A 57,453-nucleotide genomic window follows, 5' to 3' on the forward strand; every position below is an offset into this window, starting at 1 on the left:
TAAGTAGGGTTTAGAAGTGCCTCCATTTCCATCTTAGGTAATTTGACATTTTTTTACTTATTTGGGAGAACTATGCATCACTAGTCTCCTTTCATTTTGTTCAATCGCTGAAACCTTCAGATTAGCGTGGTTGTAAGACTTCTACCTTTGTTCTAATTCAGAATTTAAGTTGTTTCATCTCTCTTGCATTAAATTTTTATTAAATTGGATTTATCTGTCTGGATTGGCCTCCTAGGTTGATTAGATTGATTCATACTGCTAAGTCTGACTTGTCCGAGTGGAGAGTCTTATCATTAGGTAGCAAAGAAATTCCATGATCTAATTGAACTTGTGATTGTAGAGAGAGTTAGTTGCATGTAAAATATTGACCTTCAATCTATGGTATTGCATGCACCTATCTATTTCTGAGTTCATTGTTGCTAGGTTATTAAATCCTTATAGTTTCAGGATTGTAGCTTAGTAAGGGCTATTAGGACTAGTTGGACTAATATATATAAGAACAAGGATTAGGACAACCATATGAATTGTTGAACTTAGGATTAATATTTTTCAATGATCATCCTACTAATCTATTTTGCGGATGCCTATTGAAAAAATTGAATTTGCCTAATATTATTTGCTTGAATTCATTAGTTAGAATAGTTCATACAACCCCCTCCCCCCCTTGGGTTACTTTTAATCGTATTTTAACTACATAAGAACTGAATTCAGGACTCCCTATGGGATCGACCCTTTCTTACCACTCTATTAGTTAAAGTAGTTTGATAGGTAATTTAAGTTTAATTGAGCATAACGACACACGTTTTATGGCTCGTCAGTATTCGCGAATGAATGTTTGTGCGGATGGATGTTGGACCAAATTCGTAAAAAGGGCCTATAAAAACCCAATTAAAGATTTGGCGCACAAGGAAACTGATCCATTTAAAATAGATGCATATGATTGGCTGATAGATGGGAATCATAATTGCTACTATAAATAGAGGTGATGAAGGAAGTACAAAGGTAGAAACACAGTTCATTTGCTATTTCTCGCAATTGAGAGCTCTCTTTCTCCCACTGATTCAACTCTACTGATCAAACTAACCCGGAGTCAGATCCAAGGTTCACGAACAAGCTAAGTCTCATGCTAAGCTTCCTCACACTCCTCTTTCTCCTCTTTAATTTTCAAACTTTACTCACATAAATCACCCTTTACACGAGTACTTTACTGACTTGATCGTCGAAGAGTCAAATTCAGAGGACACCCTCCTCTTGACCGCGCGGGTACAAGGTGGGATCATTTGTGAGCAACACCTGATCATTGTTTTTGGAGAACTACAAGAGGTAGCCCCATAATATTACAAACTTGAACAGTACAACCAGTCCTACACGAGGGGTGTTGTCTACCCGTAAAATCCGGCTTCAAAAGATAATAAATTTATGTAGATCGTTTTTTTTTATTAAACTCTATTTAAAAGATAGTGTGATTTATTGTTACGCAATTTTGATTTAATATCAACGCTAATGTTTATGACATGTCATTGATCAGTCTTCTGCTAATGTTTCTTTGACCAGAAAACAAAATTTATTAAAAAAAACCTTTACCCCTAGAAAATAAAATAAAATATGTTCCAAGTTTCAACTCCCATGAAAGTGTTTCGTTTTTCTTATTTTATCTATTGGCGCATATTAACATATCTCCTTAGTTTAGAATTGGAGCCAAAATCGTCCTTGCAACTACAAACACTTTCTTCTCCTCTATTATCTGTCACCATGGAAAATTCCAGTTTCCTGGATTGAAAATTGGTTGTGAAAATTCAGTCGGCAGTCGTGTTATTATACAACCTGACGTGGATTGAAAATTGGTTGTGAAAATTTATCCGGCGGTCGTGTTATTATACAGCTTGAAAAAGATGATGAAGTTGGCCAAACGGACGGTTTTGATTGAGAGAGAGGAAAACAAGATTCAGATCTTGGTTGTCAGCCCCAACCAAGGTACCTGCGCAATTCTTGATATGAAGTCCAATTTAATCGTTCATCCTTCGAACTCCGATGGATACTCTCTTCTCTTTCGTATACAGAACTGGTATCACCATCTCAGTCATTTGATCTTGCAAGAACCGTCCGAGTCACTGTACTTTATGAATTTGCCGGGATCAAACATTCTTTCTTGTGTCTTTGGTAATCTCACTCTCTTCCCGATGATTATTTGTTCGGTGATTAGTTTTTAGGTCTTTCTTTCGGGTGACTATTGATGATTTCAAAATTTCCGCGGCTGAGATCTGTTGTTCATGATCGTGAATTAAATCTCGATAAACCTTGAACACTTGCGCTGATTGTTATCGCTTAATATTTCTAGGAATCGATCAGAAAGTTATCAAGTTAGGCACACTCAGTTTTCTAATATATGAACAACATCCTGCCAAGAAACCAAGTACAGATAGAGTGAATGCATAAATGTTAAGAAAACCATGCACAAATATTAAGAAACCATGTACACATGTTAAGAACCTTGCACAAATGAACAAAAACTGTGCACAAATGGTAAGAAACGATGCACCAGTGCTAAGAAACGTTGAACAAATGTATGAAACCATACATAAATCTTATAAAACCGTGAACAAATGTCAAGAAATCATCCAAAAATGCAAAGAAACCTTGCACAAATACTACAAACCATACAAAAATATTAAAAACCATGCACAAATGCTAAGAAAAAAATGCACAAATTCAGAGAAAACATGCACAAATGCTACGAAACCATGCAGAAAAGTTAAGAAACCAAGCACAAATGTACCCATTATGAAATGAACAAATATCATTAATGGGAAGACACCAATCATTGACCGGCAGTGACCGTCGGCAACCGACGTTGATAGGCGTTGACTGACATTGACCGTTAACCATTTACCAAAAGGTTTGACGGTTAACAACATACTTAATCCTAATTTTAAATTTTTTAAATTAATAATTAGAATTTATTCTTACTTCCTATTGAAAAGATCATTTTAGAAATGTGATCCATACTTAATGAGATCATTAGATTTTTTAAAACCTTTACCCGTAGAAAATAAAAAAAATATGTTCCTAAGTTTCAGCTGGAATGAAAGAGTTTTTCTTTTCTTTTTTTTATTTGTTGGCGCCTATTTATATATCTCCCTAGTTTAGAATTGGAGCCAAAATCCGCACTGCAACTACAAACACTTTCTTCTCCTCTACTCTCTGTGACCATGGAAAATCCCAATTTCCTGGAATGGAAGTTGATTGTGAAAATTCAGCCGGCGATCGTGTTATTACACAGCCTGACGGAGATGATGAAGTTGGCCGAACGGGCGGTTTTGATCGAGAGGGAGGAAAACCAGATCCAGATCTTGGCTGTCGTCCCCAACCAAGGTGCCTGCGCAATTCTTGATATGAAGTCCAATTTTAATGTTCCTCCTTCGAACTCCCATGGATACTCTCTTCTCTTCCGTCTAGAGAACTGGTATAACCATCTCAGTCCTTTGATCTTGAAAGAACCGTCCGCTCCGCTGTACATTATGAAGGTGCCGGGATCAAACATTCTTTCTTGTCTCATTGGTAATCTCACTCTCTTCCGGCGATTATTTCTTCGGTGATTACTTTTAGGCCTTTCTTTCGGTTGACCTGCTCATTATCGTGAGATAAATCTCGATAAACCTTGAACACTTGTGCTGATTGTTATTGCTTAATTTTTCAAAAATTCGGTAAGAAGTTGATCAGGTTACGGATGCTCAGTTTTCCAAATCACAGGCTTTCCGAATTTCATAATTGATTGTAAAATTCGAATTTCGGTGCTGAAGTTTGTTATTCTTGAAAACTTGCGCGGATTGTTATTGCTTCCTTGTTCTAGGAGACAGTATGCGTTCCATCACATTAGAGGATGCTCAATTTGTCAAAACACCGGCTGTAGATATGAGCAACAATGATGTATGTGTGAGGGTAATCATGAGATCAAAACAGTTCAGAGATTTTATTCAGGATTTCGCTGATTCTGAACATGACCATAGTGTTTCTGCAGTCCAACTCCATATCACCAGAGAGACTATACGTTGGATTACACCATCAGGCAGCCATTATCATTCCGCAAAGGTCAAACCATTATTCAGACTTGTTTTACATTACAGTTTTCATAAATCACTGATATTTTTTCTTGTGTACAGGAGTATAAGGTTGAAGGTTTAGAGGCAGAAACTGGTTTCCGATTCGGACTGCGGCTGAACTGGCCATTGTTCCACATGTTATGCTCGATTGCGATTTGCTATGACTATGTTGTGATTTCTGTTTTCAAGATCACCAGGGGGATGAAATTGTATGGGTTTCGATTCTTAGACAACAAAGAGAGTTATTTCTTCACCTATATGGAAAACGAACTTGTGCTGCTGCAGTAATGGTGTTAGGTAATCCTTGTACATGATTCATAGGTTTTAGAGGGAAGCTTGAACTAAAATTCTGAATTGTATATACTTGAGAAGTCGGTTTTGGCGTTGGTAATAGTTAGGCATTTCACTTCAGTATAATTGCATGCCAGTACATCCTCTAGATGAGCGATGACCTCTATGGCTCTATCTCTAACATTCAGTGCATTCAATAAGGCTTTGCGATTCATTATTGGTCATGGTTGATGTGTCTCTTGATTCTTCAGTTGAAATCACCACATAGGCTAATTTTTATGTCATGGTTCAAAATTCTTTTCAACAATCTTAGAATCTGGCATTGCTTATCCATTACTTCTCATCTTGTTGGAGATTTGCATCTCTCGTGTCAAATAATCAACAATCTTCTTCTCTTGTTTCATGGTTGTGGTTAGAAGTGTTGATTTGATACCACTCGTAGAGTTAGAAAGAGAAAACTTGACCTTACAAAATAAAATAAAGAGGCGCTAACTCTAAAAATATATCTAAATTTATTGTATCTAAAAAAGAAAATAAAGTGACGCTAAACTTTACGTTAAAAGTATATTTTTTTCTTCCTAAATAATCTATTCTATCTAAATTTATTTAGAAATCCAAGAAATAAAATGAAAATAATAAATCCACAAATAAAAAATTTCTATATTTACGCACAACCCTGAAAGAAAAAATGTTTAAATCTAAAATTTCCTTTTTTTGTCATATATACTTCTTGTTGGCGCCAAATTTACACATGGAACTAAACACACTTTCTACTCTTCGGCTATGTATTCCCCTCCTTGCCATGGCAGAACCCCATTATTGGAATTGGGAATTCACTGTTAAAATTGAGTCAACAATCGTGTTCTTAAAACGGCCTGACATAAATAATAAAGTTCATTGTTGTCGTGGGGGTCGACAACTTCCAGATCACGAGTGTCGTCACCAACCGTCCAGCAACTCTAATTCTGGATATGGAGTCCGATTTCATCGATGCTCCGAACTTCAACGGATACGCTCTTATTTTCCTTCTAAACTCCTGGTATTGGCTTCAGAGATCAGATCTTGCAAGAACCACTCACCTCGTTGTCTATCATCAAGTCACTGAAATCAATATATCCTTTTTGCTTATTCAGTAATCTCCCTCTCTTTCTGGTGATTTTTTGTCCGTTGTTTACCTTGCTATTCGAATTTTAGTATTGATTTTGAATTTCGCGGTACCCTAGCTCTTTCTTTCTGGTGTATTAGAGTTCCTTGAGTTTTGATTGTGACAAACGCTCATCTAAGGAAGTGAATTGAGTGACACATCACAGGTATTACAGGAAATACATTCACGGAAAAAAAGATGTTATTGAAGGAAGTGAGAAATAAATGAGGGAAGCGAGATGTGAGCGTAGGTGACGGACGTGTCGTTAGGTTGTCCGGTCAAAATAATCCCTTCAAATTCTCTACTAGAGTAGAGTGGCAACTAGGGGTCCAATCTCATAGAGAACTGAAAGCAATCAATTGTTACGGGTATTAAAAAGACTAACTAAGAAAAGTACAATTGGGGGTATTTTGGAAAACTAATTTGTTTGTTTTAATTAAATTGGACGAACACTTCATATGGTTGGTCTAACCTACTAGCATGATTCAATGGTCCTAGGTTCCTTACTTCGGATTCTATCTCTATTCCTAACTCCTATATGTTTTCTAAATTGCCCTAATCCTTGTTCTAGTATTGCTAATTAAGTCAACTAGCCCTAATAGCATCTTACCTACAAATATAGCCTTGAAACTATCAAGACTATCTCCTAGGCAGCATTAAGTACAAGAATAGATAGGAAAGTGTATTGCCCTTGACGCTTACACCTCATTAACCTCCGCATCCCAACAAGTCCAACTAGTCCAAGTGGTGATTCATGCTACTAAGTAGGCAAGGTTCTCCAACTAGGATAAATCATGCCCTAGCTATATTAAATTGAACTAAACAACCTTTGTGATCAATCTAGAATGGAAATTCAATTCAATTGATAATACGATCAAGAGGATAGAGCAATAGAGACATATTATAATAAGAACCAAGGATAGAAACCTCACATTAAATCAGCCTAGTGGATCGAACCAACCATACAAAGTCTTAGGAAACTACTCCTGGCTCATTGCTAGGGAGGAGGCAAAGCTCTCCCTATTTATAAGAAATGAAAATGCTTAACCTACTAAACAAACCTAGCCCATAGAATACAATTGGAGAAATCCCAAAGTCCAAGCAATGCACAAGGAATGAGTAGGGTTTCGGTGAATTCGCGGCTCGTCGGGGGCGCGGGTGTCGGTGCGGTCGCGTCCTGGGCCGGGCTCGAACTTTGACTCTCGAGGGCAGGCGCGGGCGCGTCGTATTGGGGCGCGATCGCGCCCAGGCGTGGTCGTGTGTCTTCATTTTGCGGTCGCGCCATTGGCACCAGTGATTCCTTCTTGCTCCCTTTTGGTTGTCTTTCCCTCGGAAGCTCCAAATCCTTGTATTTAGTGTATCGGGTTCACTTCATCAGAATCATGACAATATGCACCCTAGACATGCCAAATTCCTCGATATAGGAGCTAACAGCCACGTATTATGATTTATTATGCGCTGCCTATCAAACCCCCACACTTAAACCTTGCTCGTCCTCGAGTAAGATGCTGCTAACTCCACACCAACGCAGCAGGTATGGATGGATTGACGGTAGTGGTCATTTGCTCCGCACTCAAACTCCGGGTACCTACAATTGTAAAGCAATGAGCGTAGATTCTAACTCTAGAACTAAACTTTAAAACAATGCTATTAACTAACTATACTCTAACAATGGTATCAAGTATTGCCCCAAGATTTGAACTATGCTTACCTCCACGCGAATGCAATCACCTAAATCCTCAAACTATACCGAAGATGTCTCTATCCAAGTGACATATAATTGTGAATAATGAAAGATTAAATAAGCGACTAGAGCTTGTCCTAACATGCTTCCTACTTATGATAATTCTGCACAAGTTCCAATATTGTTGAAAACAACCATCAACCACACTTTAGCCAAGTTAGACCACATGCATTTTTTCTTGCTTCCTTTTATCCTATTACACTTTTTTACACCTTTACATTTTGGGTGCAGGGTCCGTCCATTTTGGGTGCAGGGTCCGTCCATCAACTACACTTTACCCAAGTTAGACCACGAGGCAGAATACGAGGCGCTAGTCATTGGGCTCGAGATCGCCATCGAAGAGCAGGTAGAGGAAATAGAGTGTTTTTCCGATTACGAGGTGGTCGTCCAGCAGGTTCAGGGGGTGTACGAGGCGCGAACGGGCACCCTACCACAATACCAGGCACGAGTGGCGCGTTTGCGTGGGTTGTTCAAGCATTTTCTCATTACAGCCATCCCACGCGACAAGAACGAGCAGGCTGATGGCCTAGCTAAACTTGCGTCTATAGCAAAGTTAATCGACGCATGGAAGGAGGGGAATCTCGACCAATCTGGTATAATACCACCTCCGTTAAATCTATCTTCGAGTAGTTAGAGCTCATGGCCATTGATCAACTCGTCGTCGAGGACTAGAGAGCTCATATACTCGATTACCTTGCGGAAAAGAATATTCCAGAGGATCCGCGAGAACGGAAGCGCCTTCAGACCAAGGCCTTGCGGTTCTTTACTTGCCAAGGTGAACTATACAAGCGAGGGATAATGTCCCGGGAGCTGAGATGCTTGTCAAAAGAAGAAGGTAACAAAATGTTGGTCGAGCTGCATGCAGGATTGTGTGGGACACATGCAGGTTGGCGATCACCTAGTTTTCAAGGCACTACACCATGGGCATTTCTGGTTATCCATGCGCGAGGACGCTATGGCCATCGCTGGATCGTGCAAGGCCTGTCAGGCACACGCTCCAGCATGTCACCAGCCAGGAGTCGTGATGCAAGTAATGTCGGGGCCTTGCCCTTTCGCCATGTGGGGCTTAGACTTGTTAGGCCCATTTACACCGAAGGCACCAGGGCAACTGGAATTCATCATTGTAGCAATCGATTATTTCACGAGGTGGATCGAGGAGGTACCTTTAGCTCGCACGACAATCCAAGCCGTGCAAAAGTTCTTGTGGCAAAACATCATCTGCCGGTATAGGCTTCCGTAAGATATTGTGACTGATAGAGGACCACAGTTCAATACACCAAAGCTCGATTGGTGTAGGGATCTTGGTATCAGGCTGAAGTTTGCCTCGGTCGCTCACCCTCATTGTAATGGGCAAGTCGAGGCAGCAAATAAGAGAACTGTTACGGATTTAAAGAAGTGACTAGATGGTGCTCGAGGACTATGGGCCGAGCAGTTGCCTCTAGTGCTATGGGCAAATCAAACAACTGTCAAGAAAGCCACAGGAGAGACACCCTTCGCACTCGCGTATGGAGTCGAGGTGGTGGTCCCCGTTGAACATCTATTCCCGACGGATAGGATCATCCAGTATGACGAGGGTGCGAACCCCAAGTAAATGGCGCATGAATTACAACTTCGAGAAGAAACGTGTGAGCTAGCGACCATACTGGCGGCTAACCACAAGGCCGCCGTAGCTAAGTACTACAACAAAAAGGTTAAACCTCGGGGGTTCACAAATGGAGACTTGGTGGTGCGAAAGATAAAAGGGGTAAGCTCGACCCCAATTGAGAAGGGCCATACATCGTCGAGGCTGAGGTAGCACCAGGGGCTTACAAGCTCAAGGATAGTCCTGGGAACCGCATCACAAACTCGTGGAATGTGATGCGACTCCGCAAATACTATCCTTAGCATCTAAACACCTTGCCAATAAGGTACACACACATCTCACTCACACCTATTTAATATTCCAGCACTCGGGTAGATACGCATACTATATCCGCCTTATATATATTAGGCACACAATAACACTAGTCGTGCATAATATGTGACGCAGTAAGTTAAGGCTCGTCGAGGCCTTGACAGCTAACACGGTACAAGTGAGAGATCCATACTCACTCGACCATATAAGGTATGAAAATGAAACAACATATGTACAGTAGGGCGTGAATAAAGTCACAGGTCTAACACATAATCATATATATCTCGCAGAACAATGGCAACTAACATTCGGCTGCGCCTTGGGGTACGACGACCCCGAGCCAGTCACGATTACTTATAAGGTATTCACCTTAAAATTACTTATTAATCCCGAGTGTGGCTCGATGTTCATTAGTCCCGAGCATGCCTCGACGATCATTAACACAACTTTACCCCTTTCTACGCAGGGATGACTATAGTAAATCACCATATCAGGTTGCGTCTGCGGGGCACGACGACCCCGAGCCGGTCACGGTTACTTATACAAGGTAAATGCCTTAACCTACTTGCTATTCACGAGCATGATTCGATGTTCTCCTGATCATGACTCGACGAAGCATTAACATATTTTTTACCCCTTGCCTCGCAGGAATGACTAGATTCAATATCCGACTGCGTCTTTAGGGCACGGCGACCCCGAGCCAGTCACGGTTACTTATACAAGGTACATGCCTTAACCTAATTGCTATTCTCGAGCATGATTCTATGTTCTCCTGATCATGACTCGACAAAGCATTAACATATTTTTTAGCCCTTGCCTCGCAGGGATGACTAGATTCAATATCCGGCTGCGTCTTTGGGGCACGACGACCCCGATCCAGTCACAGTTACTTATACAGGGTACATACTTTCACCTACTTGTTAATCCTGAGCATGACTCGATGATCTCCCGATCATGACTCGACGAGCATTAATATATTTTTTACCCCTTGCCTCGCAGGGATGACTAGATTCAATTTCCGGCTGCGTCCTTGGGGCACGACGACCCCGAGCTAGTCTTGATTACTTATACAAGGTAAATACCTTAAACTACTTGTTAATCCCTAGCATGACTTGACGATCTCCCGATCATGACTCGACGAGCATTAATATATTTTTTACCCCTAACCTCGCAGGGATGACTAGATTCAATTTTCGCTTGCGTCCTTGGGGAACGACAACCCCGAGCCAGTCATGATTACTTATACAAGGGATGATCAGACTCCACTACTATATACGGCTGCGTACTTGGGGCACGACGACCCCAAGCCAGTAACAGTTATTCATATAAGGGACAACAACATCATGCATATTGAAAGCAGTTTCCACAAAACAAGGCACTCAATAGCAATATCAAAGGGTTGCAGGGCTAGTGCGCATATTTATAGAAATGATGTAGCCCGAGAATATGATCCTGCAACGCACTTTACTTTATGCAATGTACTTGTCATATGAACATCTTTTATGTCGACCCACACTCGACCACGTTATCGTGTGGCAATTTGTCATGTTATCTTATTGTTTCATTAAATGCACAAAATTATGTCTTATTTCCGATTATTTATCTACTTATTAACACCCACAACCTCGGGCAATACCTTTCCTCGCATACAATATAGGGTCGAAAAGGCAGGGGGTGGCAGGCCGGGTTGTGGAAGACAAGAATAAATAAGAGAAAATAAACAGTAAAGTAGCAATCAAACATGGGTTCACAAACGATCCATAGAAAAAGCAAAGTTACATCGCAGGTGAGCAAAAAATATGTATAAACATCATTATCACTGTTGTGGTACTGGTGAGGGGTGAGGAAGAGCCGCCGAGGTCTTCTCTGCAGCTTTCATCGCACGAGCAACTCTCGCAAAGGCTCGCCCACCGTGCGGAATTTCCTTCTCACGACCTTCAGTAGGATCACTTGCCGGAGGGATGGTAGTAACGTTCCACGCCTCAAGAGTCCTATCATCATCCATTGTACAGGCTCCAAGGGGGGGGGGGTACGTACTCAGTAGGAATCAGAGGGAAGCCATACAGCTTTGAGTTGTCGATCTTGATGTCCGGGAGACCTTGCTCGGCCGCCTGGCATTTGGCTACCTCACAAAAGGCGTTCACATGATATGGCGTAAGGTAGCGTTGCCGAGCTCCTTCGCGATGACCAGAGGTGTAGTGCTCAATAGCCTCCAGGCGGGCTTTGCTCAAGAAACTTTTCCTGGTCTCTCACCATTTGTTCAAGCTCGCTTTCCACCTTCTTTTTCCCCTCGGCCTCCTTTTTCCTCACCTGGGCCTCCAGTGCCAGCTCGAGGTCCAATTCTTTAACACGTTTTTCCATGGCCTCTAGAGAAGTTTTTAGGGCCGCCTTCTCCTTGGCCGCCTCTTCTTGAACCCGGTTCACAGATTCCCTTAGCTCTTGGACAGTTCTTTCAAGCTCCTCATAGCTCTGTCTCAGCTCGGCCGATGCTCACTGAGCTCGGTTGTTGCTTTTAGCCAAGACAGCCATGGCAAGGTGGATAACCTGAAGAGGAGACGAGTGTTAGCAAAACTTCGAAGGAAGACATAGACCAAGGAGATTAAGGAAACTTACCCCTGCCACCAGCTGAGACTCGACAACAGCCTCGTCCTCGGTCATGTTCCTTATAATGGGAGGGGCGAAGGAATTGGGATGACCCATCCGAGGAGTTGGTCGGAAAGCTCGGGGGTCAATAGGAAACCTCCACAGCTTCTTCTCCAAGGGACCTCGGCGACACTCAGGGGGGTAGGGCTCGTTGGCGTCCCTCTCGAGCTCGATGGGTTGGCTGCCCTCCCCTCGACGATGCGCTTCTTACGAGCGTGTGAAGTGTTCTTCGAAGTCTGAGCTCGTTTCTTCTTCAGATGCTTGGAGAGGGGAATGTCACCCTCAGGAAGGACATATATCAGTGTGAGACGGACCTCCTCGGCATTGGGTTAAGTCTGTATGATGTGGACGCTTGGTGGTGTGGCGGCACCACGTGGTCCTCATCGTCCTCGATGTTCACAAAATCAAAGGATGCATCTGCAGTATCAAGAAAACATGTCAGAAGCACATAACAAATAAGCATAGAAAACACAAGAGTTAGTATTAATATAAGGTGTCCCTACTACGAGGAGGGGGGATCAAGTTGAGCCCTTGACGGGCCAAAAGATCAATGGTCACTATGTCATTGTATCTGTTGGGACTAAGTTTGCAAAACGCGCAAAAATCCTCTCTGACTCTCTGGAGTTGCTCGTCCGAGTACATGGTCTCCCACTCGGCGACCCTGGATACACGGACGTGGTGGTTCACCCTATGTTCTCGGGGGGGTTTGATCAAAATCCATCGGCGAGTCCATCCGGTCTCACTACCTGGCATCTTATATTGCACGGGGTTGTACATGCAGGTGCATGTGATGAGTCCCCAAGGGTAGTTGTTAGGCTTGTATAAGGCTCGGAAGAGATGGGCAGAGGGGGCATATCCGATCTCTTGGCATCGGAGTTGAAAGGCAGTCATATGCCTCCAGAAGTTAGGGTGAACTTGTGAGGGGCTAGGGAGAAGCTCTTCAAGAATGTCAAGGATGAACGGAGCAAGAGGCAACCGGAATCCCACGAGCAAGGCATGACGACTGATGGGAAAGTAAGGGCCATAGTTGTCGAGCATCTTCCCATTCTTGATCGGCAAGGTCAGGACCGTCCCGACAGGGAAGGGGAACTCGGACGCATAGTCTACTAAAAAGAGGGCTTTGGCAGTCTATGTCGAGACCCTCATTTGGTAGCCTTCAACCACGCAAGGGAAGGAAGCGATACGCCCATCTAAAATAAGCACGTGCAGGGATGGAGCAGGAACGACAGAAGGAACAGCCACGTCGTCGAGCACTACGGGCTTGGGCGAAGGCAGAAAGGTATCATAAATATGGGTTGTGGGATTGGAGACAGTACCTTGGGTACTTGGCCCAGCCTCGTCTGGCGATTGGGCGTCCCCGTCCTCAGAGTAGGGGGGACGAGAGACCGTTGATGATGAGTTCTCCTCGAGGGGGTCGGATTCTCGAAAACTTACCTCCGAGTCTCGGACTTAGGAGGTGCTTTGAGTTGTGGCAAGATAGAGAAAAAGTTAGTCCTCGAGGTCTAAGTTACCCCACGAAGAGAAATGTAACATGTTTCAAAGTGAACTCTCGTCAAGTAGAGGAAAGGACGAGAGGGTGGAACCTTCACGAGTTACCCCGAGAACTGGGACAGAAACAAAATAAAGAAAGGTACATGGGCAAGAAAATAGAAGGGCAAAAGAGTAAAATCTTGTTTACAAAGCCGTAAAATCGCATTTATGATGATAAGACAAAAGAGGGGGAAGCTCTGACAAAAGGGGGGGGGGGGATCTCCTTCCAAGTTTGATCCTTCTATGCTTAAGCTCGTGATATTTACAACCCTCGTAGTGTATATCCTTCCGAAGCTTCTTGTTCTTTTGGCCATGTCGTGTAACTTCTCCATCACATCCTCTGGGGTCATATTAAGAAAACTTCCTCCGCATATTGCGTCAATGATCCTTATCTCATTGGAGAGCAGTCCTTGAGTAAGAAACAACACCAAGTCTTGTTGTTCATAGATGTGGAAAGGGCAACTAGAAAAAAGACCTTTGAACCTCTCTAGATTGTCATATAACAACTCTCCCTCCTTTTTGCTCAACTTGTGCGATCTCCCTCTTCAGCGCGTTTGCTTTCTTCACCGGGAAGTAGCGATTGAGAAACTCCCGGTGCAACTTCTCCCAACTGTCTATTGTGCCCGTGGGGAGGTGGTACTACCATGCTCTACCGTATCCTTCAATGTAAAGTCGAATGCCCTCATCTTGATTTTCTCCTCCGACACGTTGATCGACTTCATGGTCATGCAAATGTCGTGGAATTGATTTAGATGCATAATGGGGTCTTCTCCTGGCATCCCGTGAAAGGTGGGAAGTAGGTTGATCACTCCAGACTTAAGTTCGAAGGTCACTCCCTATGCAAGTGGTGGTAGAATCACCTCTTGAGGCTACTACATCAAGTTGTGTAGGATCGTGTTTTAGCATTTATTGATCGATGTCTCTATAGTTCATGAAGCTATAGATGCACAATTACAAGTACAAGATGCGCTTTCGTACTTAGAATTGCGCTTGACCTAATTAGAACACTTAGTAATGAATTTACTAATGTCCTCTCATGCGGAAACAGGTCAGACAACAATAAAGAGAACTTTAAGATATTAAAGCGCACTACAACTTGCACGGAAGAGTTCCAAAAAGTGAGAACCCTAAGCCACTAGTTGGCTCGGGATAAAACTCACTCTACTATATTGAAAGAAAGATATTACAACCTTAGCTTCAACAAGAGCACATGTCAACCTTCTACACTCTTAAGAATCTCACTATTGTACTCTCACGACTCACAATATTCTATGTTCTAGCTCTAAGAACAAGGCAATTCACTCTGATTACAATAAGCTCATCTCTACGCTTCACCCAATAGTGATAGCTACAGTTCCCTATTTATACATCAAAGCTAAGATTCAACACACTTAACTTGTGATAACAAATAAGAACTAAGCTAGCTTGCCACCTCATCAATCCATGTGCTCAACCAAGTTGTTAGAAATTATAAAACGAACGGGATTGATTTGGTTTTGTTCTTCTATTGTTGATCGTCGCCACGTATGCAATCCGTGCCTTCACGAGCTAACCGTCTTCCTTCCACACTGGCAATCCTTGGAGTTGCTTCAAGAAATCCCAAAACCTTTCTCGCAAACCACGTGCACTCAGTTTTTGATTTCCCGCTCACCAACCTTTACCAAGCATTTGGGAAGCTCTATTCTGCAAGTGCATGTACCCTTGCTTTTGTGGACTCTCGTTGATCAACAATACAACTCTTCTTTATTCAAGCGCCCTCTTGGCTTGAGAAGCTCGATTCCTCTTGCTTTTGGACTTGATTGGAGTTATTCAAACACCGCTTGCGAAACTAGATTTCTCCGCTTGGTGTTAAGCGCGGCTGGAACAGTCAAAGAGCGATCTCTTAGTGATGAAAGTGCAACCCAGCAAGTCTTATGATTACCTGGGTAGCTTAGAAACACAAAGAGATTAGATAGATAAGTTTGTTATCATCAAAACAAAGAGAAATACATTGAGCTTTCATATTTGACTATCAAAGCTCAACTAACAATTTTCCCTTTTTTGATGATGACAAACCTTTTACAGGTAAGCTCATAAACATTCCATAATGATAAAATGAAGACAAAAGACTTATGAATTTAATCATATATTCAGATTCGGAAATAGTTCGAAGTACCCTTACCAAGTACTTAAACAACAGTTTCTTATTCCCCCTAAGACCAAGAAGGTCTTATACTTCCCCCTTAATCAATGAAGGGTGTCCCTGTATTCTTCCCCCTTTTGACATCATCGAAAAAATCAAAAGCTTAATCATACAGTAGGAAAGCTAGTAGGTTGCGCTATTCTAGCTTAGAGTTCAGTTCAAGACATATGATAGTGAACAAAAAACAACTTAAGCAACCAAAGTATCACATTAGCAAGCTATCAGAGATATGAAAGAAAAATACATACTTCATTAACAATTTATCAAACTTCCAAAAAATAGGGTAGGAATCCTAGGGAGCTAGTTCATCATACAGCAAAGCATAGGAGAGAGTAAGAAAGACAAACAAAAGCACTTCAAAAGCGCAACCACCACACACAAACACTAACTGTCACGACGATCATCCGTGTCAATCATAAGCTGAATAATACGATCCATCCTGGTCTGAACCAGCATAGCAAACTTCTCAATGGACGCACATGCCTCCGCCAAACGACATTCAACCCGATCATGATGCGCTTCCAAGGCAGAAATAATACCTGAAGCATCAGTAGAGCCAATAGCGGATGGAGGACGGGGGCTATGATCAGACCTCGAACTAGACGGATGCGCTCCTTCTGGCTTGTAGAGCAAAATAGCAAAGATAGCATCGCTAGTGAGGAACGTAGAACAAGCATACTCCTTTAGAGAATTATCATAAAGCGAATCGGCCTTCAATATCTTGCAAATGATATGAGGGAAAGGGAGAGGACTAGAAGTAGTAGTGCGACAGAGGACCAAGTGGCTCATCATAATATGAGCTGTGTTGACCACCTGATTTGAGAGGACAGCTGCCATGATACAACTGTTGGCAATAGTGACCTTCTCTCAGTCATAGTCGCAGGGAGTGATGTTGGTGATGATGAAGTGATGCAACAAACATCGACTGGGCTTGAGCAAATCAACTGTCAAGCTGCGCTTGGGCATTGGAGAACCGAAGACAATCTCCTTGAGTTGTTTAGATCCCTCTAGCCAGTTCTTCTTGTAAAGGCGTCCAAATCCACCAGACTGCCCTGTAAGCCCAATGGCCTTGGCCAAATCCTTCACCAGATAAGTTTCCCGTGAATTACCTCGTCAATGAAACCAAACCTGGATGTATTCGGGATTGGCAGCGTGCGATTCCATGGTGGCATAAAACTGATAAACCATGGCATCGTTGCAATGGGCAGGTTCTGTCTCAAGCTTGTCCCAACCTTGAATACTCATCCAACCAGAGAACTTTTGCACGTGAGCAGAATCCTTGAGCTTGACCAAGAGATCCTGATTTACAATCTCAGGGTAGAGGAAAGTGCGCTTAGCAATACCTAGAGGGATTAAAGGAAACTCACTTGCACTAACGGACTTGGCGCGCTTTGACCTCTTAGAAGTACCTTTCTCTGGGAGCGCTTCTTGTGGAGGTGATTAATTCTCAGAGCCATCAGAAGATTCTACCTGCTCAATAGCTGGAGCCTTGTGCTTTCACTCATGTCGACGGACCATGTCGCTTTGACTGTCCGGTCGTTGAGTAGAAAGATGCAGAGGAGAGGCAGAACCAGCACGTGGGTTCGTGAAGTCGTCATCATCAGATTCAGAAGGGAGAGAAGCGATCATCTGCTGCGGAGACATATATTTAGGAGCAGCTAACCTTGAGGGGGTGGATGTATCCGTGTCGAGCGCACCTTTTCCCTTACCAGGAGTGACAAGCGACTTCTCCAAATCCGCTTTCTCCACTGGGAGATCTGAGGGAGTCTTGTCTTCCTTCTCAAGATCGGCGATTACCTTGTCCATTGTACCTTGATCATAACCGGATTGAGCAAGATCCTAAGACACAAGCGCCAAATCGATGGCAGGGAGCTTAGGTGGAGTAGGATCTTTGGGAATGTGAATGGTTTCTGTAGTAGAAGGTAATGGAGTTTTAGAGGAGGCGGTGATTTGAGGAGCTTGAGGATTAGTGGATGTAGAGGGAATAGTAGAAGAAGAAGATTGAGCTTTAAGGAGAAGCTCAACCTTTTCTCTGGTCTCTGGGTCTAGTGCACCAAGGTTAAGGCTTAGGTTGTCCATGGTAGTGTTTTGCGAGAGGGAAAGAGGGAGGAGCAATATAATCGGAGTTTGAGAGAGAGATAGTTGGCAAGTGATTAAAAGGTAGGGTAAATCTGGAAGGATGATTACCTCGTATATATAAGCGCTTGCAACAAATCTCAACTAATAAGATCAATGGTTTGGATGCTTTCAGTATGCAGCTCAAGAGACGGCGAAGTGGTCCAATAGAAATGGAGGACGTGACAAGCAGCTCAGCCCAACGGCTATAAACATAGACAACTCTAAAAAAGAGCCATTACCATTGTAAAAGTAAAAAGCATTTTACCTCTTGTGCTAAGCAATCTCAACAACCAAAGTCAAACTAGCCGTTACGCTTGAAGCGCAAAGAATATTCATCCACCAATATAAGCTCAATCAAAGTAACAAATACTCAATAAAATCTGATGAAGCTCAATGCTGACTGTATACCGCTTGATGTGTGTGTGTGATGTCCAGTGTCAAACTTACCAACCACTACGCAAATAATATAATGAAGGAAATGCACATTTCAATTTGGAACATTAGAGCATTCAATCACTCAAGTAAGATTTAAGAGTATGTGCATATAATGAGGGAATTGAGCTTTTTGTCACCAAATGAATACTTCTCTAATGTGGAGGTTAATTAAGGACGAGATAAGCGTAACATTTAGTCATGCTAGGGACACCTATGCAATGAATCATTTATTAGGCATGTAATATGGGTAGAAGACGATCACCATTGTCAAAGTTTTGTCAAAGAAGAGCATGCAATTGACTAAGATCATATCAAATCAAGCTAAACTAGAAAGATAACTTTAAAGCTAATTCAGTTTGATGAACAACTATAAAGTATGAACGAATCAAACTTTTAAGCGCAAGCCACTAAAGTTCTTAGATTGATATTAAGCTCGCTAGTTCTAGTCAATAGGGAGAATACTTATAGAGCCATTGCCTCAAAGCTAATGGAGTCGCATAAGACCAAGTTGAACCCGAAGGTTTAAAAAAGTTTGTCGAATAAGCGCTTTTATAAAGATATCCGCTATTTGCCCTTCTGAAGATACATGACTAAGCTCGATGTTCTTTCTCTCTACATGATCATGTAGAAAGTGGTGTCGTGCATCGATATGTTTAGTCCGTGTATGATGTACTGGATTCTTGGACACAGAGATTGCACTGGTATTATCACAGAAGATAGTAATTGTACCGAGCTGAATACCATAATCAACGAGCTATTGCTTTATCCAGAGAACTTTAGCGCTACATGAAGCCGATGCAATATATTCTGCCTTTGTTGTTGAAAGCGCAATGCAATTCTGCTTCTTGGATCCAAAAGAGACAAGACACGGTCCAAGAAACTGAGCCATTCCACTAGTGCTCTTGCGGTCTGCTAGATAACCTGCATAATCTGCATCGGTGTAGCCAACAAGAGATAGGCCGCCCCCTTTTGAATACCAAAGGCAAAGATCATCAGACCTCTTAAGGTATCTAAAGATGCGCTTGACATGGGTTAGATGTGAAGCACGAGGGTCTGATTGTGATCGAGCACATACACTAACGGCAAATACTATATCAGGTCTAGAAGTGGTCAAATACATGAGCAAACCAACCATACCTCTATACATTGTTTGGTCTACCTTCTTAGCCATAAGATCTTTATCAAGCTTCGTTGTGGTTGAGAGTGGTGTAGGAAATGGTTTGCTATCCTCCATATGATACTTCTTGAGTAGCTCCTTGATGTATTTATGTTGATGAATTTATATACCTTCGTCCAGTTGATTCACTTGAAGCCCGAGGAAGTACTTGAGCTCACCAATCATGCTCATGCTAAATTTGAGGCTCATGGTGCTCTTGAAATCCTCTACAAGCTGCAAGTTAGTTGAACCAAATATAATATCATCAACATAAACCCGGACAATAAGGATATCGCCCTTAACTTCCCTGATGAAGAGAGTCTTCTCCACTAAACCTCTCTTATAGCCGTTAGACAGTAGATACTTCGAAAGACAATCATACCAAGCAGGAGGCGCTTTCTTAAGCCCATAAAGTGCTTTGTCTAAGAAGTATACATGATCTGGATAAGTTGTATCTTCAAAACCTGGTGGCTGCTTGACATACACTTCCTCATTCAAATTACCATTGAGGAAGGCAACCTTGACGTCCATCTGATACAAATTGAATCCCTTGTGTGCAGCATAAGCGATCAACAAACGAATAGCCTCTAGTAGAGCAACTGGTGCATATGTTTCATCATAATCTATCCCTTCTTGTTGATTATACCCTTGAGAAACAAGTCAAACTTTGTTACGAACCACTGCTCCACTATCATCCAATTTGTTCTTGAAGACCCAGCGTGTACCAATGACGGTTCTATCACCTGGCCAGGGTACTAGACGCCATACTTGGTTGCGCTTAAACTCTTCTAGTTCCTCTTGCATGGCAATAATCCAGTCTGGATCCTGAAGCTCTACTTGTATAGTCTTTGGTTCCTATAAAGAGACAAAAGCACTACAAGCTAGCAAGTTAAGAACATTAGAACGAGTTTGGGTACCTTTCTCAAACTGAGAGATGATTGCCGAAACTGGATGGGCATTCATTTGTTGATGATTCCGCACTATGACCTCAGTATTATCTGGTAGTGTCATCGTGGTAGTCTTGGACATATATCTAATTTCACCATAAAGGTCACTTGGTCCCGCTTGGGGACTGCTAGGTCGCGCTTGACCACTACTAGATCCCGCTTGAGAGCTAGAAGGTCCAGCTGGAGTAACTGAGGGTGTTACCTGACCTAAGCATGATGGTGAAGGTGTAGCTTGATCGTCATTTAATGGTCCACTCCCTTGATCTGTATCCTGATTGTCATCCTCTGAAGTAGCTTCATCACTTGGATTGTTGAAGCCAAAGGCCGAGAAGCGCAACCTCCGTGGTTGTCATCGTCACTATCCACGTCTGGGGAAGACATAGAAGAGTGAGCTTGAGGAATGTGAGGAGAAGCTTGATGTAGATCAGGGTTAGTAAATAGATTATCATTCATCTCTGCTACGCTATCGAGCTGGCCTTCATCAAACTTCACATGTATGCTATCTTCTTCCCTCTGAGTCCTCAGATTAAGCACCATGTACCCCTTGCTAGAAGGAGCGTAACCTAGGAAGATAGCGTCGTCGTTCCTAGCATCAAATTTTCCTAAGAGATCCTTCCCATTATTATTGACGTAGAACTTGTAACCGAACACTCGTAAGTGAGAGATATTGGGTGTACGTCCTTTGAGCAATTCATATGGGGTTTTCTCGAGGATTGGCCTTAATAGAGCTCGGTTAGTGATATAGCATGCCGTGCTCACAGCCTGTGCCCAATAGTAAGAAGCGACACCACTTGAGAGTAGCATTGTTCGTGCCATCTCTTGTAGGGTCCTATTCTTGCGCTCTACAACACCATTTTGCTCAAGGGTTCTAGGTGTAGAAAAATCATGAGCTATACCCCTTTCATCACAAAATGATATGAACTCTCCATTCTTGAATTCTGTTCCATTATCAGAACGAATTGCACAAATAGGGAGCCCCAAACTCTTTTCCAATAAAAGTGCACGAGTACGAAACTTTTCGAAGGTTTCACTCTTGTGTTTTAAGAAGAGAGTCCATTTGTAGCGAGAATAGTCATCAACTATGACAAAAATGAAGCGATTACCTCCCTTACTTTGAGTACGTAGTGGTCCACACAAGTCCATGTGAAGGAGCTCAAAGAGGAGCCTTTATCTGCACTACCTTGATCGAAGGAAAGGAGCTTCTAGTCGCTTTGGCCTTGGAGCAATCTGAGCAAGATGTCATTGATTCCGCTTTGATCCAAGGAAGACCACAAACCAAGTCCTTGGACTGCAACTTGTGGAGTAAATGAAGACTAGCATGTCTCATTCTCTTGTGCCAAAGACTGGTCGTCTTATCAAGTGTAGCGAGGCATAGATTGGCTTAGGAGTGTAGGAGTGGTCAAACAGGTATTTATTGTCAACTCTCTTGCCCTTAAGGAGCACCTCTTGCTCAAGGCTGACCACTGCCCATTCGCTTGTGCTGAACCAGACCTTGTTTCCTCCTTGATCGCATAACTGAGCTAAACTTAGTAGATTGAACCGAAGGTTCACTACTAGATTCACATCTCTAATTTGGATAGACTTGTTGAGATGTGCAGTGCCTCTAGCTTTGATCTTTCCTTGCTTCTTGTCACTGAAGGAGACACTACCTCCATCCTTAGCTTGAAATGAGAGTAGTAAATGTGGATCGCCCGTCATGTGACACGAACAACCGCTATCAATGTACCACCTACTCTTCATTCCAACCTGCAAAAGAAGAGATCAAGCTTTGATCTCCCAACGAAGCTTTCGCTTTGTGGGAACATTAGACCTAGCTATTGATGAACTAGTCTTTTGAACTGGCTCATATTAGCTAGGATCGTTCAAATCAAGCACTCATGAGGTATCGCTTTATGAAGCGCACCTCCTTGTGATAAAGCGCAACCGTCCTCGAAAGGTGAATGCTGATAACGTCTACATTTGCCCTTATATTTAGCCATTGACTTATAGGGCTTGTTATTGAGGACTTGCAGGTCCTTACACTCATCCCTAGCATGGCCATTTTTACCACAGAAGGTACAGCAGTGGTTACCTCTTATGTAACCATACTTTCCTTTCCCTGGTCTAAACGGTTCCTTTTTCTCTAATATCGTAGGCTGAGTGGGGGTTCGCGCTTGTTTCAAATACATGTGGTGCGCTTTCTCCTCGTGAAACCACTCTTTGGTTTCAGATGGTTGACCCTCAAGGACCTTGATCATGCTCTTCAAGTGAGAGTTCTCACTCTTATAAGCAGTCAAGTCCTGCTCAACTGATTTGTATTTTTCAGAATAATCACTCGATTGAAGAAAGCTGGTGTTGGAGGAAGACTCCTGGGGGTCATAACCCAGTCCAGGTCTAGCTTTTACAAAGACTGTTTAGGGAATAGACCTTACTTCCACTAGCTTAGTAAGACCGTCAAGCTTGGATATGATATGATCAAGCTTCACGTTCTTAGTTGAGTCAGAGTGTCTTTCCAACCCGTTCCCATGACAAAGATCACATGATTTAGTCAGTAGAGTGGGCTTGTCATGCAAACGTTTGGAAAGCTCAACTATCTCTTCCTTCTTACAATTAAGCTCATCCAGCTGTTCACTAGCTTGATTAGCTAGTAGCTTATGTTCAACCATCAGCTCTTTCAAAAGACATACAAGATTACGCTTAGGTAATATATCAAAGTTCAGATCGCCTACCTCAATCTCAGATCCAGAGTCTTAGTTAGATCCAGCACCGGCCATCAAGCAAACATCCGCTTGTGCTCCATCGTCAGAGTCATCATCTGATTCACCCCAAAGCATGACAAACGCTTGTTTTGGGGGCTGCTTGGTGGAGCTTGAGCCTGGGGTCACCTTGGCATGGGGGCATGCCTTGGCTAGATGTCCCTTCTCATGGCAGTTGAAGCACGTGAAGTCTTGGACATCGCGCTGCTTAGCCGCTGGAGCCCTCTTGAATCCGCCTTGTCTTTCGAAGAACTTCTTGACAAGCTTTGTCATCATGTCCACGTCACGATCGTCATCAAGATCGTCTCCCTCATCATCATTTTCCATCCTCTGAAGAACTCGAGAGATTTTAAGCGCCATGCTCTTGGTTTCCTTATCCGAACGTTTTTCTTCATTGTCCTTGATCTCCTGTACCTTAAACTTCCCTGCAAGAACAAAGATAGCCAGTTCTCGTGTCGCCTTGGACTGAAAAAGAATTTGCTTGAGAGTAGCATACTTGGAATTCACCCCATGGATGAATGCCATTGAGTAGTCCCAAGATTTCTTCTTCATTCCAGCTGACAACATCTTATCATACAAGATCTGACAACGAGAGTGGTAATCGGAGACAAGTTCATTATCCCCCATCTTAATAGCACATAATTCTCTATTAAGCTCAAACAGTTGGTTATCCTTCATATCCTCGCTACCTGAGTGCATATTGATAATAGCAGCCCACATTTCTTTAGTAGAGGGTAGAGACATTACCTTGTCGATATCTTTCCTGGAAAGCGCATTAAGTATGAGCTGTCTAGCTTTTGCATTTTTCTCCATCAGCTGATACTCCTTCCCTTCCCACTTCGTGTCGTCTGTCTCAACGATTTTCTCATCACCTTTCTTGATGATTTTCCAGCATTGATAGTCAGTTTGCTGGATGTAATTCCTGGCCATGGTAAGCCACCATTCCAGTTTCCCTTCGACAAGTGTGTGGGGCTTATCAAGAGATATAACAAGGTTGAAGCTCGCCATTGTTCGACTCTTTGATAATCCTTAAGATCTGCAAAGAAGGAGTAATGCAAATTGGCTAACCAGATAGCTCTGATACCAATTGTAGGATCGTATTTTAGCAGTTATTGATCGATGTCTCTATAGTTCATGAAGCTATAGATGCACAATTATAAGTATAAGATGCGCTTTCGTACTTAGAATTGTGCTTGACCTAATTAGAACACTTAGTAATGAATTTACTAATGTCCTCTGATGCGGAAACAGGTCAGACAACAATAAAGCGCACTTTAAGCTATTAAAGCGCACTACAACTTTCACGGAAGAGTTCCAAACAGTGAGAACCCTAATCCACTACTTGGCTCGGGATAAAACTCACTCTACTATATTGAAAGAAATAGATTACAACCTTAGCTTCAACAAGAGCACATGTCAACCTTCTGCACACTTAAGAAGCTCATTCTCATACTCTCACTTCTCACAATGTTCTATGTTCTAGCTTTAAGAACAAGGCAATTCACTCTGATTACAATAAGCTCGTCTCTACTCTTCACCCAATAGTGATAGCTACAGTTCCCTATTTATACATCAAAGCTAAGATTCAACACACTTAACTTGTGATAACAAATCAGAACTAAGCTAGCTTGCCACCTTATCAATCCGTGTGCTCAACCAAGTTGTTAGAAATAATCAAACGAACGGGTTTGATTTGGTTTTGTTCTTCTATTGTTGATCGTTGCCACGTATGCAATCAGTGCCTTCACGAGCTAACCGTCTTCCTTCCACGTTGGCAATCCTTGGAGTTTCTTCAAGAAATCCCAAAACCCTTCTCGCACCCCATGTGCACTCAGTTTTCGATTTCCCGCTCACCAACCTTTACTAAGCATTTGGGAAGCTCTATTCTGCAAGTGTGTGCACCCTTGCTTCTGTTGACTCTCGTTGATCAACAATATAACTCTGCTTTATTCAAGCGCCCTCTTGGCTTGAGAAGTTCGATTCCTCTTGCTTCTGGACTTGATTGGAGTTATTCAAACACCGCTTGCGAAACTAGATTTCTCCGCTTGGTGTTAAGCGCGACTTGAACAGTCGAAGCGCGATCTCTTAGTGATGAAAGCGCAACCCATCAAGTCTTATGATTACCTGGGTAGCTTAGAAACACAAAGAGATTAGATAGATAGGTTTGTTATCATTGAAACATAGATAAATACATTGAGCTTTCATATTTGACTATCAAAGCTCAACTGTTGGGAGTAGTACGCTCCCGCAGCATCCTGTTTCCGGCTAAGTTACTCTGTTGCGCGTAGGCTTTTAGGATTTGATTCATTAGCAATTAATTGGCCTACAGTTGCTCCGGTGTTTGCACTGGTACTTGATTGTAGATTGGATTGTCTTGATCTTTTATTGTTTCAGCGGCTCTCTCTTAGTCTTCTTCTAGCAGTACGTTTGATCTCTCGAATAAGCTGAACAAGGGAAAGATTAGTAGTGCGGGTGTTGACCATGTACTAGTCAGACCCGCAGATAATCAAGCTAATATCGTAAGAAAAGAAAAATTGGTTCCCCAGCAATGACACCAATTTGACGGACGTGTCGTTAGGTTGTCCAATCAAAACAATCCCTTCAGACTTCTCTACTAGATTAGAGTGGCAAGTAGGGGCTGAATTTCACAGAGAACCAAAAGCAATCAATTCTTGCGATATTAAAAAGACTAACTAAGAAATGTAATAATTGGGGGGAGATTTTGGAAAACTGATTTATTTGTTTTAATTAAATGGGACAAACACTTCATATGGTTGGTCTAACCTACTAACATGATTCAATGATCCTAGTTTTCCCTTAATTCGGGTTCTATCTCTATTCCTAATTCCTATATGTCCTCTAAATTGCTCTAATCCTTGTTCTAGTATTGCTAATTAAGTCAACTAGACGTAATAGTGTTTTACCTACAAATCTAGCCTTGAAACTATCAAGACTATCTCTTAGGCAGGTTTTAAGTACAAGAATAGATAGGAAAGTGTATTTCCTTGACGCCTACACCTCATTAACCTTCACATTCCAACAAGTCCAAGTGGTGATTTGTACTACTAAGTAGGCACGGCTATCCAATTAGGATAAACCAGGCCCCTAGGTATATTAAATTGAACTAAACAACCTAGATGATCAATCCAGAATGAAAATTCAATTCGATTGGTAATACAATCAAGAGGATAAAGCAATAGAGACATATTATAATAAGAACCAAGGATAGAAACCTCACATTGAATCAGCCTAGTGGCTCGAACCAACCATACAAAGTCTTAGGAGACTACTCCTGGCTCATTACTAAATTACGTAATATGAAATATATTGGAATAATGGATGAATTAGGGACGAGGAAAAGCTCTCCCTATTTATAAGAAATGAAAATGATTAACCTACTAAAAAACCTAGACCATAGAATACAATTGGAGGAAGCGCAAATCCCAAGCAATGTACAAGGAATGAGTAGGATTTCGGTGAATTCCCAGCCTGTCAGGGGTGCGAGCGTTGTCTTATCGGGGCGTAATCGCGCCCAGGCGCGGTCGTGTGTCTTCATTGCGCGGTCGCACCATTGAAACCAGCTATTCCTTCTTGCTCCCTTTTGGCTGTCTTTTCCTCGGAAGCTCCATATCCTCGTATTTAGTGTCTTGGCTTCAGTTGGTCAGAATCATGACAATATGCACTCTAGACATGCCAAATTCCTTGATATAGTAGCTAACGGACACATATTATGATGTATTACGTGTTGCCTATCAGTGGGAAGCATGAGGAGTATAAGGGAAGCGTAAGATGGAACGAGCGATGAGTTTTAGAACTATGAGGAAGCCAATCACGGCAAAAACGCGTGATACATGGAGAGGATAATACGCATGAGAAGTAGTTAGGAGAAATCTTAACAAAATCGGAATGACCAAGCAAAGATAGAGGAGATCCAAATCGATCATAAGGCCATTAGATAGGTTGTAGTATCAGATTTTATAGTTGTAGCTGATAGTATTATCCATTAAACTAGTAGGATAATCTTCGGATTTAATATTAATTTATAGGATATAATATTATTGAAAAAGTTCCATTAAGAGATAAGATAAATAATGGAACAATTAGGGATTAATAATGTATGAACAACATAGAGAAAAAACACAGTCTAGGCTTAGAGCAGAGAAACAATATTATAAGGTTAGGTTCGGGTGATTTCTCTTTTGTAACGAACCATATCAATACAGTATTGTTTGAAAATCCTTCTAGTGAAGAACTAGAAGGTAGTGGTTTTACTCAACATAGTTTTGTTGAGGTTTCCACTCTAAATAAGGAGTGTTTGCCATACTACTAGCTTAATCAAATTCCGCTGTACGACTTCATGGAAATAATACTTCCTTCCCTGAAGACTAAACGACAATACAATCCAACAGTTGTTATCAGAGCAAGGTTGTCATCATCAAAATCAATCACTAAGAAATCTCGTCTAGTTGAGCGATCAATGACTCCTTCTGGAAGCCTACAATCCTCAAGACCGGGGGAATACGACTGGTGGGTGGAACAATTTGAGTCCCATGTGTGTTCCCTAAATGACCATCTATGGAAAGTCGTCGAACATGAAAATGAGAAGGTGTGGACATATGCAGGAAAGACGGTTGAAAAGGATAGAAAATACTATGCCGATGCAGACTACAAGGTACTGGAGCTTAACAGCCGTGCAAAGAAGATACTTCACATGGCTCTCGGACCATCTAATTTGAGGAAAGTTTCTTCAGTTACAAATCAACGCATGAGATATGGGACACAGTAAAAAGAATGTACGGAGGAAACAAGGATGTGAAGAAGAATCTCATCTTGGCGTTACTAAAGACTACGAAAACGTTGCCTAGGATAAAGGAGAGTCTTTGGAAGAATTCCATTCCCGATTCCAAGGATATGTCGGACAAATCGAATTCCTAGGAGAAGTCTTTCCAGACTGGAAAATTAATCATAAATTCCTGCAAGCACTTAACTCAAAGTGGGATGCCATCTCCCTTGCTCATCAAGCTAAAAGTGACATACAAGCCATCAACCTTGGAGGAAATGGTCGCACGGCCTTCAAAGCAATGCATGAATACAATAAAGGAAGTCTACCTGAAGGGAAGCAGAAAAATCCCAAGTATTGCTCTTAAGATTGAGAAGGCATTCAATCTAGCCCAAGTCGAAGGTGGAGAAGAGAATGCTGACGAGGAAGTTGTCCTCATCACCCTATCATTTAGGAGGTACGGAAAGGAATCCACAACACACCCCGTGCCTTCGAGGGAAACAAAGACATGAAGAAGAGATCTTCTATCACTTTCAAAAAGAAGGGTCACTTTGCGAGGAACTGTTTCGGAAAAAAGGGGGGAGAACCATCCGTACAAGCTAGAAAGAGTGCAATGGTAGGTAACATGGGGATAATCCGACTCAGATGAGGACGCGTCCTTACCAACTGAAGACATGTGTCTAATGGAAAACGAGGATCCCACTGAGGAAGAGGTAACTTAATCCATGCTTCTAACCAAATTAAAAGAAAAATCTAAACACTACCTTATTAATCATGTTAGAAAATTAGAAAATGAAATTAGAGAACTCTTGAACATTGTTGAGGAAAAAGAGGAAGTTATCTCAAACATGCTACACAACAATAAAGTCTGGGCAGAAAGGTGAAAAACCTTGAGAATAACTCTCTCTCTCTACCTCAGGGATGTGTACAAAGTGTCCCAGCCTAGAAAATGAAATCTCTTCCCTAAAAAAAGATATAAATGTTTAATATCTCATAAAAATGCATTGTCTTGCTCCGAAAATAGGATGCTAAAAGAATTAGAAACCCTCAGGCTTGACGATTAAAAGCAAAAACATGTTTTGCAAAGCTAAAACTGGAAAAAGAAAACTTTATGAAAAGGTTTACTTCTGGTCCTGGACTAGGGCTACACAGAACCTTCCGTTGGTCAAACCAAGGAGATGTCAGACAATGTGGGGAAACGTTCCTAAAATCCTCACCAGACCATGTAAAGGTCCATATTGTGGATCATTTTGTGGACAAAACATGGTGAGCAAAGGGAAGGAACAAATTCCTTCAATTCTGACTAAACCATGGATTAATGGACATAAGGCTTACACAATGTGGCTCATTCAAGTCCAAAACGAGAAATCCTCCCAAAATCTACTTCCAAGCACAAAAAGAAAATAAGTCGATATGGCCAAGAACATGGTAAATACATGAACCTGATATGTCACAGAGTATGTTAGCACTGTGGGAAGCAAGGTCGTTACAAACATGAATATTATGCTAGGAAACGTATAATTGAAAGAAATCAATATAGCTATGCTACCCCTAAGGATAAAATGACATCAACAAGTAAAAGGGAAAAATATGCTACATCATCTAATTTGAGAAATACCACTCCTAAATTATCTAATCTGAGAAATGCCACCCCTAAACCTCATAAGCCTAAGCTTACCTGCGTACATAAAAACTACGTTATACCATGCAGGGGAAAGTGACAAAGAGTTCTTGGTACATAGATAGTGCTTACTCAAGTCAGATGACAGGAAACAGGGACTGGTTCATTTCACTTCAACAATGCTCCGGCAGAGCTATCACTTTGGGAAAACACAGAGCTATCACTTTGGGAAACAAAAGGGAAGGAGAAATCAAAGGTATAGGAAAGGTAAACATCTCAAATCATGTCACCATGAAAAATGTCAACATGGTAAACAACCTCAAGTTGGATATCTTAAGCGTAGCTTAGCTATGTCAAGGAGGCAAAAGTGAGGTTGTCTTCACCATAAAATGTTGTTCTATTATAAATGCTGAGACATGCAAGATTATGCTAAAAGGCCTGTGAAACGGGAAAATATATCGCATAGATCCCTTGTTCATTCCGGACAGGGATGTGTGCCTTGCGTCCCAAAAACCAAACTGAACTGTGGCACAAAAGATTTCGGGCATGCCAACCTTAAACTCCTAGCCAAACTTCATTCAAAAGATCTAGTGGAAGGGATGTCAAAGATTTATGCTCAGTGTGATCAAGTATGGAGTGCATTTGTAATAGATAAGTACGTAAGAAACTCATTTAAGTCCAAGAAAGAGGTAAGCACCTCCAAGCCACTTGATCTCATCCACATGGACTTATGCAAACCCATGAGAACCCTTAGTCGTGGGGGAAATAGATATGTCTTTGTTATTGTAGATGACTACTCCAAGTACACATGGACCATCTTCCTTTCCTTAAAGGAAGACATTTTCTCAGAATATGGTATGGAAGAAGCGCGTAGAGCTCAAACTTGAGAGCCCTTTGAAGTCCATTCGTACTAATCACGAAACGGAGTTTGACAATTCCCAGTTCCTTTCTTGTGCAGGGAAAGCGGCATAGATCATATATTCTCCACACCAAGAACTCCTCAGCAAAATGGGGTTGTGGAAAGAAAGAACTGAACATTGGAGGACATGACAAGGACATTTCTCATCGCAAGTAGGATACCAAGAAATTTCTCTGCATAACCACTTCATGCATCATGCTACATCCTGAACAGAGCATTTTTAAGGCCTCTAATCGAGAAGACATCCTATGAGATACTAAAAGGAAGAAAACCCAATGTAAGTCACTTACATGTCTTTGGTTGCAGGTGTTTCCCTCACATCAATGGTAAGGAAAATCTGGGAAAGTTCGATGCAAGGAGCGACATGAATTTTTGTGTGGTACTCGTCCCACAACAGCGCATACAAGATCTTTATCCAAAGAACCAGGAAGGTAGAGGAAAGTGTCCATGTAAAGTTTGAAGAACACAACATGGTAGGTGATGAGCTTCAAGATCTCAGCGCTCCCCACTTGCAAAAGAAGAAATCTTTCCTCTTCTAGAAACTTCAGAGTATAACTCTGAATGTGGTGTGGAAACTTCACCGACCTCATACCACCAAGACAGTGGCCTTGGTTCCCCCTTTCAAAAGAAGAACATGTCCCTTCTACAAACGAAGCCATGTTATCTCAAGGTTTCCCTTCCCAAGAAGCTAATATAGAAAAACGGGTTAGTAGCAATGCAGAACAACAAGACATCGTCATATCCCCTCAGGCTCTCAACATAGCCTACGAAGATGGCCCTTGACTTCAAATACCTTCCTTCAGATGAATGATTATGTGAGCCACTTCGCTTCCATGCAAGAAAAATGCTCTGACTCATCTCAAGTGGTAAGCAAAGATACCAGAGCTCCTGAGCAGAATTCCTATGCCTTCATCAAATTCATTTCCTAGCAGAACCGAAGAATGTAAATGAAGCATTCAAAGATCCATAATGGGTAAAAGACATGCAAGAAGAGCTTCATCAGTTTGAAAGGAACAAGGTGTGGCGACTTGTACCAAGACCAACAAATTGGACCATCATTGAAACAAAGTGGGTATTCAGGAACAAGCTAGACAACAAGGGAGAAGTAACAAGGAATAATGCAAGAGTAGTTGTCAAGGGGTACAATCAACAAAGAGGTAATTGACTACGACGAGGCCTTCGCTCCCATCGCAAGACTAGAGGCAATTCGACTTCTAGTTGCCTACTCAGCACATCACGGATTCAAGTTACAACAGATGAATGTCAAAACAACCTTTCTTAATGGTGTTCTAAAAGAGGAAGTATACGTAGAGCAAAATCCAGATTCAAAGATCCAATGAACCCACAACACGTATACGTCCTTGACAAAGCACTGTACGGGCCCAAACAAGCACCAAGGGCTTGGTAAGAAAGATTGTCTCTATTTCTTATCTCCATTGTTATGTACAAGGATAAATCGACAAAACCCTATTCCTGCTAAGATAGGGAAAGCACACTCTAGTTGTGCAAGTCTACGTGGAAGACATCATCTTTGGATCCACAATCGATTCCTTGGTCAAACAGTTTACAAAGCTGATGGAAAGTGAGTTTGAGATGAGCATGGTTGGAGAACTGTAAATCTTCGTTGGACTACAAGTAATACAAACAGAGGAAGGAACGAAAGTCCACCAAAAAAAGTACATTTAAGAGTGCATCAAGAAGTTTGGTATGACCGACGCCAAACCTTTCTCAACACCCATGTCCCCAAATGACTTGCTAGGGAAAGAGACCATGAGGAAAATGGTGACCACACGTTATACAGGGGAATGATTGGTTCCATACTTTATCTTACGGTAAGTAGGTCAGATGTTATGTATAGTGTGTGTTTATGTGCTAGGTTCCAAGAAAATCCAAAGGAAACACATCTGAAAGCAGTCAAGAGGATACTACGATATCTCAGGGGGATAAATGACCTATGCCTCTGGTACCCCAGGCGAGGAGATCTAAAGATCATCGGATACACGAACATGGAATTTGTAGAGAATTGAGTGGATAGGAAGTCTACCTCAGGCATGGCTCAATTCCTTGGCTGTTATCGTGGGGATAAAAGAAGCAAAACTTATGTGGCACTCTCAACAACCGAAGCAGAGTACATTGCTGTAGCAGCTTGTTGTTCTCAACTCTTATGGCTCAAGCAACAGCCAAGTGACTTTGGTATCTCAATAAAATTTGTCCCTATAATCTATTATAACACTAGTGCAATAAATATCTCCAAAAATCATGGGCAACACTCGCGCGCCAAGCATATTGAGATCAAACATCACTTCCTTTGGGACTATGTGGACAAAGGGATGGTGACAATGGAATTCTGCCACACAAAGTATCAAATTTTTGATATCTTCTCAAAAGCACTTAACAAGGAACCATACGAGAAACCACAAATGAAACTCGGTATGATTTCCCTCAACTAAGTGTTTTCCTTCTTTGAATATCCCTAATGACTGATATGGAATAGCTAATTCCTTTATTACTTAACTAACTCTCACAAAGTCATGCTAATTTCTCACTTCTCTGACATGTATATGTGACCTCCATGACTACTCTATAAATGCATGTTACATGTCCATAATTGATCTATTGTCTTGACAAGATTGTGTGTTTATATGCACAAAGGTTTTATTTTTGACCAAAAAGAATCCTCCTAATGGCTTTTTATCCCAACATTACAAACTCAAATGATGGAGGAAATCTAGAGCTCACCCCTAGCTTCTCATAATAGAATAGTTCTATGAGCCCTTCTTCTGTACATTAACGGAACTAGTATATTATGGCGATAAAACACATTCATGAATATACATATATTATTTTTGTGTAATGGTCTTCTTGTGACACCGTCTTGGTACCGATACCCCTAAGCGTTACACTACCTCACTACCGGTACAATGCAAGAGCGGGAAACAAAAGGTCTGTGTTTGAATTTAATTGGGACAAAGATTGTGCATGGTTATGTGAAAAAAGAAAAATTAATAAGGGGTAAAGTGATGATTGAAAAAAGAAGTTATGTGTCTCTTAGGGAAAATTGCAATTGACAGATGTGATAGGCCACTAAAATGGAAAAGCTGTAAAAATTGAATACATAACATTGGGTGACGAGTCGGAAAGGTTCACAAAACACATAAACCCTCACCCTCTCACCTTAATTCTCTCACCACTCCCATTCTCTCATTCTCACAGAACCTCAAAAAAATGGCCAATTCATCTTCAACCTTCGATTACGAAGATCTTCGAACAAAACTTCTGTCTTTCGAAATCGACATTAACAAGCTCATATTCCCCAAGGAAGCCCTAAGAGATGCGAATCCGCCTGTCCAACCGATTTTTTGAGTGTTCGAGTTTATTTATGGCATGAAACAACTCGCAGTATGGGTCTAGCTTATTGATACGTTCCAGAAAACTCCACTTGAATCCTTTTTCTTTTTATTTACCGACAAAAACCCGCGCTAGAAATGAAATATCTTATATATAATATCTTATATATAATATCTTATATATCTTATTTTGTTCTTATTCGAGTACGGGTTTTTTAGTCCAAGTGTATTTTGTCTTTACCACGAATTATTTCCTTGGTTAACCTTAATTGTAGTTTTACCTATATTTGCGGGTTCATTAATTTTCTTTCTCCCCCATAGGAGGAATAAGGTAATTAGGTGGTATACTATGTGTGTATGTATCTTAGAATTCCTCCTAACAATCTATGTATTCTGTTATCATTTCCAACCGGATGATCCATTAATACAATTAGCTGAAGATTATAACTGGATTCGCTTTTTTATTTTCACTGGAGCCAGAAAAATCCGCCATCGATATTATGTCGACAACCAACGTCGACATCAACAACCAAGAAATGCACGTGTAGAACCCGGACTCGGTGTTGGTCCTATACCAGCCACAAAAAGCCCAACAGTCATCACCAAAGAAACTGAACAGACAAACCCTGAACCTACCTCCTTCACATATAAACAAGAAACCAGAGCACCACATATCCAAAAGAAAAACCCCAAGAAACTAAACAATGATCCTCAATACCACCCAAAGTAGATTCCTCACCGCCGGTCGTCACAGAAACTGCCTCAAACGTCATGCGTGATCTGGAAGAAGAGCTCAAGGAAAACGAAGTGAGAAAACCTGCTCCTAAGTGTGGCCAATAAACATATCCCACTACTCCCGCTAAAAGGAAAACCAAAGCTTCATCCGAAACATCATTTGTGTCAATAGATTCAGGCGACGAAGAAGATTATGTCCCCAAGAAAGTGGACACCTACCGGTACATGAGATGCTAGACAATCAAGGGTCGGCAGACATCTTCATCTCCAGGTCTTCAACAATTGTGTCTCTCATTCATGAGTTTTACTTCTCTCTTTATCTCTCTCCTCTCTCTCTCTCTCTAGACATAAACACTTATGGTATTATTTTGTCCTACAAAATTGGGTACACTTCCCTTTTGTTTACTAGTAGAGAGTTAGCTAGAATTTTAAAAGTACCATATGAAGGATATGAAATGTACGCTAAGGGTGGTTGGTCAAAGGACACAAAGGTCAGTGTATTTTGAACCGTTTTAGGGGACCCACGAGCAATGTTTACCGGGGACATGACAGTTTCCCTGATGTCAATCACACACCGAATTGCTCATTATCTGTTGGTATCTAATGTCATTCCTAGAGAAAAGAAGAAAAGTCAATTACTGTTTCAGGATGTGTTGCTCATGGACAAATTGCTTGACAAATAAATGACAAGTATTACAAAAAATCATGATGAGGCACATGGTGCATGTATGAGGTACGAAATCCCACGGTCTTCCCTTCCCATACATAGTTTGAAAGATTCTTGAGTATCACGGGATCTACATAGAGATGAAAGGTGATCAAATTTACAGTAAAGAGTTGGGGAATGTACCTTGAAGAAAATGTTGTTCCAAGTGGGTGAGCATGGATGGGGACGCGTTCTTGAGACTAAGCCTAAGGGAAAGAAAAAGGTTGAAAAAACTGATGAAATTTAGATTGTGCTTGATGAACTTTCAGACCGGGTTAACTTCCAAACTCGTCTGAGACAGTTGTCTGAGGTGAATGTGCTATTGGTTGAACAAGTTTGTTGGCTAAACCTTCAATTCTCCACAAAGACAAATTATTTTTCAAAGCACGTCAAGCACCCGCCAAAGTTTAGTCTTCCACCGATGACAACTCAGGCTCCGACTGATCTTTTCCAAGCTGTTGTACAGGTCCAAAAACACCATCCATGCCCCGTCTTTCTTCTTATTTTAGTTTCTTTTGCTAATCCTTTTGCTATGACTGTGTGAAAGTTAACAAAACTGATCGTGTATGTGTGAATTGAACTCCGTTTTGATAGAGTCAGTTAGTCTGGCACTTATGCATGTTTGGATTTGATTATTTGTGTTGGTAATGTGCTTCTTAGTTACGTAATGTTTTAATGTTGCTTTTTGATGATGTCAAAAGGGGGGAAGGATTAGACAGGATAACACTTTGAGGGGGAATGACTTGCTAGAGAATCCAGGAGTATCTATCGTACGGGGAACTAAATAGGTGCTAGAGTGAACCTTGTCCAAGTTTAGTCGATTTATGCTTAGGTTTAATTTAATAGGTTAAGAGTGTTTGTCACCATAAAAAGGGGGGAATTTGTTAGAGTTTTTTTGAGTTTTGATTATGATTAAACTTTCATCTAAGGAAGTGAAGTGAGTGAAGTATTGCGGATATTACAGGAAATACACTCAGAGAAGCAAGATGTTATTGAAGGAAGTGATGTGAGCGTAGGAAGCATGAGGAGTATAAGGGAAGTGTAAGATGGAACGAGGGACGAGTTCCAGAACTAGGAGGAAGCCAAGCACAACAAAACGTGTGAGACGTGGAGAGGCGAATACTTGTGAGAATTAGTTAGGAGAATCTTAACAAACTTGGAATGGCCAAACAAAGATAGAGGAGATCCGGATCGAGCATGAGGCGATTAGATTAAGGTTGTTAGGCTTAGATTTTATAGTTGTAACCGATACTATTATATCTATTAAACTAATAAAGAGAATCTATGGATTTAATATTAGTTTATAGGATATAAAAATCATCGAAAAAGATCTCTTAAGAGATAAGATAAATAGTGGAATGTTTAGGGATTAATGGTGTATGAACAACATAGAGAAAAACACAGCCTAGGCTTAGATATAAAAAAAAAACAATATTGTAAGGTTAGGTTCGGGTGTGAGTGGAGAGAAGAGATTATTCTGTGTAAAAAGAACTATCTTTTATAACGAACCATGTCAATAAAGTATAGTTAGAAAATTCTTCTAGTGAAGAACTAGAAGGTAGTGGTTTTACTCAACGTAGTTTTGTTGAGGTTTCCACTTCAAATAAGGAGTGTTTGGCATACTATTTGCTTAATCAAATTCCCCTACAACAACTTCAAGGAAAGAATACTTTCTTCCTTGAAGACTAAAACGACGATACGATTCAACACGGTGATTATTGGAGATTTGAGTATTAATTAAATGAGTTATGGTGTATTTCTAAGCTGGGATCTGTTGTTTATCATTGTGAGACATATTATCCCAATTAATTGTTCGGTGATTACTTTGCTTTTTAAATTTTAATACCTATTTCCTTATGCTTTTCGTGACTGTGCTAATTGAAAGCCAGATTTTATAGCTCTTTCTGTCGGGTGATTATTGAACATTTTGAAGAAAAAAAATGGTGCGAGATTGAATTTTTAATTATAGTAGCGGCTTGTAAAATTCACGACTTCTAACCCCTTTCTGCTCTTCGTAATTGTTAGATTCAAAATTACTGATTGAAAGGCTTTTTAATTGATAAGCATATTGTTTAATCTTTCTAGGAACTGATCAACAGTTGATCAAATTAGGCTATATGTTCATTTCGTCCAAAGAACAGATTTACCTCTAGACAAGATATCTGGCATCACACCAATTCAAAGCCTTCCTTGATGATTTCGATATCAAACGTGACCATAGTGTTTCTCCAGTCCAATGGCATATTACTAGATCCACTATATGTTGGTTTATACCATCAGACAATAAAATTATCATCCACAGGTAAAACCATAGTATTACATTAGAATACACTAACAAAATCTCTAATATATGATTTCTTGTGCACAATAGTATGAAATTGAAGGTTTGATGGACGTTATGCAAGATGTTATGCTCGGCCTCAATCGGCTTTGACATTGTTGAGCTTTATGCTCACCGGAACTCCATGGGGACGAAATTTCATCTATTTGGCTTCCTAATGAACAGCCAGAGTTTCTTTCCATCTATCTAGAAGAACATAAAACCAATACGAGCAAGCTAGAATGATCTGTACGTTCGGTCTTTAAAGACTCGATCACATCCTGTTGGGTTCCGTAAATGAAGGGATATGGTTCTGCAACGTGAGGGTGCACCTAAACAGTGGTATGCATTAGCTGAGAAGACAGGGATGACACGTCTTCTTGACATTCAATTCGGTAAAATGGATCACATTCTCATCGTTGCGTTCGTGGAGAAGTGGCATCCTGAGACTGACAGTTTTCACTTCGCGTGGGGTGAGATCACTATTACCCTCCATGATGTGCAAAGGATACTAGGCCTTCCCATTGAGGGATTTTCTATGAGGATGATGGAGTTTGCTGATAAGACAGAGGAGAAGCTTTTCTACATGGATTTGTTTGAGTATTTTTTCCGGTTGTGTAGAATATGATGATAAGTCGAAGAGGCAGATCAGGAATGTCTTGGTTGATTCGAATGAGATGTTTTATCATGTCATACACATGATTAAAGGAGAGTTGGACAATGACACGCCAGATTGTACACCTAGTGGCTTCCTATGCCATTTCCACTAGCATGTTTGTCGACAAGTCAAGCAACATGCTTCGAGTGGACATGTTGCAATATTTTGATGAATGAGAGCATGTTTTTGTGTACGCATAGGGAATGGTAGTAACAAAACATACGTATAGAGGCCTAGGAGTTGCATCTCGTGGAGAAGTCAAGAACATATCCGGGTGCATTTATCTTATTCAGGTATTTTTGTTGCTACAAACTAAAATATTAGTTAATGTCATAGTTTGTTAATTGGAGTTTTCTCGTATTTAGATGTAGATATACGAGCATTTCATATACTTTTATGGTAACCCTAACCTTATGTTTGGTGAAAAAGATGACTATTGACGATCTATTGCCTATAAGATTCTCCAAACTCACACCCGCATGGACGATTACAGTTTGCTTTACAAGCGCATATTGAATGCCTACTGGCCAGAGAACGTAAGTAGTTCTGTAAAAAATTGTTACAATAAATATATAACAGTGGGGACATGTCAATTTACAACATATTAAGTATTTATTACAGGTTCACTAGATGGCATACGACATGTTGGATTTCATTGTGGAGTCCAGGCTTTCAACTTACCGGGGGACAATCGACTTCGGCAACATCTTGGAGCAGTACATGTCTGACTGTGTTACCCGACAGTCTGGAAGACAACAGAGCATGCCTCTTGACGTCATTGTGGTGATTACTGTTGTTCCACAAACGAGTCTGGGAATCAAAGGTACAAATTGGTGTATGCGCCTAGTGAAGACGGGTGTGACTGAATACTCGAACATTTTTTTCCCGTATATATTGACAAGAGCTATGGCATCACCTCCATGGGACGTGGTTGATGGCTATCTCGTTTGGTATCTTAAAATTTCCCATCCATACGTCAGCATGTTAGCACCCCACATCAACCCTTGGAAAGAGGGTTATTCCCTTCTCGAGAGTCACATAGGGTATGCAAAATTGTTTTCCATTTTTCATATTCAACTATCTTAAATACATGTCTTATACATTGAAACTTATGTGTTATTGTGTTAGCTTGTTGTTCTGACGATTAGGCTCTTGCAAGAAATACTTCAATCAGACGAGCACTCCCATGCTTCACATGCAATTATTTAGTATGTGTTGGACCAACTTAAAAGGAATATCCCAACAACGCCTCCACTTGTACCCTTATCACAGAGAGAATCATAGGCATGTAGTCAGGGTGACCAATGTACAAAATCATAAACTACAGCAGAGGGTAGGTTTTGTCCAAATGAAACATCCATATATAATATGGGAGAGTCTAGTAGGACAGCGGAGGAGAGAGCGACCCATTAGGGAGACAATGAATATAAATATTAGGTTGATGGATGTTATTAATGTGCGATAAAAGTATTGAGTTTATGTTGTGAAAAAGATTTTTATGGGTTTGATATAATTTGTATGGATATTTGAATTCATTTGATTTATGAATAGATACCTGAGAACGAATACCACTGGTTTAGAATAACTAGAAATTAGAAACAAAAGAAACCCATTTTTGACGGCCTTTTGAAAGAGGTTTCACTAAATATGCATGATATGACCTTATGTAGTGCCGATAGGAGCTTATTATATGGTGTAACTATATTAGTTTAGGATTAGTGGTGTTTAGGTGCTTATTGAGTGGTATTCCCTGAATCAGGTATGATTGTTCACTTATAGATTCGCGGGATGCTCTTAAGCGTTATTTTGTGGTATTGTATTATGGAGATCCTATTTGTACTCACCTAGTGCATTTGGGACGGAGCTAGAGAGAAGACTACCACACCTACACCCATGGAGAAGCGGAGATGCGAAGCCGAGCTGCCTAGGAAGCTTACAGAAGATCGAAGACCAGTCCGAGAGAAGGTTTCAAGACGAAGACGAGCTACGGAGAAGATGTCTCGGTCGAGACTTTGGTGTCTCGATCGAGATTTTCCCTCGAAGAAGATGTCGCTGTCGAGACTATAATGTCTCGATCGAGACTTTGCCTCGAAGAGAAAGTAGCGATCGCGACCCATGAAGTAGCGATCGAGAGTGAAGCCGTTTCTGGAAGACTGGAGAAAAGTAGCGACCGCGACTTTCGACGGACCCGGCCCAATATGCAGATCTAAGACCGGGAATTTATCACTTTTTATTAGTTTTTCCCATTTTATCTTTTATAATTCAGTTATTTTATATTTCTTAGGCTGGGTACTATATAAACCCTTAGTTTTTAGGTTAGAAGGGGTGAGTTAATCTTTTGCCACTTTTCACAATCAAGTTCTTAGAAATTCAGCCACCAAGAGGATAGTTGTCACATTTCTACCATCTTCTACCTTCATCCCTGGTTAGTTTATCCATAATCATGTATATCTTTCTCTTGGCTATGTCTGGCTAAGTCCTTACGAGTTCCCTCTTAGGTTGAGGTCATTGTTCTAGGAATTGTTTGTGAGAATTCTATGTTTATGTTCTAATAATAATTTTAGCATTGTTTTATTTTCTCTTGTGCTTATTGTCATTGATTGGTATTGATTTTATCTAGGTGTACAACTAGGTTGATTATTATCACTCATATCGCTAGGCTTGATAATTCGATTTGAAAAGTCTTGTCTTTTAGGTAGCAATCAGAATTAGCATAGACTATTTGCGAGTGCTTATTTTGTAGAGATTATAAACCTTTGTCGAGTATCGATGATTTGCCAATGGTATTTCATAGGCCTGCTTATCTTTGATCTTTATTATGTTGAGTAGTTGAACTTTAGGATTTCTTTGGTTATTGCATACAACAAGGGTTTCTAGGACTATTTGGACTAGTTGCTATTTACGAACAAAGAGTAGGACAACTAGATTATTTATTTAAAAGAACATACCTTTATTAGAATTCGATGACCAACTTTCCATAAGAATAATGTGCTGAGACTGAAAGAGTGAGCTTTTCATCATTATAAGTTTAACAAATCCAACGCATTCAGTTACTATTGCTTTCATAAGTTTACAAACCAAAAAACCCCTTTTGTTACTATTGATAACACAATTGAAACAAACTATCATTGTGGCTCCCTAAGGAATCGACTCCGACTTACCACTTCACTAGTGGATAGTTAGTTGGATTTATCTTTGACAGGACCAGCGACCGGTAAAACGCCTGTCAAATTTTTGCGTCGTTGCCGGGGAGCCAACTATCATAGTTTGCTTCTTTTTGTGTTATCTTGGTGTGGACCTATCTTATGGTCCAAACTCGAGCCACTAATTCCGATTTACTTGATTTTATTCCATAGATAGAGAGGACGCACCTGCGGAACCTTCGACAATCCCTGCAGAATTTGGTAATCGAATCAATGGCGGCCAGAACATTGCGAGAGCTGACAGACCCTAATCTGACGCAACAACGCCTAGGCGTGACGCTGCCTGCCCTGAATGTTGGTGTCACGTTCGAATTAAATACTGACTTCATCAATTTTCTGCCGAAGTTCCATGGCCTAGGTGGGGAGGACCCGATTATGCATCTCAGTGAGTTCCTCAACATCTGCAGCTGCAGTAAGCCGAGCAACGTCACGGATGAGCAAATAAAGATGAGAGCCTTTGGTCTTACGCTAAAAGATACCGCGCGCCAGTGGTATTACTTGCTGCCCACCGGGAGTATCGACACATGGGAGAAGCTTCACAAAGCCTTCCTCAACAAGTACTTTCCGTCCAAGAAGGCGGTTGCATTGAAAAGGGCGATATCAATGGTGGAACAGCAGGACGCTGAAACGTTGTATGATTATGTGGAGAGGTTCGCGAGACTGTGTGCGAGCTTCCCGTTTCACGGGTTTGAGGAGAAAGACTTGGTGACCCATCTCTATAATGGGTTGCTAGATAATGAGAGACGATTGGTGGATGTTGCTTGTAACGGGAGCGTGCTGAATTTGAATCCCGCCGAAGCTAGAGCACGATTGAATGAGATAGCGGAAGGAACGAGGAGCTTCGGGAGGACGTACACAAGAAAAGGAGCTAATGTGGTGAGCTCCGGAGAGCCTGAGTGGAAGAGCGAGATAGCCGATCTCAAGAGTATGATAAAGAATCTCGCCGTCGGAAATGCGAAGCCTGAGAGAGTTTGTGGTATTTGTGCGGATGAGACTCATCCCACCGACATGTGCCCGCAACTCCAGGACCAGACCATCGCGGAAGTGCACGTTGTAGGAGGATATGGACCTCCCCAACCTCGCTTTGAAAACAATAACAACAATTATAACCAGCGAGAGAACAACTACAATCCGAGAGGCAATGATCTTCCCGGATTTAGATGGGGAGATTCATCCGGGGTGCAGAACAGGCCGTACCAATTCAACAATCAGTATCGTGCGCCATACCAACCAAAGAACGAGGAACCATCGCTGAGGGAGATGCTCGAATCCTTGTCCAAACATTTTATAGCACACGTCCAAACGACGGAGTCGAGCATAAGGAGCTTAGAGAAACAGGCTGCTCAGATAGCGAAGGCGGTAAACAATCTTCAACAGCAAGGCTCGGGAAAGTTACCATCTCAGGCCGTAGCAGCACCGCGAGAGAATGTAAGTGTCATCTCGACTGTAGGAGAGCAAAGGGCCGCTGAAAAGGACAAGGAGGACGAATCTGCAGAAAAGTCTCGACTGAGACACGATTGTCTCGACCGCAACCTTAACTCTGAGAGAAACTTGCGATCGCTACATCAGACTCTCGACCGCGGCATTGGCTTCGAGGAGAAATCTCGATCGCGACTTCAAAGTCTCGATCGAGAAGGCGGTAATCCAGACTTCGAAAAATTTTCCGAAAAAAGTATCGACCGCGAGAATGATTCTCGACCGCGACTTCTCGAAGATGACGTTCGGGATGACGACGAAATCCTCAAGAGGTTCGGAAAGTGCCAGGGGAACAATTATTTGCTCCAACTCGCCAAGAGGGTGCCCCGTTTTGCTACGCGGTTGAAGGAGATGTGCACTAAGAAAGCAAAAGAGAAGCTGCATGGGAGGCAGCAGGTGCAGGTAAGCGGAAGGGTCTCCGCATCCATTCAACCGAAGATGGCTACTAAGCATGCGGACCCAGAAATGGTGACCATACCTTGTACCATAGGTAAAATGAGAATTGATAGAGCTATGTTAGACTTAGGGGCTTCGATAAATGTTTTACCTCACTCAGTTTATGAATCATTAAATCTAAGGCGCATGAGTAAAACAGGAATAGTTTTGCAATTATCCGATGGATCGACGATCTACTCGAGAGGGTTGGTCGAACATGTGTTGGTTAAAGTAGAGAACTTTATTTTCCCTGCTGATTTCTATGTGCTGGATGATAAACGCGAGACGCATGCTACACCTGTCCTTCTAGGTAGACCGTTTATGCGGACATCTAAGACTAAGCTAGATTTAGATACCGGGGCGCTTACGCTCGGATTTAATGGGGAAGTTGTTAAATTTAATATATTTGGTACTAAGCCACAACCCCTAGATGATAACTCCGTGTTTTGCATAAATGATGTCATTAAAATTTCCGGGCTTGGGTCTAATGCTGTTTTGGGCAGTGGCCCCACCTCACTAACCAAACAGGAAAAGAAACCTGCTAAAGCTGTCGTGCAGTTCCCCAAGAAAGCAAAAGGAAAGGCGAAAAGTAGAGCCAAGAATAAGAGTGGGGAAAGCAATAAGGAGAAGTAGCCCAAGCAAGTGTGGGTAGTGAAAGAGGAAAATGGTCTAAGGTTCAAACCTTTCCATCCATGGTTCAAGAAGTTATTTGTAGATGATGCGATTCGGAAGGGATTGTAAAACATTGAATGAGTTGTTGTACGTCGTACCGCGACGTTAAATAAGGTGCTGACCGAGAGGCTACCCGGAGGATTTTACTAACTTTAATCTCATTTGTTTGTTTTGTTTTTGTCATTTTCATTAGAGAGTCTAAGGAGTCAGCAGGGAGACGCCATTGGTGGAGTAAAACCGAAAAAACCCCCGAAATGTCTCGACCGATACGATGGTACCTGACTTTGTGAAAAAAATTCCGAAAAAGGTCCCGACCGTGGCTTTATGTCTTGACCGCGACCGGAGGCGTCGACACTGAGAGTGATTGCGGTATTTCCCCCTCTTCCCTATTTTATGAGGTCCTCTTTTGCTGCATTTAGGACAATGCGTTGTTCAAGTGTGGGGAGGGGATTTACCGTACCGAGGAGGAGGTTTATGTGTTTTTCTATCTCTCTTACTTATTTTCTGCTGAACTGTTTTGAGTCGTATTTGGATGGAGTCTGTACCAGATTATTACTTTTTGAACTCTTGCATTATTATTGTTTTAAAAAAAGACAAAAATAATACGAAAAAGAAACGAAAAAGTCAAAAAATACGAAAAATAAAGAATAAAAACCAGGCAAGCAAAAATTGATTAAAAAGGAAAAGGTTGGTGCCTCAAAAATAAAAAGAATAGAAAAGAATAGTTCCTACCACTTTGATTTTGGTGAAAACCCGAAAGGGCGCCGAAATTACATTGTTTTGTGATTAATTTATTGATTGCATATCTAATGGCGCATGAGACATAAGAAGGGAGTAGAAGGATGTCTCGGGTTTTTAGGATTCACCAAGGAGGGATAAGGAGTTAGTTTTAGCCTTTTATATCTCTATTTATGAGCTTATTGTTATTCACACTTTTCATGTCTACCATTCCATTAGTTATTAGGTTGCTATATATATATATATTATCGGCGGTTGAGTTAGATTCTAGGATTAGTTCACTATTTCTTGGAGTTTGATGCATATTGTTGTGGTTGTATGATGCAGAATTTTAAATTAGGATTGGTGGTTGTAATTTGTGGATTTATCATTATATCTAGTGGTTTAGGACATTACTTGAAGAGGAGGAATAAGAAGTGTATAAGCAAGTGGGAGACTCGATTTTATCTTTATTATTTCATATTTATGTACCCTTACCCTTAGAGGAGATTAGGATTCCACGTGTGCTTAAAAGCACACCACTTTGTTCGATTTTATTATTCTATTGGAGTGGTGACATATGAAGGTGGAGAAATAAGGAGGGTTTTTGGGTAGGACATTTCGGAGACATAAGGAGATAGATCGGAGTAGGTTACTGCTTATTTACACTTTGGAGTTTGGAGTATAGTCGCTAGCAGATTTTCTCTAGACTTACTGTAGACCTTTGTGCTTTTAGGAGAAGTGAGTTTTATTTTGCTTACTCGAGGATGAGCAAGGTTTAAGTGTGGGGAGGTTTGATAGGAGCTTATTATATGGTGTAACTAGCGACTATTAGCTTAGGATTAGTGGTGTTTAGGTGCTTATTGAGTGGTATTCTTGGAATCAGGTATGATTGTTCACTTATAGATTCGCGGGATGCACTTAAGCGTTATTTTGTGGTATTGTATTATGGAGATCCTATTTTTACTCATCTCTAGTGCATTTGGGACGGAGCTAGAGAGAAGACAACCACACCTACACCCAGGGAGAAGCGGAGAGGCGAAGCCGAGCTGCCTCGGAAGCTTACAGAATATCGAAGACCAATCCGAGAGAAGGTTTCAAGACGAAGACGAGCTACGGAAAAGATGTCTCGGTCGAGACTTTGGTGTCTCGATCGAGATTTGCCCTCGAAGAAAATGTCGATGTCGAGACTATAATGTCTCGATCGAGACTTTGCCTCGAAGAGAAAGTAGCGATCGCTACCCATGAAGTAGCGATCGAGAGTGAAACCGTTTCTGGAAGACTGGAGAAAAGTAGCGACCGCGACACAAATTTCTCGACCGCGACTTTTGACGGTCCCGACCCAATATGCAGATCTAAGCCCGGGAATTTATCAGTTTTTATTAGTTTTTCCCATTTTATCTTTTATAATTCAGTTATTTTATATTTCTTAGGTTGGGTACTATATAAACCTTAGTTTTTAGGTTAGAAGGAGTGAGTTAATCTTTTGCCACTTTTCACAATCAAGTTCTTAGAAATTCAGCCACCAAGAGGAAAGCTGCCACCTTTCTACCATCTTCTACCTTCATCCCTGGTTAGTTAATCCATAATCATGCATATCTTTCTCTTGGCAATGTCTGGCTAAGTCCTTACGAGTTCACTCTTAGGTTGAGGCCATTGTTCTAGGAATTGTTTGTGAGAATTCTATGTTTATGTTCTAATAATAATTTTAGCATTGTTTTATTTTCTCTTGTGCTTATTGTCATTGATTGGTATTGATTTTATCTAGGTGTACAACTAGGTTGATTATTATCATTCATATCGCTAGGCTTGATAATTCGATTTGAAAAATCTTTTCTTTCAGGTAGAAATAAGAATTAGCATAGACTATTGCGAGTGCTTATTTTGTAGAGATTATAAACCTGTGTCGAGTATCGGTGATTTGCAAATGGTATTGCATAGGCCTACTTATCTTTGATCTTTATGCTGTTGAGTAGTTGAACCTTAAGATTTCTTTGGTTATTGCATACAACAAGGGTTTCTAGGACTATTTGGACTAGTTGCTATTTACGAACAAAGAGTAGGACAACTAGATTATTTATTTAAAAGAACATAACTTTATTAGAATTCGATGATCAACTTTCCATAAGAATAATGTGCTGAGACTGAAAGAGTGAGGTTTTCATCATCATAAGTTTAACAAATCCAACGCATTCAGTTACTATTGCTTTCATAAGTTTACAAACCAAAAAACCCCTTTTGTTACTATTGATAACACAATTGAAATAAACTATCGTTGTGGCTCTCTGAGGAATCGACTCCGACTTACCGCTTCACTAGTGGATAGTTAGTTGGATTTATCTTTGACAGGACCAGCGACCGGTAAAACGCCTGTCAAGTGCACAAGAAAATCTTACTCAAATGAAGTGTAACTAAAAATGCTTGCAGACCTGTTTGGAGCAACAAAACTATTCAAGAAAATTTCATGCCCGATTACATTCATTATTTGCCATAATCAAGATGTATTTAATATGGTAAGAGCTTTTGTAATGAGCATGTCGTAATGATCTGTAATAACATATGTTGGGGGACCCATGTTTGGGCAGGTCCCGCAGTCTGGTTTTGTTTTTAATAGATTTATGGCCCGAAATAAGAGAAATGGGAAAAAGACTCATTAAGAGGCGGCCCATATAGCTTTTCTTATAAATACAAACATACAAGACACGGAATTCAGAGCTAAAAGTACTCTGCCGAAATTCACTTTTTCTCACGCGTACTTAAACTCTGCCGAAATTCAGAGCTAAAAGTACTCTGTTGTCCCATTATACCCGAGCACTTATCATAATATATACCACTCTATTGAGCTGCTACTGACTTGAGCGTCGTAGAGCCAAATCTAGAGGAAGCCCCCCCTTCACTTAGATTTGGTCGTGCAGGTACATCGTCGAGGACTTAAACTCTGCCGAAATTCACTTTTCTCACGCGTACTTAAACTATGCCGAAATTCACTTTTAATAGATTCACTTTTCTCACGCTTACTTAAACTCTGCCAAAATTCAGAGCTAATAGTACTCTGTTGTCCCATTATACCCGAGCACTTATCATAATATATACCCCTTTATTGAGCTGCTACTGACTTGAGCGTCGTAGAGCCAAATCTAGAGGAAGCCCCCCCTTCACTTAGATTTGGTCGTGCAGGTACATCGTCGAGGACTTTTTGCGGACAGTTCGACGAGCACTTTGGACTTTGGAGGCTTGGACCGTCTTTACCCTCACCTAAGGAAGACAAGAGTGAATCTAAGCCTCTCGTCTTGACGTGTTGACTCTACGAGGATCTTGGGCTTCAACGCTGGCGCCGACCGTGGGGACCGAACCCACGACCACGTGGAGAGACACCCTTCGCACTCGCGTATGGCGATGAGGCAGTGGTCCCTGTTGAACATCTATTCCCGACGGATAGGATCATCCAGTATGAAGAGGGTGCGAATACCGAGAAAATGGCTGATGAATTACAACTTCGAGAAGAAACGCGTGAGCAAGAAAGCCACAGGAGAGATATCCTTCGCACTCATGTATGGAGTCGAGGCGGTGGTACCCGTTGAACATCTATTCCTGGCGGATAGGATCATCCAGTATGACGAGGGTGCGAATACCGAGAAAATGGGTGCATGAATTACAACTTCGAGAAGAATCGTGTGAGCTAGCGACCATACGAGCGGTTAACCACAAGGCCGCTATAGCTAAGTACTACAACAAAAAGGTAAAACCTCGGGGGTTCACAAAGGGAGACTTGGTGATGCGAAAGACAGAAGGGGGTAAGCTCGAACCCAATTGGGAAGGGCCATACATCGTCGAGGCTGAAGTAGCACCAGGGGCTTACAAGATCAAGGATAGTGTTGGGAACCGCATCGCAAACTCGTGGAATGTGATGCGACTCCGCAAATACTATCCTTAGCACCTGAACGCCTCGCCAATAAGGTACACACACCTCTCATTCACACCTATTTAATATTTCAGCACTCGGGTAGACATGCATACTCTATCCGCCTTATATATATTAGGCACACAATAACACTAGTGGTGCATAATAGGCGAGGCAGAAAGTTAAGGCTCATCGAGGCCTTGACAGCAAACACAGTACAAGTGAAAGAGCCATACTCACTCGACCACGCAAGGTATGAAATCAAAACAACATATGAACAGTAGTGCGTGAATAAAGTCACGGGTCTAACACATAATCATATATATCTCGCAGAACAATGGCAACTAACATCCGGCTGCGTCCTTGGGGCACGACGACCCCGAGCCAGTCACAATTACTTATAAAGTACTCACCTTAAAATTACTTATTAATCCCGAGCGTGGCTCGATGTTCATTAGCCCCGAGCATGCCTCAACGATCATTAACACAACTTTACCCCTTGCTACGCAGGGATGACTATATTAAATCACCATATCAGGCTGCGTCTGCGGGGCACGACGACCCCGAGCTAGTCACGGTTACTTATACAAGGTACATACCTTAACCTACTTGGTATACCCGATCATGACTCGATGTTCTCCCGATCATGACTCGACGAAGCATTAATATATTTTTTACCCCTTGCCTCGCAGGGATGACTAGATTCGATATCCGGCTGCGTCTTTCAGGAACAACGACCCCGAGCCAGTCATGGTTACTTATACAAGGTACATACCTTAACCTAATTGCTATTCCCGAGCATGACTCGATGTTCTCCCGATCATGACTCGACGAAGCATTAATATATTTTTTACCCCTTGCCGTGCAGGGATGACTAGATTCAATATCCGGCTGCGTCTTTGGGGCATGACGACCCCGAGCCAGTCACGTTTACTTATATAAGGTACATAACTTAACCTACTTGCTATTCCCGAGCATGACTCGATGTTCTCCCGATCATCACTCGACGAAGCATAAATATGTTTTTTACCCCTTGCCTCGCAGGGATGACTAGATTCAATATCCGGCTGCGTCTTTGGGGCACGACGACCCCGATCCAGTCACGGTTACTTATACGAGGTACATGCCTTAACCTTCTATCAATTCCCGAGCATGACTCGACAATCTCCCGATTATGACTCGACAAACATTAATACATTTTTTACACCTTGATACACAGGGATGATCAGACTCCACTACTATATATGGCTGCTACTTGGGGCACGACGACCCCAAGCCAGATACAATTATTCACATAAGGGACAACAACATAACGCGTAGTGAAAGCAGTTTCCACAAACACAAGGCACTCGAAAGCAATATCAAAGGGTTGCAGGGCTAGTGCGCATATTTATAAAAATGATGTAGCCCGAGAACATGATCCTGCAACACACTTTACTTTATGCAATGTACTTGTCTTAGGAACATTTTTTATGTTGACCCGCACTTGACCACGTTATCATGTGGCAATTTGTCATGTTATCTTACTATTTCATTCAGTGCAAAGTTCAGTCTTATTTTCGATCATTTATCTACTTATTAACACCCACAACCTCGGGCAATACCTTTCCTCGCATACAATGTATGGTCGAAAAGGCAGGGGGTGGCAGGCCAGGTTGTGGAAGACAAGAATAAATAAGAGAAAATAAACATTAAGGTAGCAATCAAACATAGGTTCACAAACGATCCATAGCAAGAAGCAAATTTACATTGCAGGTGAGCAAAAAATATGTATAAAAATCCTTATCACTGTTGTGGTGCTGGTGAGGTGTGAGGAAGAGCTGCCGAGGTCTTTGCTGCAGCTTTCATCGCACGAGCAACTCTCGCAAAGGCTCGCCCACTGTGTGGAATTTCCTTCTCACGACCTTCAGCAGGATCACTTGCCGGTGGGGTGGTAATAACGTTCCACGCCTCAAGAGTCCTATCATCATCCATCGCATATGCTCCAAGGGGGGCGGTACGTAATCAGTAGGAATCAGAGGGAAGCCATACAGCTTCGAGTTGTCAATCTTGAAGTCTGGAAGACCTTGCTTGGTCGCCTGGCGTTTGGCTACCTCACAAACGGCGTTCACTTGATATTTCGCAAGGTAGTGTTGCCGAGCTCCTTCCCGATGACCAGAGGCGTAGTGCTCGATAGCCTCCTGGCGGGCTTGCTTGAGAACTTTTCCTGGTCTCTCACCATTTGGTCAAGCTCGCCTTCCACCTTCTTCTTCCCCTCGGCCTCCTTTTTCCTCTCCTCGGCCTCCAGTGCCAGCTCGAGGTTCAATTCTTTGATGGGTTTTTCCATGGCCTCTAGAGAAGTTTTAGGGCCGCCTTCTCCTTGGCCGCCTCTTCCTGAACCCGGTTCACAGATGCCCTTAGCTCCTGGACAATTCTTTCAAGCTCCCCATAGCTCTATCTCAGCTCGGCCGATGCTCGCTGGGGTCGGTTGTTGCTTTTTTCCAAGACAGCCATGGCAAGGTGGATAACCTGAAGGGGAGAAGAGTATTAGCAAAACTTCAAAGGAAGACATAGACCAAGGAGATTAAGGAAACTTACCCCTGACACCAGCTGAGACTCGACAACGGCCTCGTCCTCAGTCATGTTCCTTATAATGGGAGGGGGCGAAGGAATTGGGATGACCCGGCCGAGGAGTTGGTTGGAAAACTCAAGGGTCAGTAGGAAGCCTCCGGAGCTTCTACTCGAGGGGACCTCGGCGACACTTAGAGGGATAGGGCTCATTGGCGTCCCTCTCGAGCTCGATGGTTCGGCTTCCCTCCCCTCGACGATCCGTTTCTTACGAGCGTGTGAGTTTTTCTTCGAAGTCTGAGCTCGTTTCTTCTTTAGATGCTCGGAGAGGGGAATGTCGTCCTCAGGAAGGACTTCTATCGGTAGGAGACGGGCCTCATCAGTGTTGGATTGAGGTTGTATGATGTCGGACACTTGGTGGTACGGCAGCACCACGTGATCCTCATCGTCCTAGATGTTCACAAACTCAAAGGATGCATCTGCAGTATTAAGAAAACATGTCAGAAGCACATAACGAATAAACATAGCAAATACAAGAGTTAGTATTAATATAAGGTAGCCCTACTACGACGAGGGGGGATCAATCTGAGCCCTCAACGGGCCAAAAGATCAATGGTCACTATGTAATTGTATCTGTTGGGACTAAGTTTAAGAAACGCGCAAAAATCCTCCCTGACTCTCTGGAGTTGCTCGGCCGAGTACATGGTCTCCCACTCGGCGACCCTGGATACACGGACGCGGTGGTTCACCCTATGTTCCCGGGGGGTTTGATCAAAATCCATCGGCGAGTCCATCCGGTCTCATTACCGAGCATCTTATATTGCACGGGGCTGTACATGCAGGTGCATGTGATGAGTCCCCAAGTGTAGTTGTTAGGCTTGTATAAGGGTCGGAAGAGATGGGAAGAGGGGGCATATCCGATCTCTTGGCATCGGAGTTGAAAGGCAGTCATATGCCTCCAGAATTTAGGGTGAACTTGTGAGGGGCTAAGACGAAGCTCGTCAAGAATGTCAGGGATGAACGGAGCAAGAGGCAACCTGAATCCCGCGAGCAAGGCATGCCGGCTGATGGGAAAGTAAGGGCCATAGTTGTCGAGAATCTTCCCATTCTTGATCAACAAGGTCAGGACCGTCCCGACAGGGAAGGGGAACTCGGACGCATAGTCTACTAAAAAGCAGGCTTTGATAGTTGACGTCGAGACCCTCCTTTGGTAGCCTTCAACCACGCAAGGGACGGGAGCGATATGCCCATCTAAGGCAGAAGGAACAGCCATGTCGTCGAGCACTACGGGCTTGGGCGAAGGCGGAAAGGTATCATAAATACGGGTTGTGGGATGCGAGACCGTACCTTAGGTACTTGGCCCGGCCTCGTCTGGCGATTGGGTGTCCCAATCCTCGTCCTCAGAATATGAGGGACGAGATACCGTTGACGATGAGTTCTCCTCGAGGGGTTCAAATTCTCGAAAACTCACCTCCGAGTCTCCGACTGAGGAGGTGCTTTGAGCTGTGGCAAGACAGAGAAAAAGTTAGTCCTCGAGGTCTAAGTTACCCCGCAAAGAGAAATGTAACATATTTCAAAACGAGCTCTCATCGAGTAGAGGAAAGGACGAGAGGGTGGAACCTTCGCGAGGTACCCTGAGAACTGTGATAGAAACAAAATAAAGAAAGGTACATGGGCAAGAAAAGAGAAGGGCAAAAGAGTAAAATCCTGTTGGTAGAGCCAGAAAATCGCATTTTGGTGATAAGACAAAAGGAGGGGAGCTTTGACAGGAGCAGCACGTTTTCCAAGAAAACGTTTCAAAATCCCCCACCGCCATTAAAATGAAACTCCCCCAGAAAAGCTTCGAAAAGACAGGCATTAATGGTGGAGAATGTCTGTCCTCCGCCATCAATGCCAAAGAAGAATTTGAACAGGACTTGTTTGCCCGGCACTAGATTAATTCACCAGAGTAGAAAGGAAACCTATCGTTTCTTAACTAAAGCGGTTTTTTTGCATAAGAGAAACACGTATACGAGAATGATCGCACGTAAAAGAAGATCAAAACGAAGAAAACCGCAAGAACAAATCAAGAACAGTTCAAGACCATAACAAGAACTAATGCAAGAATTCGAAGAAGGAAGGGGTGGAGAAGACTAACCGGTACGGCGAGCCATGAGTATAGAAGAAGCACTGAGCGCCGGAGAAGAAGAGTAAGCAGAGAAAGCACCACGAACATCGGAGGAAGAAGATCGGAGCGTCGCTGGAAAGTTGAAGAAGAAAAGAGAGCGTAGAAGATGAAAATTATAGGAGATGGTGAAAAGTGAGTGAAAAGGCTAAGGGTCCCCTTTTATAGTAGGAGGGAGACGAAGCGTCGGCAGCCCCTGACACGACACGTGGCAAAAAGGAGGTAGGAGCCCGCCTAAAAGCAGTTCTCTTTAGAAAATTCAAAAGTAATAGTGCGAGAAGGAAAACGGTATCAGAAAGAGTGAGTGGAGGCACAAATATCGCAGCTCGTCATAGGTGGGCGAGGAACAGCAGTCTGTTACATCGTCGAGCACCTAATCGACCATCTAAGGGAGCCGATTCCAGGTAAGTAATAATAAACCACTCGTCGAGCATAAATCTATCAAGGCTCAGCACAGACTCGTGAGACCTCACCTCGAACAACGAAGGCACATGACCCTCGAGTAAGAGGTACTCGAGGACCCTGTGGGGTTGGATGTTGGGGCGGGTCCCGCAGTCTGGTTTTGTTTTTAATAGATTTAGGGCCCGAAATAAGAGAAAAGGGGAAAAGGCCCATTAAGAGGCGGCCCATATAGCTTCTCTTATAAATACAAACATACAAGACACGAAGAAGGTATCACTTTTCTCACACGTACTTAAAATCTGCCGAAATTCAGAGCTAAAAGTACTTCGTTGTCCCATTATACCCGAGCACTTATCATAATATATACCCCTCTATTGAGTTGCTACTGACTTGAGCGTCGGAGAGCCAGATCTAGAGGAAGCCCCCCCCCCCCCCCCCCCCCCCTTCTCTTAGATTTGGTCGTGCAAGTACATCGTCAAGGACTTTTCGCGGACAGTTCGACGAGCACTTCGGACTCTGGAGGCTTGGACCGTCTTTACCCTCAGCTAAGGAAGACACGAGTGAATCTAAGCCTCTCGTCAAGACGTGTTGACTCTACGAGGATCTTGGCCTTCAACAACATAGAGTTATATTTTGTAGTGGTAATCTGTAATAACGTAGAGTTATTATTAGTAGTTGGGTCGTATAGTGACCTATAATTTTATACTTCTATTCCAATAAAAAGATACTTAATAGTAGACAATTAAATATGTTGAACCCCTACTACGCAATTAAAAATCGTGTCTAATTTTGAACGTAATTCAATTTTATTTTTAGAATGTGAGCTCATAAAGAGGTAAATAATCATAAAGTGTGCATGTGCATAAATGAAGAAGCACTCAGGTTTTTCATACTATGCAAAATAATCAACCAGCTACAAGAAAGGCAATCACCTTTGTCAAATTACATGGGCCCTACGCCAACACGGACAAGGGGGTCGTGCACATACACGCGCATAAGCGCAGTCCGACCCAACATACATGCCCATGGGGTTCCATCTTAAAACCATTTGGCAATAGGAGGAGTAATCCATGGGTTTATATAGTGGACACGTTATCTCCCAACTTCCGATGTGCGATACTATCTCAACACGCCCCCGCAAGTGCAACGGGCCTCAACTAGCCCAGTTGACACTTGAACAAACGAGTGTGGGTAGGCATCTCATTCTCTTTATATCCAACATCCCAACCAACTCGTGGGCCCAAGGCCGAATGCCGGCTCTGATACCATGTCAAATTACATGGGCCCTATGCCAACACGGACAAGGGGGTCGTGCATGTACACGTACATAAGCGCAGTCCGACCCAACATACATGCCCATGGGGTTCCATCTTAAAACCAATTGGCAATTGGAGGAGTAATCCATGGGTTTATATAGTGGGCACGTTATCTCCCAACTTCCAATGTGGGATACTATCTCAACAACCTTAACGTAAGGAGAACAGTTTTCACGGGAAATGAATCATAAAGAAAACGATAGACATGAGTGATAATCAATTTAACAATCATATCAGCAAGAACACAGCACTCATCAAAAATCAAAGTTTTCCATGCATACCACACGAAATAGACCGTGACCGATAGAGCATATAAACGAGCTCGTGCAAGACATCATCTGCCATGTGCCTGCCTCTGGAACAACTGTTGTGCACTCTTAAGTGTCGCCATGCCACAAGTAGTCATGAATCTGACGCGAATCTCCCGCCAAATATTCTCAACAAACGAGCATTCAAAGAATAGATGCTCATGCATCTCGAGCTCATTATCGTAAAATCGACAACAAGGATTAACATCTAGGAAGAAAAGTCTGGCATAAGTGGAAAGCCTGCCCAAAGTCGCCAACCAGTGAATAAACATATGCTTCGGAGTGTTGCGCAGAACCCGGACCTCCTTATTCCAACTAACCAGTTGCCTCTTTCTACGAAGAAGCTCATAGGCCAGAGACACCCGGAAACGATCCGAGACACAGATATCAAAAATAGTCGTCTCAATACTCAACTCTCTATCCGGGAGATTAACAATAGCATCACGCGCGCCAATAATCGCCTTGATCAGAGGCGAATCTCGATCATGTGTAACCCAATTGTAGGTTTTTTTACCTTTGTTAAGAACGGATCAAGTAGCTTTGATAGAATAACAATTATAATAGAGTAGCTCGATCATCTCGCTTAAGTGTTTAGAAGATATGATAGTTGAAAACAAGTTTAAGCTAGTCTAAACTACAAGATAAACACAGCAAGCTAGTAAGCTAGTGTGTTAGAGTTGTAGAAGAGGAGTTTACCTACAACAATTTGAACTTAAAATTGTTAGATGATAAGTTCGGCTCAAATGAAAAACTTTCCCGAAGGTGATAACCCTAAGCTTCTACTAAGGTCGGAATAAAACTCACCACTAACTAGATTATATTAATCAAGAGTAATTACAATGATTCTTAACTCTCTCTTTCAACACAATCTCCGTTCAGCTCAATACAAGTGATCCTCTCTACTCTCAAGATGATTTAGACCACACACACTAACCTCACACAACCTCAGCAAGTGAGGTTTTCCCTAAGCACTCAGCTCTCTAGCTTTCTCTCTGAAGCCTTTATCTCTCTATGCTCTTCTCAGCTCTCGTGTGTCTAACATCACCTATTGTACATATTTATAGCAATTCTAAACTTATTCTCCAAGTAAAGAAAATACTATAATCTATGGCAATGAACAAGTCCACGTTGGCAATCCGTGTGACCGATCCACTCATGGTGAGCATCAATGATTCCATACGCATTTGTGCTTCTTCTCTTGAGTAATTGTTTTGTCCACGTTGCCAATCCTCTCCACACCACTTGCTCTTCTCTAATTCGTCCATCTTGGCGATCACCGTTCATCACTATCCATAGGTAGAAATCGCACATTCTCCTATCCTTAGCTTCTCGGCCTTCCCTTCACTGCACCTGAATCTTCTACACTCTGGTGTAGGATTCCTCAGTAGGACTCAGTCTTTGGAACTTGATCACTTGTACATTCTCTCTGATTTTGAAGTGTGGTTCACCAGCTCACAACGACTCTCTTCACTTTAGCTAGTCCTTCCGTCTTCATAACTCAATACTTGGGTCTTTATTTTTTTCATTTATTTCTTCAACACTGCCTTGGAGAGACTCGCTTTCCCCACTAGACTCAAAGCTAGTATCTAGCTTGTCCACTTGTGTCAAAGCTACTCTCCTAACTCCTTGAGCTATTCCTGGAAAGCTTATCACACACAAGAGACATCAAAATTTGTGTTTATCATCATCAAAACAAGCGGAACGTTTAAGCTACTCAAGCTTAAACTAACAATTTTTTCCTTTTTGATGATGACAAACACTTAAACATTGGAAGCACATAACTTTTTGAAACGTACTCAATTAAGATTAAGATATTAAATAAAGCTTAATAGAATACTTTCAAATATAACAAATTAGCTCAATATCTTGCTAAAAACACTTAGCAAGACTACCTTTGTTCCGCCTTAGAACAAGCTGGTCTAAAATCTTCCCCCTTAGTTGAAAAAAGGTATGTACCTATTTATTTCCCCTTTTAACAACATCGAAAATACAAGTGTAATTCATGCAAAGGGAACTAAAGTGAAGTCGGCAAACAAACTTAACTCAATAATCATTCAAATCAAGGCATTTAGCGCAGAAAAGATAGGTGCAACCATGTAAAAATCACAAGATTATAGAAGCAACAAGGCATACTATTAAAGCATTAAATCCTTACACCTTTTATGATCTAGGAGTTAGTGGGGTTACTAGTTAAAACATTTAAAATGCAAAAATAACATAGAAAAGAAAAAATAAACACACGCTTTTCGCACCCTAAGCATCAGGCTGATGGCCAAGAGACACCAACTTCTGTAGAATATTCGCTTG

The 57,453-nt window shown here is 41.9% G+C and overlaps 1 protein-coding gene across 1 annotated transcript; it reads right to left on the bottom strand.

Annotated features, from left to right (window-relative positions):
• Nucleotides 1-18,835: 18,835 nt before the first annotated feature.
• On the bottom strand, nt 18,836-19,315 carry LOC141249554 (uncharacterized). The gene has a single exon (XM_073669675.1). The coding sequence runs from the start codon at nt 19,313-19,315 to the stop codon at nt 18,836-18,838; it is 480 nt and encodes a 159-aa protein (XP_073525776.1).
• Between the last annotated feature and the right edge of the window lie 38,138 nt (nt 19,316-57,453).

Source organism: Phyllobates terribilis, unplaced genomic scaffold (genome assembly GCF_046119375.1).
Source record: "Phyllobates terribilis strain yellow unplaced genomic scaffold, ASM4611937v1 Scaffold_4758__1_contigs__length_57452, whole genome shotgun sequence".
In the NCBI taxonomy this organism is placed as follows: Eukaryota; Metazoa; Chordata; class Amphibia; order Anura; family Dendrobatidae; genus Phyllobates; species Phyllobates terribilis.

Coding starts and splice junctions, on each gene's coding strand:
- LOC141249554 (XM_073669675.1), bottom strand. CDS start 19,315: ATGGAGGATAGCAAACCATTTCCTACACCACTCTCAACCACAACGAAG.